The 72089-nt window shown below is 36.7% G+C and overlaps 1 protein-coding gene across 1 annotated transcript; it reads right to left on the bottom strand.

Moving 5' to 3' along the window:
- Window positions 1–30021: 30021 nt before the first annotated feature.
- On the bottom strand, window positions 30022–59717 carry LOC140144622 (XK-related protein 6-like). The gene is made up of 3 exons (XM_072166437.1): window positions 59455–59717; window positions 54416–54582; window positions 30022–30691 (listed from the first exon to the last, which is right to left on the bottom strand). Exons 1-3 carry the CDS (start codon window positions 59715–59717, stop codon window positions 30078–30080), a joined length of 1044 nt encoding a protein of 347 aa, XP_072022538.1. The 3' UTR covers window positions 30022–30077.
- Window positions 59718–72089: the final 12372 nt, after the last annotated feature.

Below are 72089 nucleotides of genomic sequence, written 5' to 3'. Positions count from 1 at the left end.
TATATGCATTAGTGATACCTGATGTATGTACGGTATTTTTATTTTTTTGGTCAAAGGTCATTTAGACGTCATTTCCGGTTTTAAGCTAAATAACTTTAAGAATTTGTATCTCCATAACTAAGCATAGTAGATTTTTTTAATTTAAATTGTAACAATGCATTTTCTTGGTGTATATGAGGGTTTTTTTATATTGGGGTCAAAGGTCATTAAGGAGGTCAAAACGTCAAATTTGCATTTTTTTTTAAATTACGGAAAAGTAGCTGTATCTCAGCCTATATGGAACACAGATAAAGCCCCTACATGCTACAGTGATGCACCATTGGTGTGAGATGTCCATAATAGCCGGTCAAAGGTCAAATTTTAAGTTAAGACTGGCATTTCCGGCCCCGGCTAGGTCCAGATCTGTAACCAGATCTAGTTCTTCTTCTGCTTCTTTCTTCTGGCAACAAATTTCAAAATGCTTCTTCTCTTACATGTTACATCCTACAATGACGTCACTTGCACATATGCATCGGCTATATCCAGTGTCTATAGGATATTCACAAATTTGGGGTCAAAGGTCATTAAGGGGTCATTTCCGGTATAAAACCAAATATCTTCAAAATGCTTCTTCTCCTACATGTTACATCATATAATGACGTCACTTGCACATATGCATCGGCTATATCCAGTGCCTATAAATTATTCACAGAATTTGGGTCAAAGGTCATTAAGGGGTCATTTCCGGTCTGAAAGCTAAAAATATTCAAAAAATCACTGTCTTTACAAATTACACAGCAGAGTGTTGTCATTAGCACACATGCATTGCTACCAACCAGGGTCTTTGGTGGTGTCTACAGTTTTGGGGTCAAAGGTCATTAAGTGGTCACTTACAATCAAAAACCAAAAATCATCAAATATGTTCATTTTTTTATATCTCAAAACATAACCAGACCAGAGTGACATTAATTTCATATATGTATTAGTGATACCCGATGTATGCACGGTATTTTTTTTTTTGGTCAAAGGTCATTTAGACGTCATTTCCGGTTTTAAGCTAAATAACTTCAAGAATTGTTATCTCCATAACTAAGCATAGTAGATTTTTTAATTTAAACTGTAACAATGCATTTTCTCGGTGTATATGAGGTTTTTTTTTATATTGAGGTCAAAGTTCATTGAGGAGGTCAAAACATCAAAAAAGAAAAAAAAAATGTTTAAAATTACGGAAAAGTAGCTGTATCTCAGCCTATGGAAGACGGATAAAGCCCCTACATGCTACAGTGATGCACCATTAATGGTGTGAGATATCCATAATAGCCGGTCAAATGTCAAGCTTTAAGTTAAGACTGGCATTTCCGGCCCCGGCTAGGTCCAGATCTGTAACCAGATCTAGTTCATTTTTGGATACGCCCCTATTATAATTAGGTAATACTCACACACAAAGAGCTTTTAATAGAAATAGAGTCGCAATAGATTATATAATCTTTTGTTCGTTTGATGCCGAGTAGAAGTTGCGACAGGCTATTCATAAAAGTGGTACCATTGTTTCGAATAAAGGGTTCCGACATGAAATTGGTCACTGATCCGGCATCATATTAACGCTCTACACAACAGGCGAGTATCAATAAGTGACCACACTACAGTCATGTGTAAGGGCAGTCATGTGTAAAGTGGTACCATTGTACTCACGTATCTCAAATGTGTGCTTGTGTGGGTCTGGAGTCTATAGGAGGCTTTAGCTGTCGATGCAATCATCTTTACCACCCACCTGACGTTAGGCGTTTCATTTAAATAAATTGAATGCTCTTGCTGATCGATTACACATTAGAATGTATGAAGGCTGCCATGTTCAGTCCATATATCTATATTACACTAATGGTAATCGCTATACGTATACATGTAAGTATAAGTATAGGCATATAAAGGTTGTTTTTAAGAAATGTCCATTTAATTTTATTTTAAGAAGGAGATTGGTATAGACATAGTGGCGTACCCAAAGAGGGGAGGGGGTTGGGGAGGGGCAGATTCACCTCTGTAAGAAGTCTTGGGAGAGGAAGAGGGGAGGAGGGGATATGGAGAATGAGAGAGGGCTGGAGGAAGGGAGAAATAAAAAGATATAATAAAGACAAGTAGATAAATAGAAATATAAGGAACATGATGGGAATGAGAGAGGGAGGGTGAGAGGGGACAATGAGAGCGAGGGAGTGATAAAGTGTAGGCCTAGGAAAGAATAAGTACAGAGAAGGGAAAAGAAAGGAATGATGAATACATTTAATAATAATTATTAGGCCTATATAATAACTAAACACATAACAGCACTGGGCAGCCATTCGATGATGTCAATGCCTTTATTCGTTACGTAATTAAAACGCCCAGTCAGGTGTATTTCACACCTACTAAACACAACTCACCCAATTTCACAAACTGGACGTTGAATGTACACTCTCATGAATATTGATTGGCAACATTTTCCAATATAGTGAGCCAGATTATCCGGTATTTAGGGTATAAGTACATCTTATACGGTATTGGTCGCCACTATAAACAGACCAATAGCGCTATTTGCCGCACATATTATACGGAACTGATATCCTTCGATATCGATGGATATTGCAGTATATTCATTCCGTATACGGCCACTATAAACAGACAGGGATTAACGATACCGTTATTCAAGGAAGTGGAGCAGGGTAATATAACTCTCCGAGCTCAAATTTGTCACTGCAATAACACATCACCTAAAAATATAGTACGGTACTGTCGCAATAATGTTTTAAAAATGGCCGGTATGGTTTCGACGGTAAACTATTTGAAACTGGCTCCATATTTGTGTCTCCCACATTGCATTGCGGTGACCTCGAACACGCTGAGTTCAATCACCTCGGATTCAGAATAGCGCTATTGATTGCCACTATAAACAGCCGAGATAACGGATAAGTCACATTCTATCCTAATCCCATATGCGTATAAGGATACCGTATAAATACCGTACACCACTATAAACACGCTCCATGTCAGCGCTCTAATCGGAAACAATAGAACAATAGACCCTGCAGAGCGTTGCTCACACACATTCCCTATATCAGATATGTATATACATGTTCCAAATGTAGTAAATCTGTCTGCTTTATCTGTATTATGCCGTTCTTAAGCAAATAGTTAAACACGATTTCATCAAACATTATAACAATAGCTCTTTTACAGTCAATAAATTGGGCAATAATAGAGGATGTGCGTGAAATTATTGATTGGCTCCATACAAAGGATTCACCGTAATCATGGCGCAATGCAGTGCATTCAATCAAACGTTGTCGTCAACCTATTTGATCGTATAGTGCATTTGTTATGTGTGTGAGACGAGCTGTCGCGGTATATTGCAATAGCTTGTAATCATGGTTTTGTTGAATGAATTTGAGTACTCCGCCATATTTACAGTATGATACGTCATAATCTAGGTGATTATTTGCATTGGATGCCTTGAATACGCTGGCGAAGTTGTGTAATAATCGGATTAATGCTATAACAGTAGGTGAATAAGTTTGAATATATCGCGTTGCAAAGCCCCATTCAGTGATCAAAAAAAAAAAAAAAAAAAATCATCAAATTGTTACTTTTATAAAATTTTTAAATGAAAAAAATTGGCAAAAAACCCAAGAAAACGGCAGTATCGACGAAGTTGAAGCCCCATTCAAATACATGTAGCTAATTTATATATACTGTCTGTATATAAATTACAGATTCACGTAAATGCATTATTTTTGTCTTCACTAGGCCTGCACGGCTTTCGGCTGAACCACTAGCAGAAGATACCAAATTGATGTTTTATGACCTTTGAAATTCTTTTGTTGCGAGTGACATGGTAAGTTCAATTCACGCCGAGTGTCCTTCACAGGTTTGACTTTGCTTCAGTGGTCATGAAAGAATTCAAAAGATAACCTCTGCCCCAACAATCCCAAGCAATTGTCTGAAACTGCTCTTCGGATGATGTATTATAAGAACTCAGTCGTCAAATGATGATAGTCATATCATGGAAGAAAGAGATATCTCTTTCTTCCATGGTCATATAATGAGCAAAAGATTATTACTGACTATATAATTGAAGACTGAGTTCCGCAGTCTAGTACAAAATCTGAATTTTGATGATTTTTACGATCGCCCGGATGAAAAAATCACTGAATGGGCCGTTAGTACCCTCCTCTCCTTACCCTGGCAATATGAATCAAAGAAAAATAAAGAAAAAAAATTAAATAAAACAAGAAAAAAAAAAGACAAAGAAAAGAAACAATAAAAGAAAAACAAATATGAAAAGTTCGAACAATATTTGGTTTATAAAATTAATGTGACCGTGATGAGGCTCGAACTCACCACCTTCCGATTTAAAGTTCGAAGCGCTCGTGTACCAAATTCTGATGCCTTACCAAGTGAGCTAGATGCTCCTGAGATACGAAATAAAAATAAAATAATACACTGTATACCTGCTTGTATCGGTAATTGATTTGCTCTAATTCCATAATGGTACAGTGCAACAGAGCAAAAATGCCCAAAATTTAAAACCTATATAATTTATGAACAATATACACTACACATAAAAATACTAATACAACGGAATTTCAACATAAGAATCCAAACAATTAAGTACCAACATGCACAGCTTTGTCCTTATATCATTTTTGGGTTTTTAACAAAATGTTATCTAACCTCTACTGTGATTGGCAGCTGCACAAGGCATCTCTTTGATAGCTGATAATGGCCATCCATTCAGCAAATGGCTACTAACTGACCTTGACAGGCTTGAAAGAGCACTGTCATCTGCTACAAAACCATCACACTATAGGACCTGGTCACTCCATAATGCAGAGAGCACAGTACTTTGACAATGGAGTGAAATTATTGATTAGGTGCGGATTTTAAAAGTACAGCTCCTATGCGTGTATAGCAAAAAATTGGAATAGAATGTTTGGAATCATGTAACTAAAATACTAAATGCATTCTGCAAAATGTGCTCTGACCAATATATAAAGCATTTCATTAGCTTTAATTTGACATATTGTTTGACATGTTTGGAATTATGGTAAATCATTAAATAAAATATTTATTAATTAATCAATTATGTCAATTAATTAAAAATTTAATGCAAATATGCATATTTTCTCTGACAGAATTGCAGGATTTCACAAGAGCCATCTTTCTTGTAAGTTTGATTCTTATAACATACCGGTATCGTATTGCGTCCGTTATAGTTGCAGAAAAAATACTCGTGCAGGACACACATACGCACCCCCCCCCCCACACACACACACACCCAGAGGATCGTACCGTTTTACAATCGTATAACATTCATTGGCGCTAGTAGTAAATTCCAATTTTCTTTGCTTTACCTCACTTGTTAGGCTCAAAAATTAAAAGGGGACATATCTGTCAGTAAAAGCTTACATTTTATGGAAATTATGTTTAACTATTTGCTTAAACAGCACAAAACAGATAAAGCAGACAAATTTACTATACATAGGCCTATACATGTATTGGTATGCCAGGGACTGTGTTGAAGGGACTGGAAACGGCTTCCACCCATTGTCCCATGCGGGTTGTTGGTTTACAAATTATCCTCAGTTGAGCAAGCATGAATAATACGTTCGTAGTCCGAATAATCAGTCCCAGAACAAGTGGCGTAGCGTGGGTCATCTGATTGGGGGCACCGACCATGATTGGGGGGAGCGCACCGGGTCTGATTGGGGGCACAAGCCGTTTTTTGGCAATTTTCCTATGGGATATTTAAAATTTTGCAATCGATTTGGGGTGCGGGCACGTGACCCCCCCATGCCCCTATGGCGCTACGTCACTGCCCAGAACAAAATATAAATTTCTGACATGATCGTGCTCTGGGTCTGAACTGTTTCCGTTTGAAATCTTGATGGCAAATTGGACAAAAGAAGCACATGGTTCTACTTGACAGCTTTTTAATCCCTGTTACCATGGTTACGTGAATCACGCTATTGTGGACCATCCTTCTGATACTTGAATGTTTGGACAATTGGAACGGTCTTTTGTCTACCTCTCTATTTCTAAATAGATGAGGAGGTCAAAATTGTCATCCTCGCCGAATAGGAAAGTCAGTGTAATAGTACGGCACTACGTTGATCGATACCCTGGTACGAACCCAAGCACAGTTACAACACAGCGTGGCTTGTGTTCCCGGGCTTGTCTTGAACATTGCAAAATGAGCTTACATGTTTGCCTATAATGATAGACTCTAGAAATGCCAACATAAATAATCAAAGAACGTTATTTTAATAATTATTTCAGTATCAAAATCAGTAGGAACAGCAAGCGTACGGTGTACACATTCCAGAAAAATGTAAATTTGTTATATAGCATTCTTAGTAGAGGACCAGCCTGTAGACTCCGTGACTAAATCATAGAACAAAAGTTTGAGAGTCATTTTGGGATCTTTGATTGATTGTGAATAAATTTAGCTTGGGCTCACCTCCTGAAACTTCCGGGCATTCCGGGGAGGGGTCAATCAAGGTCACATGGGGTCAAATTTTCAGAGTGCTCCAACTATGCCAAGTAATATATCAAAATACTCGTATGGTCATGAGGATTCCAAAAATGTATAGTTTGTTATGCGTCAGACCTTTCTAGAGGGCGCTTTGATGATAAATTTCCAAAGTCAACGACCTTTTTGAATTCTGACCATGAGTTAAGGGATCTAAAATGAGCGTTTATTGTGTTTCGACAGTATTTTTTGTGGGACATGAGAATACCTCAGACCTATCGAATTGCATTCTGAATACGAAGCATGTCTTTCTGATATCAAATAATTTTCATTTTTTGAAAATCACAATATAATACAAATTTTAGGACAAATTATAAAAATTTGATATTTTTCAAATTTTTGATATATAACAGTCCTCGAAGTAAACTATATAAATCTAATGATATATTCTTAAAGTGTATGTAGCAGGAGGAAAAGCCGACGGTCAATTGAAAATTTTGACCTTTCATATTGAAGATATGGATTTTTTCCCAAAAAGACCTAATTTTATTTGGTGTTTTTGTAAAAAAAATCCATATCTTCAATACGAAAGGTCAAAATTTTCAATTGATCGTCGGCTTTTCATCCCACCTACATACACTTTAAGTATAAATCATCAGATTTATAAAGTTTACTTCAAGTACTGTTAAATATCAAAAATATCAATTTTTAATGATTTGCCATAAAATGTGTATTAAATTGCGAATTTCAAAAATCAAAATTATTTGATATCAGAATGACATTCTTCGTATTCAAAATGCAATTCGATATGTCTGATGTGCTCTAATGTCCCACAATAAATACTGTCCAAACGTTCATACCCCAGCCCTTAACAACGTCTGATTTTGGTAATTTTGGTGTCTAATTATATGTTTTCTTGCATGAGAAATACAACTAAGCAAATTAAAAAAACTATACAAGGAACCGATGACCCTCTTTTGCATCAGGGCTGCTAAAAACATCCATATTGTAATTATTAGGTTATTGGTTTCATGTACAGTTTTTTAAGTTGCGTAGTTGTATTTCTCATGCAAGAAAACATAATTAGATACCAAAATCATGCATCGTTACACAGAAATTATGTTCTACAAAGGATAGACATTTTACACAATAGGGTGCTTGCACGGAAGATCATAAGTTCAAATCATCCTCCAGACACGCTCCAGAAGACATATGCAAATGCATGGAGTACAATACCAATCACCTGTAAACTGGTATAGATCAAAGTAAATCTTTGTACTCCATGCATTAGCATATCTTATGGAGCTTGTCTGGAGGATGATTTGAACTAATGACCATTCGTGCAAGCACTCTATTTGACATAACTTTAGAAATATTTGAATAGGGCAACATGAGTAAATAATAAGAAAACAAACATCACGCCCTCGATGCAACTCGCATGTAATCGAAGGCCATAAAAGATAACCTGATAACAATAGCTTGACAATAGCTATCTATAATCCGTTTCGAGTCCCTTCATACACAGTCCCTGGTCCAATATACTGTGTGTATTGTTCCCGGGTATTGTCAATGCAGTCAAGCAAACATTTTGAAAAGGCTATAGTGTATCACAGGCATGTATTGAATGGCCAGTCATACAGGAATTAATCAACTTGCAGTGACTGGTTCCTTTGTTACCACATGTCAGTCATCTATTGGTTTTTTGACCATCGTATCACAGTGATGGCCAATCACAGGCGAAGTAATCAAATAGCAGTGACTGTTGCCTTTGTTACCACATGTCAGTCATCTTGTGATTATTGGACCATGTAAACCTGTAAAACGAGCCAAAGTGCAGGCCCTATGGTAACATGTTCATTGCTGGAGAGTGACTTTTGAAAAAAAATGGGTTTAATCAAGGAAAGTGTGTGGTTTATATTACATGGCAGATCAACATTATTCATAACTGTGTGCTTTATTTTGTATTATCTAATTACTAGTGGTAATATCATTCCAACATTATTGTCTTTGTATATGATTAAAAAAACCACCCAAGTCCAGAATTTAAAATGAACCCCACGAAGTCCTTGAAAGGCTAATCGTCATACCTAATACAGTTTAACCCACCCATTTGCACGTACAACTATACCATATTGACCAGGTAAATCTAACTGAAGGAATTAAAATGATACACAGGTTTTTTTCTCAAAATCACTTCCCATAGACTTGGGTGGGTTTTGGATTCATGTATTCAATTATATCTAAAGTGCATGATTGGTTGTTTTGAAAGAAACAGACGATAAACACAAACAAAAAGATAGGGAAATTATATTATTTTAGATTTTGCCACGATAGTTGGATGATCACATCTGGCCCGTCTCCATTACTGTTCTCCACTTGTGCTATTGGTGCAATTGGTGGTAATAGCCTACATGTACAGGCTATTTGTGCTATTGGCAAATGATTGGTTCATTAGACCATGGGAATGGACGTTTTAGATTTACGTCTGTCACTTTCTCAAATCATATGCGGCCGTTTTTCATTATTCATTATTTATTATTACTTTTAGTGAATGCATTGAACGGGGGTATATGACAGCTATAGAAACACGCCAGCTTTTTTTTAGTAGCGATGCATCTACACTGTAAATTGGACAGAACACATGGAACGCGTTCATTAATGTAACGGTTTTTAAACACATGACACGTGTGTAATAAGTGTTCTAAGATATTTCAGAACATTAGTGTTCAAACTACAAGAACACCAGTGTTCCAATGAAACAAAGAAAACAAAGGAAATACGAACACGTGTCATGTGTTTTGAAAATGTTGTCTTAATTTTCAAAGTCAAATATTAATGTAACAATGTTACCTTTTTGTGATAGTACTAGGTATTAAAGAGACACTATGTAAGGCAAATTTTAGTATGGATATTCAGACATCTTTTCATCCGACTAATCTTGGAAACAGAGACAGGACACTAGTGTCAAGTGTTCTATAGACACTCCGTAGTCCACTTGCCCATTGTCATGATTGTGCATCATTACTCTGGATATTGCATTTAAGCTTAAAACTCCGATTTAATTAATTTGTGCACAATTGATAGATTTTCACAACTGATCATCTTTTCAGTCACCGTACTCCCTCTGTATGTTAGCTTCGATTTTTAACTCGTAATAAACTGGCAGATTCTAAAATTAGAATTGTTCAGTACTGAAGTGCCATTATAGTTATGATTATGATATGTTGCATTCAATAATATAAGCCTACGTATACTTTACTTTTACTGTCACAAATATAATTATATGAACTTTTTCATAACCATTTTATACTAGTATTTTGATGTAATAAATATCAGTATAATTTCGAGTTCAACTGAATGCGTTCATCATGATTAATAACGTATTTTTATTTATCAAAAATCGACTATGGCATAGTCTAAGTGTTCTATGACTTTTACAGTGTACAACAACAGTACTGATCATTTGGACGCATATCATACTTTCAGATAACATGTTTTGTAGTTCAAACGTGTTTATTACCTAGCTGGGGGGTTTACAACCCCCCGAGCTAGGTCCTGTTTTTCTATCCGTTCTTTCTTTAGTCCAGCCGAGCAACGGCTGGACTCTTGCATTCCAGCGGTTTCTGCTTCTTCTTTACCTAGCCGGGACACCGGCTAGGTCTTGTGATGCTATCGGATCTTTCTTACCTAGCCGGGACACCGGCTAGGTCTTGTGATGCTATCGGATCTTTCTTCTTCTTTCTTCTTCTGGCAACAAATTTCAAAATGCTTCTTCTCTTACATGTTACATCCTACAATGACGTCACTTGCACATATGCATCGGCTATATCCAGTGTCTATAAGATGTTCACAAATTTAGGGTCAAAGGTCATTAAGGGGTCATTTCCGGTATAAAACCAAATATCTTCAAAATGCTTCTTCTGCCACAAATTACATAGTACGATGATGTCACTTACACATATGCATCAGCTATTACAGGTACACAAAAGTTATTCTCCGATTTTGGGTCAAAGGTCATTAAGGGGTCATTTCCGGTCTGAAAGCTAAAAATATTCAAAAATCACTGTTTTTACAAAATACATAGCAGAGTGTTGTCATTAGCACACATGCATTGCTACTAACCAGGGTCTTTGGGGTGTCTACAGTTTTGGGGTCAAAGGTCATTAAGGGGTCACTTCCGGTCAAAACCCAAAAATCATCAAATATGTTCATTTTTTTTATCTCAAAACGTAACCAGACCAGAGTGACATAAACTTCATATATGCATTAGTGTTACTCGATGTATGCACGGTATTTTTATTATTTTGGTCAAAGGTCATTTAGACGTCATTTCCGGTTTGAAGCTAAATAACTTCAAGAATTTTTATCTCCATAACTAAGCATAGTAGATTTTTTTATTTAAACTGTAACAATGCATTTTCTCGGTGTATATGAGGTTTTTTTATATTGGGGTCAAAGGTCATTAAGAAGGTCAAAACATCAAATTTGCACAAAAATGTTTAAAATTACGGAAAAGTAGCTGTATCTCAGCCTATGGAAGACGGATAAAGCCCCTACATGCTACAGTGATGCACCATTAATGGTGTGAGATGTCCATAATAGCCGGTCAAAGGTCAAACTTTAAGACGGGCATTTCCGGCCCCAGCTAGGTCCAGATCTGTAGCCAGATCTAGTTCTTTCTTCTTTCTTCTTTCTTCTGGCAACAAATTTCAAAATGCTTCTTCTCCTACATGTTACATCCTACAATGACGTCACTTGCACATATGCATCGGCTATATCCAGTGTCTATACGATATTTACAAATTTGGGGTCAAAGGTCATTAAGGGGTCATTTCCGGTATAAAACCAAATATCTTCAAAATGCTTCTTCTGCCACAAATTACATAGCACGATGATGTCACTTACACATGTGCATCGGCTATATCCAGTGCCTATAAATTATTCACAGAATTTGGGTCAAAGGTCATTAAGGTGGTCACTTCCGGTCTGAAAGCTAAAAATATTCAAAAAATCACAGTTTTTACAAATTACATAGCAGAGTGTTGTCATTAGCACACATGCATTGCTACCAACCAGGGTCTTTGGGGGTGTCTACAGTTTTGGGGTCAAAGGTCATTAAGGGTCGCTTCCGGTCAAAAACCAAAATCATCAAATATGTTCATTTTTTTTATCTCAAAACGTAACCAGACCAGAGTTGCATAAACTTCATATATGCATTAGTGTTACCCGATGTGTGCACGATATTTTTATTTTTTTGGTCAAAGGTCATTTAGACGTCATTTCCGGTTTTAAGCTAAATAACTTCAAGAATTTTTATCTCCATAACTAAGCATAGTAAATTGTTTTTATTTAAACTGTAACAATGCATATTCGTGGTGTATGTGAGGTTTTTTTTGTATTGTGGTCAAAGGTCATTAAGGAGGTCAAAACGTCAAATTTGCAAAAAAATGTTTAAGATTACGGAAAAGGTGCTATATCTCAGCCTATGGAAGACGAATAAAGCCCCTACATGCTACAGTGATGCACCATTAATGGTATAAGATGTCCATAAACTTTAAGACTGGCATTTCCGGCTCCGGCTAGGTCCAGATCTGTAACCAGATCTAGTTCTTTCTTTCTTTCTTTCTTTCTGTCAACATTTGACATAATTGGCTCTAGCTCCCTAATTATTTGACCGATTCTAACCAAACTTGGGCAAAGGCTCCACTACCCCAGCCTTTACATTTGACATGACCCATTTGGGGTCAAATGTCACGCATGAGTAATTTTGGCTAAAAATGCGAATTTTACCAAAAATGCTTCTTCTTTTACAGATTACATGGTAGCGCAATGAAACTTGGTCATCGGCATCGACTATAGTTGGAGTCTATGGGGTAAACACAGATTTGGGGTCAAAGGTCATTAAGGGGATTTTTTCTGCACATAACCAAATACTTTCAAAATGCTTTCTTTCCTACAGATTACATAGTACAGAGATGAGATTGACACATATGCACTGACATTAGCTGGTGTCTATAGGGTAAACACGGATTTTGAGTTCAAGGTCATGAAGGGGTAAAATAGGGTTGATTACTGAAAATCACCTTAAAGTTCACTTTTTCCTGCATATTAAGTGCTGTGATCATCAGAATAATGGCAAAATGACTATAGCATTGGGTGCATATAGGGTTATAATCAGATTTGGCTTGGACATGGGGAGGGTCTCTTTTGGGGTCAAAAGGGTAAAATTTTGAAATTTGCCCAATTCAATTGAAAATTAGTATATGTAATCACGGTAGGATTCAAAATATGATGGAGGTCATTTCAAGGTCACCAGAGGTCAACCAAAGGTCAAAGGGGGTAAAATTGAACATTTTATCCAATTTAAATGATTTTAAAATGAAAATTGCAATTTCGCAAACCAAACACTTTCTAACGGTGATTGTAAAACAATTTGCCTAACTTAACAGCCAATATAACAGAGTTAGGCACTAATGCAGGTTACTCTACACACCGTTAAAAATCATAAGATGTATATAAGATGTATAGTTAGGCAAAAATTTGAGAGCATACCGCACTAAACTACAGACTAGATCACAAGTTATTGATACAGTTACATAATCATCTTATAGACAGCTATTCACAGAAGATAATCTATGAATGTAGATTGTCCCGCTTTGGTACACAGATAATAGTCCTTTCTATTCAGAGGTTCTATATATTTACTCTTGGTCAGTCATGCATGTTAATAATACTAAAGAAATTGACTTGAGGTGTTTCATTCCCATTTTTAATTCCCATATAGAGTGCTTGCACGGAAGGTCATTAGTTCAAACAGAGAAGATGTAAAAGAAGGAGATAGATCCAGCTATCCTCAAACAAAATATGTGTGTTGCCGCTCATTCAAAAGCAATCACGCTATTTAGGTTTAACAATAAAATACAACAAAAGGGTTCGAACCCATGACGGGTGTGATACACAAGTTGCTGCTTACTGGTTTTAGGGAAAGGTCAGTGTCTGTATACCATCAATACCATGCATACCATGCATGCAGATCCTAACATCCAGTTTATTTCAAATAAAATATGACCGAAGTTCCATGGCAAATAATAATTTTGCACGCTTGGTTACGCTTTCAACCTCTACGATTTATGATACAGACTATTTTCAATTATCAAAATATCTTTATTAGGTTTGCAGGAAATGACAGGAAAATATATTAAAACAATAAAATATAGATGATCAAAAATCATCCCGTTTCTAACAAAATCCTAAAACACTCTCCTAAATAATTAATATATATTCCAAAATGGGCGGATTTTTTTGGAATCTTTACAAAACTATATTTCTTTCTTATAGTATCCACGTGCGGTATCCCTGCAGAGCAACATCAGGTTCTTAACACACACGTGTCATACTTTCAAGGAATTATCTATAGAAACATTGGATATGGTTTCAATTCTGGAGTGAAAATTAATCAACCGTAGTCGGCAAGGCACATCACAACAAAGGCTACTTTCAAGTAGATGTGTAACTACTTGAGAATAAAGGACTATGAATAGGTGCGACAGGATAACCTACGGGATTATCTCAAGGATATAATTCCGTTCTTCCTCCTTCTTTTTCAACTTTCCTGGTTCAAATCATCCTACAGACACGCTCCAACAGATATGCAAATGCATGGAGTACAAAATATTTACTTTGATCAATACCAGTTAAACAGGTGATTGGTATTGTACTGCGTGCATTTGTATGTCTTCTGGAGCGTGTCGGGAGGATGATTTGAACTAATGACCTTCCGTGCAAAACCCTATGGCACTGATCGATTACCATCACTTTAATAATTTTCTAAAGTCGGACGCCATATCACATTTTTTTTTATTGCAACACATTGCTATATGCTATGAGCTCTCGTATAAGGTATGTACATTTTTGCTGTGTTCTTTTTATACCGTCTTTCAAGGAAAAAAACAAGACGATTACGCCTTATATTAATGTTGGAGATATGTACGTTATAAAAATCACAATAATAAACTTCATATGACTAAAATTAGCGTATATGGGATTAGACTGCGGAACTCAGTCCTCAATGATAGTCAGTCATTTATCTTTTGGTCGTTATATGACTATCATTTGAGGGACTGAGTTGTTATAATATATCTTCCGAGGTGCAATTTCAGACAATAGCTGGGGATTAGTGGGGCAGAGGTTATCTATTGAATCCTTTCATGACCACTGAAGCATAGTCAAGTCTGCAAGGACACTCGGCACAAATTGAAAGACCATCACAAAAGAATGCATGCATGTCAGGTCATCGACACCAATTTGGTGTTTGTTATGACACAAATTTTGTGTCTGTTATGCACCTCGAAATATGTACCTTAAAGTCTGTATCTAATATGGGATCAAAGGCACCATTTTCAAACACTGTCAGATAACTGTGAAGTCACTTAAAGGTCACGGCTGGACTTCGCAGCCTTACAGGGATGCAATATATCTAGTTCTTCTTTCTTTCTGTCAATATAACTTCAAAATGCTTCTTCTGCCACAAGCAACATCCTACAATTACGTCACTTGCACATATGTATCGGCTATATCCAGTGCCCATAGGATGTAAACAGAATTGTGGTCAAAGGTCATTAAGGGGGCATTTCTGGTATATAACCAAATACCTTCAAGATGCTTCTCCTGCCACATATTACATAGCACAATGCCATCACTTGCACATATGTATCAGCTATATCCAGTGTCCATGAGGTCTAAACAGAATTGGGGTCAAAGGTCATTAAGTGGGAATTTCCTGTATTTAACCAAATACCTTCAAAATGCTTCTTCTGCCACATATTATATAGCACAATGACGTCATTTGCACATATGCATCGGCTATACCACACGCCTTTGCAGGGGTCATGTTAAAGGTCAACTGGGGTCAAATCTTATAATTTCATTTTCTGGATATCTGTAAGGGGTATGTGGCTCAAACTCAGTGACAACAAATCTCTTGACCGAGGGAATATTTTGCAGGGGTCAGGTCAAAGGTCATGCAGAGGTCAAATTTTCTAAATGTATTTTCTGGACATCTGTAAGGGGTACGGGGCTCAAACTCTGTGACAACAAATTTACTGACCAGGGGAACACTTTGGAACACTGTGCAGGAGTCAGGTCAAAGGTTATCTGGGGTCAAATCTTAGAATTTCATTTTCTGGACATCTGTAAGGAGTACGGGACTCAAACACGGTGACAACAAACCTCATGACCAGGGGAATATTTTTGGAACAATTTACAGGGGTCAGATACCTCCAAAACACGAACATGCCCCAGCTAGGTTTGTGGTCTATGACCACCATTTGCCACTAGTTGAATTAGTTGTTGTAGGGATATAAAACAGAAATCCTCCCCTTAGGTATTTTTGGAGAGAAACCTAACTCATATGGAAATTGAAATGAAAGAGCATGAATTGCGTTATCTGTTTACGCAATGAAAAACATTGTTTTTAGAGGGAAGTGTTAGCTTTCATTCGATATAAAAAAAAAAATCTGATTGGATGAAGGAACACTTGATGTTTTGACAAAACCCAATCACAGATGCCTATTTTCCGCTAGATCACACACAGCACTTATGATGCTATGCACTCAACCGTGTAGTATAAATACAGACTGCTTAGAGGCTAAACTAGCTGTGCTTGGAAATATCTGTGAACACGGGTGTATCGAGGAGGAAACTGTGCGTAGATGCATTTATAAGAGAATCGTTTTGAAGCCAAACCTTTTCAAAAGACGATGATAAAGGACGCTTTTTTTTTAAATGGCCGACAAATATAGGCCTAGTGTACTTAAATGGAAAATCTAAATTCTTATTGCACAAAGTATACCAGTAATATTAACTTAAAAATGCAATAAATCAAATTCAGTTCAAGTCTGATCTTTGTAGTACTCTTAGTAGCTTACCATCTGATGCTTCTTGTGAACAGTATCTCAATGAGTTTGATGATATGCTCCATTATGAACAACCACGCCCCTGAAGAGACTAATACCGTACTATTAGACCACGGTATCTATGGTACAATGCTGATATCAGAGAGCAAAGAATGTTGCGTCGTAGGTTAGAAAGAAAATGGAGAAAACATGGTTTATTTTGGAACAATTTACAGGGGTCAGATACCTCCAAAACACGAACATGCCCCAGCTAGGTTTGTGGTCTATGACCACCATTTGCCACTAGTTGAATTAGTTGTTGTAGGGATATAAAACAGAAATCCTCCCCTTAGGTATTTTTGGAGAGAAACCTAACTCATATGGAAATTGAAATGAAAGAGCATGAATTGCGTTATCTGTTTACGCAATGAAAAACATTGTTTTTAGAGGGAAGTGTTAGCTTTCATTCGATATAAAAAAAAATCTGATTGGATGAAGGGAACACTTGATGTTTTGACAAAACCCAATCACAGATGCCTATTTTCCGCTAGATCACACACAGCACTTATGATGCTATGCACTCAACCGTGTAGTATAAATACAGACTGCTTAGAGGCTAAACTAGCTGTGCTTGGAAATATCTGTGAACACGGGTGTATCGAGGAGGAAACTGTGCGTAGATGCATTTATAAGAGAATCGTTTTGAAGCCAAACCTTTTCAAAAGACGATGATAAAGGACGCTTTTTTTTTAAATGGCCGACAAATATAGGCCTAGTGTACTTAAATGGAAAATCTAAATTCTTATTGCACAAAGTATACCAGTAATATTAACTTAAAATGCAATAAATCAAATTCAGTTCAAGTCTGATCTTTGTAGTACTCTTAGTAGCTTACCATCTGATGCTTCTTGTGAACAGTATCTCAATGAGTTTGATGATATGCTCCATTATGAACAACCACGCCCCTGAAGAGACTAATACCGTACTATTAGACCACGGTATCTATGGTACAATGCTGATATCAGAGAGCAAAGAATGTTGCGTCGTAGGTTAGAAAGAAAATGGAGAAAACATGGTTTACTGGAAGACAAACAGGCCTATCTGGAGCAAAGGATACATGTCAACAAGCTCATTGAGAGAGCTAAAGTTGAATTCTATCATGAAAAATTAGCTAATTCTGATGCTAAGGGTATTTCTCAAACAGTAAATACCCTGTTGAATAAATAGATCTGGTAAACCTTTACCATCTTGTGACTCCACTCAAAACTTATGTTAAAAATTTGCTGACTTTTTTGATACTATGGTTGCCATAATACGTAGAGATCTTGATAAAGACAATTTTTTCAAACTTTCTTCTGCTGATGAAACCTGTATTTCCTCGTTCATAGACTTTGAAAGTGTCTCAGTGGATGAGATCCGTAAACTGGTTTCCAAGTGTCCAACTAAATTATGAAAGGTCGATACCATACCTACCTGGCTGCTTAAAGATCATCTGGACACTTTTGTACCGTACCTCACTACTTTGATCAACATGTCTTTATCTCAAGGTGTTTTCCCAAAACCTTTGGGTCAGGCAATCATCTCTCCTATCCTAAAGAAACCATCCCTGGATTGTAATGAGTTGGCCAATTATAGGCCTGTGTCAAATATTAAGTTTATGTCTAAGTTGATTGAAAAGGTTGTTTGTAAACAAATTAATCAATATATGTCTGTGAACAATCTCAGTGAAATCAATCAGTCTGCATAATATACACCAAATAGGAGCACTGAGACAGCGCTCATCAAGATCAAAAATGAGATGTTGAATGCCGTAGACAACCGGGAGGTGGTGTTACTTGTGCTTCTTGATTTGTCTGCGGCATTCGACACCATTGATCATGATGTGCTGCTGTATCGTCTCGAGAAAACCCTTGGTATCTCTGGAAGTGTCCTGCAATGGGTGCATTCATATCTTAACAACAGGGTCACGCAGGTCCACATTGATGGGTTTTTCTCTGAAGTGCGTCCACTGAGTTATGGGATACCACAGGGCTTAGTTGTAGGCCCGCTTATCTTATCACCAATACGCTGATGACAATCAGATTCTGACATCTTTCAACCCTAAACAACCAGGTGCCCTCGATGAAGCTCTTCGCAAACTGGAATCATGCATTAGTGAACTGAATAACTGGATGCGCTTAAATAAACTCCAGCTGAACAGTAATAAAACTGAATTTTTTGTCGCCGCACAATGCAAACACTCAGTACTCTTAGCCCAATTGAACTTAAAGTTGGTGATAGTATCATAAAGCCATCTGATACTGTCCGAAACTTAGGCATCATATTGGACTCTCGTCTCTCAATGACTCCGCATATTAACAGCATGATATCATCCATCAGTTTTCAACTTCGCAATATACGCCGCATTAAACGTTTTCTTGACCATGACACACTCCATGCCGTTGTCAGAGCTCTTGTTCTATCGAAATATCTTATATCGAGCCAAATCTAAAGATCTTGATCGGCTACAGTCACTCCAACACAAGGCTGTCAAGTTGATTTTCTCTGCCGCAAGACGCGATAGTCCATCTCCACTTATGCATAAATTGCATTGGTTGCCCTTAAGAGAACGCATCAACTTCAAAGTTTGCCTCTACATCTTCAAATGCCTGGAAGGATCCGCACCTCAATACCTCATTGATTTAGTCTCGCTAAAACAACCACATTCTGGACTAGTCACAAGATCATCAATGGACAAAACTCAAATCACTTCTCATGTGGGCAGAATTCAAATTGGCGACAGAGCATTCCAAGCTGCTGCACCGGCACTGTGGAACTGCCTCCCACGTAACATCAGGGAGGCACGCTCAATTACAAGCTTCAAGAAACTTTTAAATCTCACTTTTATGCTTATTAATTTTATGCTTTGTTTCCTATTCTGTATGTTCTTGTCATTCACTGTTAAGCGCCTTGATCTTTATGTAAAAGGCGCTATATAAATCTTCTATGTCTGTATGTAATAATATTTTTCAATGATTTTAATAATCTCGGTCTCGGTCTAGCTGTCTCGAACTATCTGTCTCGGTCTTGGTCTCGGATAGGTCGGTCTCGGCTACAACACTGACTTCTTTAGGTGCCCCAGTATCTGACACAGTATCTCTTGCATTAAGTTTGTTTATCGTTCCAGCCAAGTAAAATAGCATTCCCATGAACATGATGCCTAAAATGTACCCACCCCAAACTACCGCGGCTGCTGGTATACCGTACCAGGTATCATAACCACCAGCAGCAAACCAAGGAGTGAACATTGATGTGTTGGAGACGAATTGTGTAATTACAGCAACAGAAATCCATACGAAGGAGAAGCCATCTTCGCCGACGAACACAAAAAGCAAACTTATGAACATACTAGGAAAGCCGAGTAGTAAATTAACAGCATGATATCGAAAAACGAATATAAATAGTTGTATGATATTCACAGCCCAATATACAACGATGACGGGACATATTATCCAGGTGTAAAAGGATGCGAAGAGTGCCATCGATATCACAGTTGGAGGAATTGTCAGTAGAAGCCACACCAACATGCAGACGTGAGCTAGTAGCCATTTGTATTTATCATCTACGGCTTTCAGTGAAAGGATGGCTGTGTCTACATACCATGATCTAGTTACCCATATCAACGAACACAAGGAGAAGGATACGCTGACAACTGAGAACAAATTAAAAAAGGCTGTGTTAGATAAGAAAATATAAGATGAGAAAATAGTGCTTATTGTAATAGATTTTATACTCACTCAACATGCTCAGAAATGCTCTCAGGGAAACAAGTTCCAAAAGACCTCTGTAGATTAAATTCAGACATCCGATCTCCCCGTGGTTCATTTAGAATTGATCATGAAAGTATCCCGTCCTTCGGAGGGGACGTTAAGCCGTCGGTCCAGTGTATAAAGAGCTATACTTGTATTTCGCAGCCAGTTTCGAAAAGAGTAGGGTGTTAACCACTGACTGATATACATCTGAAGAACAATCTGTGGAGCAGATTCCAGGAAAGCTTCCAGTAGACGTGTGAAATGTATACCTGCCTTGATGTCGCTGTCAGTACTATCCTCCGTTACCTTTTGACCCAGTCTGTATATTAACCTGGTTAGCAAAAATTAATGGTCATCAGGGTTAATAAACATCCTGGATAAACATGCACCAAAAACACATTCAATTCTCACCATATCCATCGAAATATTAAAGAATAACTTATATTCATGATATTTCGATTTTCGATAACAGGGATTTATAATAGAGTTTGCTGTGGATTCCTCATGCAGTTGCTCAAATTTTTTTTCCAGTTTTAGTCATTTAACTAATGTTCTGTAGTCTATACTTTTATAGGAATGAGTCAAGGAAGCCAGTAATCGTATTTACATTTCGGTAGGTCTTGCGGTTCTTAACAGAGTATTTCGTGATTCTAGCATCCTCTTTTTATGACATATTTCAGTAGATATCCATGAAAAAAAGCTTATTCTCAAACATTTCAGTTGATTCCGGTTTGCGTTTGCGAGTTATGATTATGTGTATTGTACTGCTCCGCTCCATCATGCACATAGACAATGTATTGTAATTTCGTTCTGGTGTACCAGAACGTAATTCAAATTTCACGATATTTTTGATAAACGTATTAATCTGCAAGAAATATTTTGTACATAAACATGTAAATATTATGTAGCCAGAGGTATCCAGTGGTATAAAAATCTCAACTTTTTTGAGACAAGTGGGGAGTGGGGGATGATGCTATGGATCACGAAATGCCCTTTTGATTAAGACCAATAATATATGAAAACGAAAGTTTTCCCCTCGCGATAAACATATCATGATAAATGCACATGGAGAGGAAATGACGAAAACGATAATGGAGCCAAATTTGTTAGATCTTTCGATCGACTGTCGATGCATGGACGATTATGAAATATCAATAGAGGTCCTGCAAGTGACGAATTCAGCCGCAGTCATGGCCGAATGTTCAAGTTTGTTCAGTAGAAGAGCTTATAAGCATACCAATATCTCTAACATACACACCAGTTTATTCTACAGATAATATAAAACGTGCACCATAGGTTGATCATTTGTTGAATATACTATATACATTACGGCCGCGATAAAATCGATAAAAGCATTGACTTGTTAATTGTGATAGCATTTAGCTTATGCAATGTATTGATAGTTTTGATAAATCAGTGGATATTTGACTAATAACAAGTATCGAAGAAGCACGGTCGATCCCAGAGTTCGAACAAATTAGGCTGTGGCGCCTTATATCAAACCTCGGAGATTTCCTTTATAGAACCCATACCATACTTCTTGTGTGTCAGCTTTATTTATCTAAATAATGAGTGCAAATACCCGTAGGCCTAGACTATGCCATAGTCGATTTTTGATAAATAAAAATATGTTATTATTCATGATGAACGCATTCAGTTTAACTCGAAACTGATATTTATTACATCAAAATACTAGTATAAAATGGTTATGAAAAAGTGTATATAATTATATTTGTGACAGTAAAAGTAAAGTAAACGTAGGCTTATATTATTGAATGCAACCATGGAAATAGTAGATCTCCTATTTCCATGATGCAACATATCATAATGGTATAACTATAATGGTACTTCAATACTGAACAATTCTGATTTTAGAATCTGCCCGTTTATTAATCGCGAAAGCCCGAGTTAAAAATCGACTATGGACTTTGAATTTTAAACGGGACTTTGATAGGCCAAAGTCCCTTAACACACCCTGTCAATCATACTTGTTTATCACTCCAATTAAACCGCAAGCAAGTACAAGACGCGCTCATGCACCTATACTGAGAGTTTAATATTGTGTACCGTGTAGTTATTTTAATAACTACATGGTACACAACGATACCGTCCTTTGTGTTGGCGGTGCCCGGAGGGTTTTTCCATAACGATATCTGGGCGACCAATCACAAGCCAGATCCATTTAAAGATGAATTACATCATGGCCAATTTTAGTAGGCCAGAAATCCGACAATCTCATCCATAGACAGCCGGGTTAAGCATGTAAACCGCAATCCAAAGTCAGTAGTCCACTTGGGAAGCTAACAAACGGAGGGAGTAGGGTGACTGAAAATATCAATTGTGAAAATCTATCAATTGTGCACACATTAATTGAATCAGAGTTCTAAACTTAAATGCAATAGCCAGAGTATGCACAGTTGGCAAGTGGACTACGGAGAAGTCAACCGTAGGCCATGCTCCCCTTTCGTCACAATAATCACATATAGATACATCATGACGGATAGGATGTTTGTCACTACCAGTGCCACTGCAGCAAAAGCCAAGGTAAGACCTCCCCACCAGGTATCTCCCTCAATAAAGTAAACCACACCCACTGTAAAATCTGAGCAAACATCAAAGAGGTATAAGGCAAGGGCAAAGAGATCTTTAAGTAGGCCTATGGTAATCCTCATGGTTGTAATAGCAGCGTATATTATAATGGCTACTTGATCTGTGACTTCAAACACCTCTCTTCATGAATATTTTTACAAATCACATTGACAAACCTGTGTGTAAATAAACATGAAAGTAAGATTGATGAAATGAGTAAATCCAAATACCTACTTGGAAGATTATGTCAAAGATATTCTTAGATCAGTCTAAACAACATCTGTTATAATAAGCATTATAATATTATAGCAATGATAAATTGCATAATTTTTGTCATCAGTTAGATAGTAATAACTCATTTTATAATTTCTGTTTTCAGTAGAGAGCAATGTAAAAACTGCATAATTACTGTCTTTAGTAAATAGTAATTTGCCTAATACATTTTATAAGTACTGTCTTTAGTAGATGGTTATAGTTACTTTAAATAATTATTGTCTTAAGTCTATAATAATTATACATGAAATAGTAACTGTCTTCAGTAGATACCAATAGTAAATTACATAATTGCTGTTTTAGTAAATAAAATAATGAATTACGTAATACTGTAGTTTTCTTCAGTTAAGAGCAATAATGAATTTTATAATTATTACTGTCGTCATGGCAATAACAAATTACATAAATACTGTCTCCGGTAGATAGTAATAATATATTTTATAATTAGTAATTACTAAAGTACTATCTTTAGAAGATAGTTATAATAAATGTAGTAAATGAAATCTTTACTATCTTTAGTATGAAGTAATAATACATTTAAATATATATAAAATCGAATAATTACTGTCTTCAGTAGACAACGGTAATTAATTTCATAATTATTGTCTTCGGTATACAGTAATAATAAATGAAATAATAACAGTCTTCAGTAGATAGCGATTAAACAAAAATTCCATTTTTATTCACGTTCTTAGGTGTATAGTAAACAAGTTACATAATTACTTTCTCCAGTAATAATTACTGTCTTCAGTAGATAGCAAGCAATAACAAATTACATAATTGCTGTTTTCAATATAATTATATAGAATTGAATACTTACTCTCTTCAGTCGACAATTTGTTCTCTCACGTTCTTAGGTATTGTTGCCATTGTTGGGCGTTTCTTAAGCAACTGTTTTCAACCCATTCATTTTTTATCTAATGTTCTGAGAGTGTAAATTATACACTTACCGATTACAGCTAAAATCAAAAGCATATTCGCGCGCGTGCAAGCAGAGGGCGGAGGGGACACGCCCTCCCTAAATATTTTTGCAAGGGGGTTATCTACCCTACAAATCATAACAGAAAAAAAAATAAAACAATAAATGCCCTTTGCGTCTTCATTTTAATACGAAAAAGCACTGGCTCAGCAAATAGCAAAACACAACTTCATTTGGGGCTAAAATAACCTGAAACTTGTCCTTGACCACGCCCCCCCCCCCCAAAAAAATTTTTTAATGCTTCCGCCGCCAATGAAAGTGATCGAATCAGTTATACATTTTGAACAGATAAACACGCAGTTTGTAAGAGTTTATATAATTTTTCTGCAACACTGAAATATATTGTAATCGAATCGCGATAACATTTGGAGGTAAGGTTTCTTTACTTTGTATTCAAGAATCAATAACATTACTTACAATATTATTCTAGATATTGTTCTGTACAGTCATATATTGGCTTGCTTGACAAATAAAGGTATTTTCAATGGTTAATAAATGTTGTAATTAGGTGTTTTATGTAAAAATCCAAAACTTACCTTATTTTTCTTCCGGTATTGTGTTAACTTCAATTTTGAAGACTCATCTGCACTTTTGGGTATTGCACTCATAGTGTCCTCTGAAACCTAAAGGGTCAGGGTAGAGATATGAGAACCGAGGATTGTCCCCCTCCTCTTTTCGAAAAGTTCTGACACGTGCACAGATTTGACTCTTCTTTAGTCCAGCTGCCAAAAGCTTGCAGAAGCTTGTTTTGTGTCCTTAGTTTTTTTTGCGATATATTTTGCTTCTCAAGACTACCAACTTCAAAAAGCGCCCTCTATCATTGTTTTTCGTTTACAAAAGTAGCCTTGAGTCAATATTACACCACATTTGCAAAGAAAATAAAATATAAAAAATCTCACGATTACTTTAAATTGCTATTTAGATGCCATTAATATCAATGTGTAAGCGCTCTTTAGCAAAGTCATAGTTCATTGAATTTACAACCGTATGACAAAACAGGCAAAAATAATAACTTTCTGCACAAGATTTGCAATTTAAAGAGAATTGGCCATTGCTCATTTTAATGACGCTAGTATATGGACAATATAAGTGTGTGTTTTTTTCATTTAATGACATAAAATTTAAAAAATATTGTAAGAAACCCTTGATGTTGTGACTTTTAAAACCTACATTTTGGTCACAAAATGTGCTTGAATAGGTAGTTTTCAACAGATTTACCACATTCGCCTTGCTATAACATTGAATTGCGTTATCTGTTGACCTAGTGACGAACAGTGTTTTTGGGGGAAGTGTTAGCTTTCGTTTGATATAAATAAAATTCTGATTAAATGAAGGGAACACTTGAGGTTTCGACAAAAACCAATCAACGAGGCCCATTTTTTCAGCTAGAAGCTCCACGGCTCTTACCATGCTATACACTCAACCGTGTAGTGTGGAGACTGTGTGGAGACAATGCACTTTTTGCTTGAGAGCTCTTGGACGAAAATGTGTGCTCAGGTGTATCGAAGTGGAAACTGTGCGCATGATGGTTTATAAGAGAATCGTTTTTGTATAGAGGCCCTGCATATTTTTATCGATTGGCTCCAAACAAATGATTTGAACCGGCGAAGGACACCGTAATCATGGCGCAGTGCAGTCCATTCAATCAAATGTTGTCATCAACCTATTTGATCGTAGTGCATTTGCTATGTGTGTGAGACGAACTGTCGCAGTAGATTGCAATCATGCTTTTGTGGAATGCATTTGAGTAGTTCGCCATATTTACGGGGTGATACGTCATATGCACAACCTCTATAGAAACCTTTCCATATGATATTGAATTTGAAAAAGTGCCATCAATCATTGTTTTACATTTACAAAAATAGGCTTGAGTCAATATTACACCATATCTGCAAAGAAAATGAAATAAAAAAATCTCACAATAACCTTCAAATTGCTAATAAAATGCCATGGGATTCTGGCGGCCATTTTGAAAAAAGCGCCCTCGCCGCGTAACCCAGGGTCGACATTTTTGCAGAGAACCTGATTTCAATTCCCATATGGGTAAGGTTTCCAAAAAAGTTGTTTCCCAAAATCCCTAGAGGGGCAGGGTTTCACTTCCTAGCCCAGGAACTATAAACTACAATACTACATGTTTCTTAATATTTAATAAATATTGCTTCAAATATATTAAAAGTTTATTATTTGTTTCGTGTTATTTTGTATAATTTAAAAAATAAATTAAAAATAATTACACACATAAGCAATAGAAATAAAACAATACAAACATATTTACATACAAAGCCAACTCAGTGCCTAACTTCAAGTACAAGGTGGTTAAAAACATTTTGTACCTACTTCACATAATCATTTCAAACATTCATTTATCATATCCCAGCAAACACATAACGTTTTCGGCATCATTCGCAAAAGGTTATAAAAGGTTGTCAGAAAACGTTAAAATGTCGGGTTATATAAAGGGTATATTAAGAGTATAAAACGTTTGCATAACCTTAAAAACATTTTTGATAATCTACTGCTCAGCAAACAAAAATGTTTTACAGAAAACGTTTAAATGTCGGGTTATATAAAGGGTATAAAAACGTTTTAATAACATTCCAAAAACATTCTTGAAAACTTGATACAAAACATTCTAAACAGAATGTTATTTTGGGGTTGAAAAATATTTTCAATAACGTTGTAAAAACGTTTTCATGACCTTTATATAACCCGACATTTAAATGTTATTAAAAGGTTTTAAAAAAACATATTAAGAACATTTCTGTGTTTGCTGGGTTCAAATATTTTAAGATAATGTTATCTAAGTATTGACACAATATTTGGCAAAAATGTTTGCAAAAAAGAGTTTACAATAACATTTTTTGAAAACATTTAAAAATATTGTTGTGGTGTGTTTTCATACAAAACGTTTTAAAACGTTATCATGATCTTTATATAACCCGACATTTTAATGTTATTAAAACGTTTTTACCTAAACCAAAAGCCAAAATATAACCTATTCAAAACGTTTTTGAAACATTTTTGTGTTTGCTGGGATGATACTCGTATAAACATGATAAACAATTCATAAATGCTACGTATGTTGAACGCATTGTTTAATTGTGGCCCGGCAATTTGCCATTCCAGAAATTAACTGCACCCCTGAAAAAGACAAGTCATTTTATTTTTAAAATTTGGACATTTCCAGACCAGAATTTCATTGGGAAAAAAGAAAAATTGGGGATTTCCAGAGAATAGATAAAATTTCACAAAGATTTCTGGGATATCCCATGTCTTCATCCGGGTCTTCTTTAGTCATTTGAAATGAACATGATACATTTTTAGGAATTCCCACTGCTAAATGACGATTTTTCTTGGGAATTTCTGTAGAGAACACAGGCTAAAATAAAATTGTTGGGAATCTATATCTTTTTTACAATTCATTTCTGGAATAGCCAAATTCAGTAGGTGAGAGAGGGTTGTTAACCTTTTTTATGGCAAAACACCATAAAATCAGTATTTTGAGAAAATTGGCTCTCTACTCATTTGCCCCTCGTTTCTTCGAATAGCTTTCAAGCTCAGGAATCTTTATCATCATATTTTGACATCCAATTCTTTATAAATTTTTAAAATACAACCAAATTGTTCGAGTTACATTGTTTTGCCATAGAGTAATCCCTGCAGCAACAAAAAGTTTTACAGAAAACGTTTAAATGTTGGAATCTATAAATTGTATTAAACGTTTTAATGACATTAAAAATATTTTTCAAAAACCTTTTAACATGATGTTATTTAAGTGTTGGTGAAAAATGTTGAAAAAATGGTTGCCAAAATATATTTTACAACAACATTTAAAAAAAAAACCGTTTACATGTTTTCGTAATGTTTTTATAAACAGAATGTTTTAAAACGTGTACATATAACCCGACTATTTTACACCCATCATGTATATTTAAGCTTAAGCCTCTACCACAAATACGTTGAGTCGAAGCGGTGCCTGAGCTAGCGGTGTTTGTGCTCAAATATTGAGAACAATACAGATCGCACTCACGGGGAAAGGTATGGGTTCAATACGTGAGATCTCTTATTGTAATAGGTTTATTTTTCCCCCAATACGTAATTTTCCTGGGATTAGTTAAGGGAAAAAGTTCACTTTGGTGACCACTCTCTGGCTAGTAAGGTTTGACGATTGATTCGACTTCTATGGACCATTTAGAAACAAAATAGCCACCATGTCCCTCGCGAAAATCCCGGCATTTTTCGCTAGAGGCCAAAATCCAAAATGGCCGCCGCCACCATTTTGAAAATTTAAGTTTTGAACCAGAGCACCTATAATCATGCACAAAGACACTTTTTCGGATATGTCGAGTACAAGGATTCCGATTCTGACATTAGTTTGACATTACGGCATCATTTTCACCAGAAATCCAAGATGGTGGCCGGCACCATCTTGAAAAATTTAGTTTTGAACAAGAGGACCTTAAATCGTGTACAAAGACACTTTTTGGATAAGTCGACCACAAGGATTTCAAATTTGACATTACTTTGACATTACGAACTCATATTTACCCAGAAATCTAAGATGGTGGCCACCGGCGCAATCTTAAAAAAATAACTTTTGAACCAAATTACCTAAAATCGTGTACAAAGACACTTTTTCCGGTAAGTCGACCCCAAGAAATCCTAATCTGACATTAATTTGACGTTACAAAATAATTATTGGCCAGAAATCCAAGATGGCCCCCATCTGTTAGAGCGTTAATGTGATTTTTGAATGGGAGCAGAAGCATAAGTGTGTCATTTCCTCCTTATCTGGGGTTCATGTCCCTTATATGGGGATTAAACTGTCTTATCGTGGGTTTACATCCCTTACCTAGGGATAAGGCGCCTTACCTGTGGTTTAGACGGTTTTATCCTGGGTTTACGTTCCTTACCTGTGGCTAAGATGCCTTAACCTTAGCATATCGCAGTCTAAACCCAGATAAGGCATCTAAACCCCAGATAATGCGCCGTAACCCCAGATAAGGGACGTAGACAGCCAATAAAGCAGTCTAAACCCCAAATAAGGCGCTTTAACCCTAAATGAGGAACATAAACCTAAGATAAGGCATCTAAACCCCACATAAGGTGCCCAAACTCTAGATACGGGTCGTTAACCCCAGATAAGGGTCGTAAACCTCAGATAAGACATCTAAACCCAAGATAAGGCGCCTTAACCCCAGATAAGAGACGTAAACTCAGATATGACAGTTTAAACCCCCGATAAGGCGCTGTAACCCCAGATAAGGAACGTACACCTCAGATAAACCAGTCCCAACCCCAAATAAGGCGCCTTAATCATAAATAAGGAACATCTATAACAAATTACCGAGTTGCAAAACTTTTCGTGATAAAAACTCGAACGGTGGAGATGCAACTGCAAATTTCACTTTTGCAAACCTAATCATTCACTGAGTTACGCTGCATATTCACCTCATTTTTTCCAATCTCAGTGATTAAAGTCTAAAAATGAGCAAAAATACCTTTAAAAATATCCAGGGACCTCAAAATAGTGAGCATCAGTTACTATGTCCGCCTAACAACTACATCGCGTCAAACAAAAAAATCTTGCGTCTTCGCGTATCAACACGCCGCGTCAAAAAAAAAACGCGTATCATTTAGTTCGCGTCATCTCGCGACATCGCGTATCAACACGCTGCCTCTAAAGCAAGCAAAATAAACACGGGAAAATCAAAATGAGTGAGGAGAGTGCATGGGTGCCATGGGTTGGCGATATTATTTAACAATCCCCGATGCATGGGTGACCATCATATTTTGTGAACATGGCAAATTAATAGCCGTTACAATTAATACAGTGTTTTGCCATAAAAACATGAGAAAAAGAAGTAAAACACATGCTATCGTGTAAAACATCTATTTTATTATACAAAATATTGCGTGATTTTTAGCTAATTCTGCTTTGTAAAGACGCAAAAAAAATGACAAAGAAACAGCTCTATAAAACTGTAAGGGCGGGGTCAAAATTTTTAAAAAAATGGCCTCTCATACGTACATTGGCCTAATTCACGGTTTCAACATGTTTACCATACTAGCCTTCAACATTCAGTCTGTTGTTCAATATTGTCCTCTTCAGGTACCCTAGTATGTGAGGCATGATCTTGTCTGGTTCCAGTCAAATAAAATAGCATTCGCATGAACATGATGCCTACAATGTATCCACCCCAAACTGCCACTGCTGCTGGTATACCGTACCAGGTATCATAACCACCAGCAACAAACCAAGGAGTGAACATTGATGTGTTGAAGACGTATTGTGTAATCACAAAAACAAATATCCATATGGAGGAAAAGCCATCTTCGTTGATTAATATCCAAATCGAGGTTATGAACATGCTTGGAAACGTGAACAAAGGTATCATCCAAATGTACCAGCCTCTGTCATGTTGATAATTTAATATAAATATTTCTATGACATTCACCACCCAATACACAGCGACAACGGGAAAGATTATCCACGTGTAATAAGATGCAAAGAGTGCCATTGATATCACAGTTGCAGGAATTGTCAGTAGAAGCCACACTAACAGGCAGACATGAGCTAGCCATTTGTATTCACCATCTACATTTTTAATTGAGAAGTCGCCTCCTTCCATGTACACTGATCTGGTTACCCATATCAAAGAAATCAAGGAGAAGACTACACTGATAACTGAGGAAAAAGAAAAGAGGCTGTGATGAGAAAATGACGGATGAGAAAACGTTACCTTATTTTCATATATATAGATTAAATACTCCCTAGGCCTAGGAAATCCTATATTCACACAAATGTTCCGAGGAATATTTAAGGACGCACAATCAGGGCTACGAAATCCACGGTATCGTGGTATACCGGCGTTCCCAGAAAAAAAATTCATAGTCGCAGAAAAAAAAAATCAAGACGGGAAAAATATTTTGAAACATCATAATCTTTTAATACCATTTTACTGCAGAACTGAAAATATTCTGTGAACACCACCTCTTGTAAAATATATTTCTGCGAACTGATCAATAAAATTGATCGCCAGAAATATTTGTAAACAAACTATGAAAATAAACAGATGCCTTTTAATTTGTTGATTTTTGTATGACTCGATCCAATGTAGTCTCTAACGCTGCTGCGTCAGAAGCTCCAGACCAAACGATCGTATACCGCTGGGATCCCAGAAAGTAAATGCGGTCAAGTCGAACTGCCATCCAGGTGGTGGTCGCATTGCATTCTCTAAATTCAGTAAATTTCCATCGTCAACCGTGTAATTGAATGGGATTATTTTGAAATTTTAAAACGCTTGAAATATCACAAACAAATAGGCCTATGTTAATAAATAATATAAATACAAGCTAAAACCGTTGGGGTTCGATAATGAACCCCACAAAACTAACCGAGTAAAATTGAAAATGCCATACGGCCGGGCGGTTTCACAAGTTGCCGGCTCTATCATGCCACTCGCCGCCTGCTGCCATCTTGTTTTTCAATGATTCATACCACTAAATCCGCTATAGTCCCAACTTTGCATACAAATTGTGCAAATCGGAACAATATTAACAATTTTAGTGTTGAAAATTGTGTTTGCTAGAATTTGTGAATGTGATCTCTACCAATTTGAAATGAAAACACGACAATTTAGTGATATTTACGATCATGCGCGCATGAACACACAATATCAAAACACGGTTAGCATTCGGATGCCACACAGGAAAATCTGGCTGTTTTATATACCGCTAATTTTCTCAAAAAGTAGACCTAAAATGTTGAAGCTTGTTTCTTCATTTTCAGATATGTTATGTAGAATAGCTTAGCATTCTGTTCTGTTCAAGATGATATCAAAAATATATCTCAAAGTTGAAGGTAATTAGACTTATGGCTAGTACAACCCCTATTGTTGTATGTACGGAAAGCTATTTTGTGGTCTGTAGGGGAGACCGGGATGGAAGTTACACGGGGAAGTTGTTACACTTCTCAGTGGTCGATTTTGACCTAACTTGGTTACAACTTTTATTGACCATGACCATACATGTCACCTGACTTTTAATAGGTTAAAGGTTACAGAGGAGTGAAGTAGGCCAAAAATGTGATTTCAGCTATAAATGCCCTTATATGGTTATATACCGGAAATGACCCCAATGACCTTTGACCCCAAATCTGCGAACACCCTATAGACACTGGATATATGTGCAAGTGAGGTTATTGTTACATGTAACATTTAAGAGAAAAAGCATTTTGAAATTTGTTGCCAGAAGAAGAAGAAAGATCCGATAGCAAATCAAGACCTACCCGCTGACACGGCTAGGTAACGAAGAACTAGATGCAAGCCTAGTCGGGGTGTATTGATGTTTTGGAGCTATGCTCCCCTAATGTCAGGGATCATTTTCCGCAAGTTACAGCCCGGTCGGAGCAACTTAAATGTGTCCTGGCCTATGACCTCGGATGACCATTATGGTTTCATATACTACCCAAGTGTTAAGGATCAGTTTCCCCAAGTTACAGCCCTATTGGAGCATCTGCAAATTTGCCTTGACCTTTGACCTTGGATGCCCTTTGCGTTTTCATTCTCCCCAAGTGTCAGGTATCATTTTCCCGAGTTACAGCCAAATTGAAGCAACTTTGAATTTGACCTTGGATAACCTTTGCAGTTTCATACTCCCCAAGTATTATGGATCATTTTCCGTAAGTTACAGCCCGGTCGGGGCAACTTAAAATTTGACCTGACCTTTGGGGCTTACCCTGGGGGCTGAGATGGTTTGTGCCGCCCTGGAGAAAAGATACAGGATGCGGCTCTCCCCCCCCCCCCCGACACACACACACACACAAACAAACACGATTATTTGGGAAGTCTGAGGGGAATGTTACCTCCTAAGAATTTGGAAAAAAAATGCAAAATGAAAGTCCGATTGAAGACATTTGGTGGACGATTTTGACACTATTGTATAGTGTAAAATTATACGTAGAAAAAGTGAACATGAAGGTCCAAATGAAGCAATTCGTGGACCAAAACTGATTTTGTGTTCAAAAGAGAAGAGAAGAAGGCCACTTGTTTATCTATACGTAAGAGGTTGTCTGTCTGCACAAAAGTTTGAAAGTTTTGGTAAATGATGGTCCAAATTGAAGCCATTTTATGCATCATTTTTTACTTGTTTATCCATACGCAAGGGGTGTCTGAGAGATGTTCCCCCTCATAAAATGTTGCAAATGAAGGTCCAAATTGAAACCGTTTGGTGCATCAATTTTTACTTGTTTATCCATAAGCTGGAGCGGTGTCTGAGGGGGATATTTTACCCTCCTCCAAAGTTGGAAAATTTTGCCAATTGAAGGTCCAAATTGAAGCCATTTGATGTATAATTTCAAAGTTGTTTACCCAATAGCAGGGGAGTGTCTCAGGGGGATTTCCCCCTCCGAAGTTGGACAATTTTGCCAAATGAAGTTCCAAATTGAAGCCATCTGGGGCATCATTTTTCACTTGTTGAACCATACGCAGGGGAAGGTGTCTGAGGGGATGTTCCCCCTGCCAACTTGTAAAATTTTGCTAAATGAAGGTCCAAATTGAAGTCATTTGATGTATAATTTCAAAGTTGTTTACCCAATAGCAGGGGAGTGTCTCAGGGGGATTCCCCCCTCCGAAGTTGGACAATTTTGCCAAATGAAGTTCCAAATTGAAGCCATCTGGGGCATCATTTTTCACTTGTTGAACCATACGCAGGGGGAAGGTGTCTGAGGGGATGTTCCCCCTGCCAACTTGTAAAATTTTGCTAAATGAAGGTCCAAATTGAACCCGTTTGGTGCATCATTTTTACTTGTTTAACCATACGCAGGGGAGGGGTGTCTGAGGGGATGTCCCCTCCGAAATTGTATGATTTTGCCAAATAAAGGTCTAAATTGAAGCCATCTGGTGCATCGTTTTTCACTTGTTTAACTATATGCATGCAGGGGGTATCTAACAAGTCTGAGGGTAGATGTTCCCCTCCGAACATTTTGCCGAAGTTGGACAATTTTGCTTTTCACTTGTTTAAATCATTCACAGGGGGTTGGTTGTCTGAAGAGTGATGTCCTTTTGCTGGCCCCTGCGCAACATGAGTGCCACCCCTGGCTCATCGGATAGAAAACACCCCTCCCCACATCTGTAACCCAAGTTTTTTCCAAGCTGTCCCCATAATTCCTTTACTGGGAAATTTGAAAAAAATGCGCGCGTAGCGCGGAGAAATTTGCTATTTCAATGCCAAAAATTCAAAAGGGATGTATCGGCATGATCGGAGTCACCGAGCCAGGGGCCAAAATTCGTAAATCGTCCCACTGATTCACTAGGGCTACTAAAAGAACATTGCTATAACAAGTGCGCGCGAAGCGCGCGAAAATTGCAGTTTCAATGCTAAAATGAACACAATTGAGGATAATTGTGCCAAAGGAAGATGTATAGGCGTTTTACAATATTTGGTTAATTTAGGCACTAAATATTGGCACTTTTTAGGTTTATATGACCAAATATAATTGACTTCCATGCAACGCTAATGGCACGGGGCTATATGTTTTTTGTTACCCTCTGAAAATTTTGGCTTTGAAAAACTGTCTTTCATAAGGATTAGTTTTTAAATTCGCAAGAGGCGCGGAAACATTTTTGCCGCTTGGATCATGGAAGGGGCTCAAAATCCACCGAGGGGTGCTGATTCCAACACGGGCTGCACATTCCTTTTTACTCCCTTAGTTTTAATGATCAAAGCAAAATAATTAGTTTTGTTGAAATTTAGATTTTTACTGCTTGGAAGGGGCTCAAAATCCATCGAGGGGCACTGTATCTGATCATGCGTTTATTCGTTTTTTTCTGACCCTCTGAATTTTGCCGGCCGTAAAACAATCTTTCATAATGATTAGTTTTGTTGAAATTTAGATTTTCACTGCTTGGACGCGGGCTCAAAATCCATTAAAGAGGCGCTGAATCCAACACAGGGCGGCAAGTTCCCCGTTGTCTCCCTTAGTTAAGGAATGGTCATGCATGGCGTTGATTTTCCTCTCCTTCTCCCCTCTTCTCTCAGTGCTAATTGAAAGCCAGTGGCGTAGCTAGGGGTTTTGGCGCCCAGGGCTAAGGATACATAATGGAGCCCTCCCCAATCCTTGGAACAAGTGCCCGCGGAGCACGCAAAAATTTGCGCAAATAGGACATATCACTCATTAATTTTGGATTAAAGTTGAATATCGCCAATTGATCTTTCAAATGAATTTGTGTTCAAATGCGTGCAATTTGACTTTAATCGCGAGGAGTGGCGCAGAATCGATATTGAATTGGTCAATTCGGCGCCCCTAAGGGTGGCGCCCAGGAACGTGCCCCCCCCCCCTGCCCTCGTCGTTACACCACTGTTGAAAGCCACCATATATGCGGTTTTCTCGCCTTCATCTGCTTTATTCCTGGTTATAAGCCATCTTCCTTGTATGTGCCGCCCATAACCTTAACCCACCTTACTTTTATGTAGTGCCGCCCATAAGCCACCCTCCTTCTATGTGTCACAGTGCAGGCCCATAGTTAAACAGCGTGATATACCGTTTTCCACTCCTGGTTAAGAATCACGACGTGCCGCCATTTATATGTGACTGACAAGCGTTTTTCTCTCCTCCCTCCCTGTTCTTTTGTCCTTGTTACAAGTCGCTCTCCATGTATGTGTCACTTCACAAGCCGCCCTCCTTCACCTATATTTATAACGCCTGTTGTACGTTTCCGCCGCCCCCCCCCCCCTCATTCTCTTGGTTACAAGCCAACATGAGCGGCCCTACAAATAGGTAGCTGATAAGCGTTTTTCTCTCCAGTTTACTTTTTTCCGTGTTACAAGCCGCCTTCCTTGTATATGTGCCCCCCCCCAAACAAATCCCCCATACTTCTGTGTGCTGCCCCACAAACCACCCTCCATGTAGTGCAGGCCCATATAGTCAAAAAGTGTGATCTACCTTTTCACCCCTCTTTTCCCTGGTTACAAGTCACGATGTGCCGCCCTCCCTCTACTTTTGTCCTGGTTACAAACCGCCTTCCTTGCATGTGCCATTGTGCTGCCGTCGCAAGCCGCCCTCCTTGTGAGGTCACCCTGTGGGCATTTCCCCCCCCTCATTTACAAGTTGACCATGTGCCGCCCTGTATGGGTGACTGACACGCGTTTTTTTTACAAGCCACCGCTCTCCTTGTATGTGTGTCGCCCCATAAGCCGCCCTCCTTGTATGTGCCACCCTGTAGGCATAATAGTGCTCTCTCTCCCCTATTATTGCCTGATTACACGCCACCCTACTACAATGTGCCGCCCTTATAGGTGATAAGTGTCAATTTTTTTTCTTTCTGTTTTTTTTTCTTTCCTTCTTTTTCTTTTTTTCTCTTTCCTTCTTTTTTCCTTTTCTCTTTTCTTTTCTTTTCTTTTTTCTTTTTTACCCCGGGTGGCTGGCGCCCCCAAAGCCCCCCAAAATAAATACGCGCATGAAGTGTGCCAAGCTGGAATAAGAGAGTGCAGGCTAACTGATATCCATATGTTGCCACATCACTCAGGTATACTGCCAATCGCGAGCTTTCTCCATTATTCTACTAAAAAGTTAAGTCAAAACACTTTTTTTGTCCTTTCCAAGTAATTTTTAGACAAAATTGTAATATTGTAATAGCTCTAACGACTGGAGGTGCATAATGCTAGCTTCCCAGCAAACACAAAACGTTTTCGACATCATTCGCAAAAGGTTATAAAAGCTTGTCAGAAAACGTTTAAATGTCGGGTTATATAAAGGGTATATTAAGAGTATAAAACGTTTTTATAACCTTAAAAACATTTTTGGATAATCTACTGCTCAGCAAACAAAAATGTTTTACAGAAAACGTTTAAATGTCGGGTTATATAAAGGGTATAAAAACGTTTTAATAACATTCCAAAAACATTCTTGAAAACTTGATACAAAACATTCTAAACAGAATGTTATTTTAGTTGAAAAATATTTTGCGAAAAATGTTTGCCCAAAATATTTTCAATAACGTTTAAAAAACGTTTTCATGACCTTTATATAACCCGATATTTAAATGTTATTAAAAGGTTTTGAAAAAAACATTTTAAGAACATTTCTGTGTTTGCTGGGTTCAAATATTTTAACATAATGTTATTTAAGCATTGACACAATATTTGGCAAAAATGTTTGCAAAAATAGTTTACAATAACATTTTTTGAAAACATTTAAAAATATTGTTGTAGTGTGCTTTCATACAAAACGTTTTAAAACGTTATCATGACCTTTATATAACCCGACATTTTAATGTTATTAAAACGTTTTTACCTAAACCTAAAGCCAAAATATAACTTATTTAAAATGTTTTTAAAACGTTTTTGTGTTTGCTGGGTTGTTATGGTAAATATTTTTAGACTTAAAAAAATGCTAGCTTGTTATGGTAAATATTTTTAGACTTAAAAAAAGCGTTCGACACTGTCAATCATGAAATTCTTTTATCCAAATTGTGCAATTTAGGAATTAAAAGTACTGAGCATAAATGGTTCACAAATTACTTAACTTCCCGGTATCAGTCCGTTGTTATTAATAGTGTTTTATCTGATTCTTTGAAAATTGAGACCGGCGTGCCACAGGGCTCAATACTGCTAAATTTTATTCATTTTATATATTAATGATATGACAAGTGTAATTGATGATAAATGTAAAGTTGTTTTATATGCCGATGATACAGCTCTGTTTTATGCCTCTAATGATTCTGGAAATCTGCAGTCTGTTTTAAATGTTCAGCTAGACAATGTTGGTAAATGGTAGTGTCAAAACAAACTCACATTAAAGCCATATTATAACATTTGCTGAGGAAGACGCCCTCACTGAATTTTTAAAATTCCTTTTTTTACACGATTAAATTGTACTTTATTAAACCAATATACCCTGCAAAAATTAAGACTCTAGGTGCTGTAGTTTTGTCAAAATCCGAGATTTTGAATAAAACGCCGGATTCGGCGCTTTATTATTACGACGAAATTATTAGTCGAACGCATACACGATGTTCATAACACACAGCACGTACACGGCGTGCGGGACGGTGATATGCACATCAAAGGGTCGTACCACAACATGACCGAAGGAGTGGTACGTAATGGCGACATGTGCGCTGGTAGTAAATTCAAATTTTCTTTGCTTTGCCGTAGTTGTTCGGCTCAAAAATAAAAGGGGATATATATGACAGTAAAAGCTAACATTTTATGGCAAAGAAATGCTAATCTATTTTGTTTGAAAATGTTATAATATGGCTTTAAATGTAAAAAAGACCAATCTTATGCTTATTGGCACACCCCAGAGACTGGTAAATTTCAAATATGTTCGTGCAATTGTTAATAATGAAGAATTATGCAGAGTTTCCCATTGCAAATATCTGGGTGTAATTATTGATGAACATATGAATTGGAACTGTAACGCCCCCAAGGAAGAACAACCTAGGGTTGAAGTGGGCCCACCGTGGCTAAATAAAGTTGAATCTGAATCTAACACTGAAAAGTTATGTAATAAGATTAGTAAAAGAATTGGAATTGTCCGCAGACTCCGGTCTTGCCTCAACATCAATAATTTGAATATTTTGTACAAATCCATGATTTTACCAGTTTTTGATTATTGTGATGTTGTTTTTAGTAGCTGCAGTGGCCTAAATCTTGATCGACTAGAAAAACTTCAGAATAGGGCTGCCAGGGCAATAACCGGTTATCCCCCCTGGCATAGTGCTACAGAGCTTCGTCATAAACTTGGGTGGATTAAAGTTAAAAATCGATGGTTAATTCACAAGTGCATTATTGTGTTTAAATGTTTAAATGATCTTGTTCCTTCTTATCTAAGCTGTAAATTTAAGTTTGTAAATAACAGGCATAATGTGAATACTACTAAGGTCAAGTGCCGATAAACTTCTTGCCATCAATGAAAGTCACTTACGCTCGTTTCAATACCAAGGTGCAATAGAATGGAACAAATTACCACATCATATTCGTGCAATAAATAACTTATATTCATTTAAATCAACAATCTTTGAACATCTCAGTTAATAATGGCAATTCAGATTATATGTCTCTTATTATTATTGTATTTTATGTTTTATGTGAATTGTATTTCCTTCGTGTGTGCTATGATAATATTTTATTATTCTTTTGTCATTTTAGTTTTTATCAATACTCATATAACAATAATTGTATATAATAATATTATTGTTGTGTTTTAAATTGTTATGTAGTTTTTATATATTTAATTGAACTTTGTATATATAATTATGTAATTTAAACAATCTAGTTTTATATTGTGTATAATGTTCTCCAGGGCCCCTATGTATATCATGTGCTATGCACTGACTGGGCTACCCTGCATGCCCTGGTAAAATATGACTTAATAAATAAATAAATAAATAAATAAATAAATAAAATAATATTGTATGTGTAGGTCACTTATATATATATCCCCGAGTCATGACCTGTAATTCTGCCTCAGGGTTGTGTTATAATGGCTTATGTGTGCAAAACTCCCTATGGGGATAGTTGTAACACTGTAACAACCTACCCCATGTAACAACCTACCCGAATTACATTTTACATGTGTTGAACTAAATTTTATTTCAATTTTCAGGTTTAAATATTTCATGTGTTTACTGTGTATTTTGCTTTACCTAGAGCTGTAATGCTCTACTGTTAATGATGCCAAGAATCTGGAAAAGGAAGACAGAGCGGGGAAAACACCTCTTAAGGGGTGGAGCAACTAAGGTGACGATCTCCGGAAAGTTTTTCGATAAATTCATTAATTTCTCAAAAAGTAAAAATCTCAGTTTAATAAATAACGGTTAAAATGAAAGCCATTATTGAGGGCCTAATTATCGTATCATTATAATAGGTCTGGCACCAATGCAAGCATTTGTTTCGGTGTCCCAAGTTCATAGTCAAATATGCTGACGCTATTTTTTACAAATCGCCTGGAATTGCATATTTAGGTTTCAGCGATTGCTGAAAAAAGATGGGTATGTTTCTGAAAAGCGTTTCCGCTTGGAATGTAGATGCCTGTTGTGGAGCTTAATGTCCGTGATTTTAATTTATAAGCTCTTTCATTGACAATTTGCAACGTCTTTTGCACAGCATGCGGGTCGCCTGCTTGAATCCCGATATTTTAAAAATTATGGTTTTTTTTAACCAAACAACCAGCCAAAAGAGTTCTCTAAACTGTCCTCTAACCGCAGATAACATTAGATCGACTGTGCTATCGGTAGAATTTAAACGAGAACCAAAAGTGTTCGCCAAAGTCATGTAAATATGGACTATCGCGGAATATGGCGTTTTAGTAAAAAGTTGCATTTTTGCCAGTGTTTTTTCTGTTCTTGCTATGAAGAACATTATGAACTTACCTCCAACGTAGAACATAGTTGGCAAATATATTCCGGTTCAACTATGACTTATTCCAGATCCTTGATCTTTGCTATTGGCAAACTTATGAGCATATATTGCAAAACTGAGCACTCCACCAGTCATACGTTAACACCTAGTTACAACGTGTCAATATGTTATCCTTTCCGATTCTGACAGAATGCAGTGAGCGTATTGGAATTCTGATTCTTTCCCATATTGATTGATTTTAAACAATTGATTCGAACCAACGTCCTTGATCCTACTGTAATGTCTGTGGTAATGTGTTCAGAAGTTTTTGGATCTTGACAGGCGGCGAGTGGCATGATGATAGAGCCGGCAACTTGTGAAACCGCCCGGCCGTATGGCATGAATGGTATTTTCCATATACTCGGTTAGTTTTGTGGGGTTCATTATCGAACCCCAACGGTTTTAGCATGTATTTATATTATTTATTAACATAGGCCTATTTGTTTGTGATATTTCAAGCGTTTTAAAATTTCAAAATAATCCCATTCAATTACACGGTTGACGATGGAAATTTACTGAATTTAGAGAATGCACAGCGACCACCACCTGGATCTTGATCAATTTTGCAACAGCTGTGCTCAGTCTGGCGTATAATAAGCGTCTCTTTGTTATTTACATTAGATAAATGAATGGGAAATAAAGAGAGTTTATTATCGTGAGTTATAGGTTTGTTGGTTTAGGAATATCGTTATTTTTTAATTTATCCCCTTATTTTGGCTGCAACTGGACATAAACCATTTTTTACAGTTATTACTGATATTATTTCTTCATTTTTGGTAAACCGAAATAATAAACTATAAAACCATTAACTGATGGAATATATTTCCTATAAGGCGTGTGAAAGTCGATTCCGAGTTTATCGTCCCCCGCCCGCGGCACTTTTTGGAAACCAAAAATACCCGCGTCAAATTTTCAAAATGCCTAATAAATAATTCATTATTTCCAAAGTATCAGTGTTTTCACCAGTTTTAGCAATTGGAAACATATATTTTCGTTTATAAAACATATATTCATAACTTGGAAGCAAAACCAGGCTCTTTTCTAACTTTTCTAGTCCTTACCCATATAAAAAACATGTTTATAAATCACATGTATGAGTTTGGCTTTAAATCAACACGCATTTTATAATGAAATCTGATGAAATAATGAAAAATTAAAAAGTCACCTCACCAACCTGGGAAAAAAAGTGACGATAAACTCGGAATTGACTTTCATGGGCCTAATCTATACTGTCGTGTTGGAGCAAAGTAGAGCATTTGAGATTGTTCATCAGGTGGTAAAAGTTGTTCCTGAGAGCATCTTATGTCCCGCTGCCTTCAAATTTCAAGCCGTAACAGTATCAGAAATGTTGAATGATACCAGGCAGCTGTTATCACCCACCCCTCCCCCATAAACCCCGGGCCATAAACACAACACACGCCCCTCACATGCACACACCTCGCTCTGCTTTCACTTTGCAATGGAGCTTATAACTCCCCATTAAGAACTCAGGAAATCATTTTGTATTCTTACATGTCAAAACTAAGCATAAGCATGCCATTATCTTCCTATTCGGGGGAGCACTTCAATTATATGAGAATGAGGCCTGCTAATCTCAAAAGACTATTCGGCAACATCATCAGCATGATCAGTGATAAATATAATAAAAGTTGTAAATGAAACAATAAAAGCGTCTGAATCAGGATGACGATAGATCCAATGGGAAAAAAGTGTGTGTGGGGGTGGGGGAGAGGGGTGGTGGATGGCAAACCATGTGTTCTGGGTGATAGCGAATGGGGGGGTCTTAATTTAAGGGTTATTCAGTGATCCCAGCGAAAGTATAAAATGGTAAAACAAATTTAAATTGTATATAAAATGCCCAAAAGTGAAGGATAAATCATTAAAATTGTCATTAGATATTTTAAAACGTTTTGGCAAGAACCGAGGAAAGCAGCAGTAGGCCCTATTGATAAAGTTGAAGCCCCGTTCAAATGCATGTAGCTAATTTCTCTACTGAGTAGAGAAATTACAGATTCATGTAAAATAACTTATTTTGTCTTTGATACAGGGCTTAATGTTTGCACATGGAAACTAACAAAGGTGCTGGGCAAGGTGCTAAAATCTAAATTTTGCTGATTCATGGATTTCTACATTCTCCGGATGAAATCACTGAACAGGTTTTTTACAGCCCTACATAGGCCTACTACGCATCAGTCACCTTCACCATAGACCCTAGAAAATAACGCCACTGAGCTCCCCGGACAAGACAAATTTCAATACCAGTTAGAGGTACTTGCCCACTAAAGCATGATTAATATTAGCTGCTAGTATTGCATAATATTGTATCGTGTGCACAGAAAAAAAAATATTACTATAGTCTGGTCAGTACTAAAAGCGCAGAGTGATTTTATTTATTGTATTTTTAATTAAAAGAACCACTTTTTAGGTAAGTTACGCAGCTGAAGTTGTGATAGTATTGAGATACAACAATATCATGGTATAAACAAGAATATGTTACTTTGGTAAAAATTTCTATTATCTCTACCCTTAATGTAATGGAAGCTGCTGTCCAACGTGTGTTGGAATATGGTGAGTTGCAGCGGCTGACCATAGAGCATCATAGTCTAATATAAATGAACTTAATATAGAATAAAAATGATCTAAATGCTTCTAAATGCCTACATTGTAACAACTTACCCCCATGAGGTAACAACTTACCCGGTTGTAATTCGTATATACAACGGCCGTCTCTTGCCTGGGCGATGACCCCCGCTGAGACTTCGCCCTGGCCCCACCCGTTCATATTCGCGCTCCGGCTCCGCGCTCGCAGAAAATATTCCAAATATTTCCAGAAAGGAAATTATTTTCCGCTGCCCTGCCAAAGATAATATCAGGCAAACTGAATGTTAAGAGGCTGAATGACCCCAACATGAAGGCCAAGTTTGAGCATGAAACTGAACAACAGTTCAGAAACGAAGCAATGAACCGAAATACATCAATTGAATCCAAACCTGATCCGTTGTGGGTAACGTGCAAAACACAGACAGCTGAGCAAATAATTGGATGAGCCAAAGGAGTTCCTGAAAAGAGCTCAAAAGCCATGGATTGGTCAAGAAGTGCTTGATCTAGCTGTGGAAAGAGCAGGTTGTGCAAACAGAGTAACACTGCAAACCAGAAACATCGATACAAAGAACTGTGTGCTGAGATCCAGAGGAGGATCAGAAGAGACAAGAAAACATGGCTTGAAAAATATTGTAACAGATCAGAGACTGATGCAACCGGAAAATCCAAGGCAATGTATGAACAGAATAGATCAGTAAAAAGCCTAGTCCACTCCAACACAGCAAGCATGCATCAAGGATATAGAAGAAAAAGTACTCAGTGAGTCGATAGATATCATAAACAGATGGAAAAATTATGGCGGAAAACTGTTAAAAAAAACAGATGGAGAAGTACCACTTTCCATACAAAAACACCATATTTTGGGGGTTAGATGGTTTTGCCAGTTGAAGATTCCGTGGGATGTAAAATCGTCACCCTTGGGCAATCCGAGATATTCAAGATGGCCGCCACGTAACTCTGAAATAACATTCAAATGGTGTTTTAGTGACAAAAGGTATCATACCAAATAACTATGTTTTGGGCAGTTAAAGTTTGTTTTTTGCTGATAAATGATCTTTGAGTAGTGTAGAATAAGATTCTAAGGGGTGTGAAAGGCAATCCGAGATATTCAAGATGGCCGCCGCGTATCTCTGAAATAGCATTCAAATGGTGTTTTATTGACAAAAGGTATCATACCAAATACTAGTCTGGGCAGTTAAAGATTTTTTTTGCTGATAAATGATCTTTGAGTGGTGTAGGATAAGATTCTAAGGGGTGTGAAATTGTCACCCTTGGGCAATCCGAGATTTTCAAGAATGCCGCCACGTATCTCTAAAATAGCATTCAAATGGTGTTTTATTGACAAAAGGTATCATACCAAATACTTGTCTGGGCAGTTAAAGATTATTTTTTTGCTGATAAATGATCTTTGAGTGGTGTAGAATAAGATTCTAGGAGGTGTAAAATTGCCACCCTTGGGCAATCCGAGATATTCAAAATGGCCGATTCGTAACTCTGAAATGGCATTCAAATGGTGTTTTAGTGACAAATGGTACCATACCAAATGATTACAGTGTTTTGGGCAGTTAAAGTTAGTTTTTTTGCTGATAAATGATCTTTGAGTAGTGTAGAATAAGATTCTAGGGGGTGTAAAATTGCCATCCTTGGGCAATCCGAGATATTCAAAATGGCCGATTCGTAACTCTGAAATGGCATTCAACATGTTCAAATGGTGTTTTAGTGACAAATGGTATCATACCAAATAATTACAGTGTTTTGGGCAGTTAAAGTTAGTTTTTTTTTTGATAAATGATCTTTGAGTGGTGTAGGATAAAATTCTAAGGTGTGTGAAATTGTCACCCTTGGGCAATCCGAGATATTCAAAATGGCCGACACGTAACTCTTTACGTTGAAATGAACGTTTCTTGTTATTCAATTTAATCATTCTTAACCGTTTGCATCAAGTTTTACCTGTCTTTCAGACCAATTTAGCAATAGAATACACCAATTATATAGAATTATATTATATACAAATACCTCAGAATTGTAGGTATAATTGTATGCCACTCTTTGAAAATACACCATCAAGGAGTGTGAAGATATAATGATTACTGGTCCAAGGGAGTAATTTGAGTATGAACTAAGGTTGAGTTTTGAAAATGACAAACTGGCCTATATTATACAGCGAGAAAACATTCCAACGTGCGCAGAAAAAAGACAGCATATTTTCTTTTCTTTTAAAAAAAAATTGAAACAGTATGTATATGTTTCAATTTATCTTCACATACCGATACGGGAATTAATGTAATAATGCTCATCGTTGCTCTCTGAACAATGGGCCAGCACGTATACAAACAATCATCAATGCAAGCAAGATTATGAGTATGATTTGTATGTCAGCTTATGTCAGCCTGAAAAATGATACATTTCTTAAGATTAACTATCATAAAAATTGTAAATACACACGCAAAACTAATATTGGCAAATGGCAATTATGCAGAAGATGGTTCTACCCAGTCCTCCAAACGACTACGTTGATTCCCCCACTTTGACTTCCAGGAGTACTAATGTGGGGAAGTGTGTGAACTCCAAAAGATTCAAAGCATCCGGACAGATGGAAGCTTGCACGTTATGCCAAAATTTGAGTATCTGATAGCAAAATGCGCGATCGTGGTGATAGCTAGGCAAATGAAATCAGAGAACGTTTAGAAGTATCTGTGAGTGATCTTCATGCGATGGGAATTCAGCATCACAGAGATCCTGTGCCACAAGGAAGAACAGATGATTGTGTTTTCAATTCAGTGAGTGTTCCAGGTTAAAGCAGAAATAAAACAAGCAAACAAACTGTATTTTTTACTTTTTAGTGACAAAAGCAATATACGCTGTGATGTTGCAGCATCTGAAGAAGATGCAACTGATCCTAAAACATGCTGTAGATGTCCTATCTGGTGATAAGAGTCGCATTTGGAAACCTGCTGAATTGTATCAGGAATGCTGCACACATTTGGTAATCACATTAACTCGTGCTGATCGTAGGTGACTCAATGAAAAACTCCAAACAATTATCGTATTCCGTTGCAACTTTAACGAACGTGAAAGGTGAAGTTTTAATGAAACTGTTATAGGCAGTAGCATCCAAAGAGTAGCCAAACAGGTAGTACGAGAGTGCACAGACATTCGCATTGTAAAGTCACACTACAATATCCCTATTGACGAGGATTTGGCTGCATAATCAGTATCTGACATGCTACAATTTCCTCGCCGAAGTTGAAGAAGTCCTTGTCAGCTTTACTGACAGGCAACAAAGTCCTGTGCAAAAGCAAGCAATGGATCTTCAAGTGGCATTGGGTGTCTTACTCAAAGATTTAAAGATGATTATAAACCATCTGTTCGACTACCGGGTTACATGTTGCTATAATGACCGGTCCTACACTTCAAGAATTTCGGCTGCAGTTGCAGGGCGGGCGCTGTTGATATTAGTCGTCAAGGAATTGAAGGCGCTCAGCTCAGGAAGGATTGGTACAAGTTGGACAGATAATTTCGATACAGATTTCAGTTCAGATATCACCAAATGGAAAGCTGTTAACCCCGAGCTAATTTTTAAATAAATAAATAAAAATAAAAATAAATAAATAAATAAATAAATAAAAAATATAAATAAAAAAAAAATAAATAAAAATAAGTAAATAAATAAATAAATAAATAAATAAATAAATAAATAAATAAATAAATAAATAAATAAATAAATAAATAAATAAATAAATAAATAAAAAATTAGTTAATACAAATAGAAATTATAAATAGGGATGACCATCATAATTTCATGTTGCCCCTATTGCTACAAAAGATTGTTTTCTGGAAAGAACTCATCAACAGAAGTATTTTGGTGTTTAAATGGTCAAAATCGGTCAAAAACTTTTCGAATTATGAATTTTCAAAGTTTCCCATTCTGACCGGTCTGGAACGAAATAAATTGACAAAGTCTAAATATAGCAATGTGAGCAAAATTGTTATAAGCATATATTTACCTTTTATATTTCTTTATTTTAATATATATGCAAACATGAAACAAGCATATTGTGAAAGTATCAAAGGGTTTCTTATGAAATGGCACTTTACTAGTCAATAGCATTAAGTATTTCTTCAAACCGAGGCACTGAAATCATGCTTTTAGAAAATATTTGCCAAAAATCATCCATAATGGCCAAAGTGGCACAAAATCAAAAGTCCAGGTGAACTTTTTTTCCACAACAATATACACTACACATAACGAAAAATACTAATGTACTACAAGGGATTTTCAACATAGGAATCCAAATAATCAAGTACCAACATGCACAGCCTTGTCCTGATATCACTTCTGGGGTTTTAACAAAATGTTTAACCTCTATTGTGATTGGCAGCAGCATAAGGTATCTCTTTGATAGCTGATAATGCCCAGCCATTCAGCAAGTGGCTAATAACTGACCTTGATAGGCTTGAATGAATACTGTCATGTGCTACAAAACCATCACACTCCAGGGCCTGGTCACTCCATATGCTACAGGGAGCACAGTACTTTAACAATGGAGTGAAAGACTCATTATTGATTTGGCGCGTATTTTAAAAGTACGGCTCCTGTGCGTGTATAGCAGCAAGTCAGCGCAGATGGTATAAATATAAGAAAATGTTTAGGGTTGAGATCAGGTGAATAATACAACAAATGAGCACGAAACTTCACATTTATGTTCAGAAAGGTGTCTATTTAACATGATTCGAAAGGTGTTTGGAAATTCCAAAGGGAAGATGGTATTTAATTTTTAACTCGAGATCTACTTGTCCATTTTTTTAACCTTTTTACAGAGGGCATGATAGAGGTAATAACGACAACTCTGCCAAATTACAGCTCAGTAGGTCAAGGTGTTCACCTGATCTTATTCATCTGAATATTTTGTGCCATTCTGAGCAGTGCTGCACTGGGCCACTGGCAATTAAGCGCACTGTGGCGATGGACCAATTTTGACTCACACTTACAGAAAAACCAAATAAGTTATGATGCTGTAATTTGCAGGATAGTTACAAAACATAATTGGCATTAACATCTCTAATTTTTACAGAAAAATTATGAAAAATAAAAGAATGAGCTCAATTTAGAAATGTCTGTGCAAGCAGTGCACAGTTCACGGCTGTTTGATGTATGTAGAATTGGCTTCATTATTAACTAAATGCAAACTATAGATGGCGCTATTTATCCTAAATCATATTTCTTTATTTCCAAGGGTTAGGTGATTCATACTGCCATTAAAACAGCTGGAATAGGTGAAACAAGCAACAAGGGAATTTTATAAACATATTTTATCAAACAATAAAAGTAAATATTTGTAATAAAAGCTTGAAAGGGTAATTTCCAGTAACTAAATAGCGCCACCAATTTTGCCATTAATAGATACATTTTATATCCGAAAAAGCTTTAAAAAAATACTATAAAAGTGAATACTTTTGTAAAAGAGGGGAAATTAAAGTTAAGAACGACTCAAAAGCACCTGTATACATTAGCACGATATCACTTTTCGCTGTTTAAGCCTAAAATTTGGTTATACATGATGTTTTGTTTGAAAATCTAATAAATGATCCCATCAAGCAACCGTGAGTTAAGCTCCCTGCATGTCTATGGGAGTGTTCTAATCAAGTTGATGGTTCATTGGTCATCCCTATTATAAATTAGTTTTTCTAGGCCCTAGGCTGGAAAAATAAAGCAGCATGAGAAATGTGATAGACGCACGGTTTCGAAAAAGCGACGCTAGATAGCAACTAAGACATCACAACGCCTTAGACCGCTAGGCCACAGAATTACACAGCCTAATCAATGTCAAAGAAATATATTAACCTTTAATGTTACGCAATATTGGCACATGACATGGGCACATGTCTGCGGGCAAAGATTCTGCAGAATAGAAAGGCGCACAAAGGGTAGGGTCTATCCCTGAAGGGGGCGCAGCACTAATTCAGCGCCCCATAGGATAACGTGTGATTTCGGCCTACTTCAAGCGCCATTTCTGGCGTCCCTGCAATACTTGGCAAAATAAATTTGGTATCAAATTAAAGCTCTGTTTCTCTAGATTCCAAAACTTTTGTCGGCATATATCGATGACCATTGACTTTTTTTCGCTAATTTTGCGGTGCAAAAAAAAGAGCGAATAATATACTGAACTCACCACTCACATATCAAAATAGGGTTTTCTCTTAATCCGCCACAGAGAATTACTTTTGAGATCAATTGTCCAGTTTTTATCTGCATGTTATCATTAAAGTCACTTGTCGAATTCATATGAGCCGATTTTGAGTGATTTAAAGTGAACATGTCGGTAGATATGGTCGCTACAATCTCATATTCACTATGGACTATATTAGCCGAATTTCGTTGTTACATAAAATGCGGAGTGATTTAGTGTTGCGCCCTCTTATAAGGTGTTAAAAGTTTTCAAATTCCACATTTATTACTCATTAAGTAAACTAGAGAACATTTGAAGCTCAACACCGAAGATTTCATGTCTCTGCGACATTCCGTTCAAGAGAAATGATGTTTTAAAGATCAGTGCCGAAATGCCGAATATCGAATATTTCGACTTTTCCTCCAATATGCGAAAGTTTATACAAAACTCACAACATTAGTGACAGACGACAATTTGAGCACGTCTTTGAACCAAGATTAATTTCTTTTCTAGATTATCAGTGTTGCCATTTTCTTTTGGAAATCATTTATTACTGAGTCTCAAGTATAAATACCCCCCCCCCCCCGTTCCAGTGGTAACAATTGCGATCTTTTTGCGTAGGCCTACGGAATATTCAGCAAAACGGCTTCATGCAGATTAACAATACCTTATAATCCATTTATGAGCCTTTTTGAGGATTTTTGGACGCATTTCTAGACTTTGAAGGCGCCTACTTGGCCAATAAAGTGTTTTTTCCAATAATTTTTCATGAGGATGACTTTTTGTAATCTTTGTTTATCATCATGATGGAAATAGAACACATTTTGTGAAGCGCGTCTCTTATTTTACGCGAAGAATGTAAAAGGAACGCGTTCATAATGACGGCCGTTACAAGGTGTTAAAAGTTTTCAAAATCCACATTTATTACTCATTAAGTAAACTAGAGAACATTTGAAGCTCAACACCGAAGATTTCATGTCTCTGCGACATTCCGTTCAAGAGAAATGATGTTTTAAAGATCAGTGCCGAAATGCCGAAAATCGAATATTTCGACTTTTCCTCCAATATGCGAAAGTTTATACAAAACTCACAAACATTATTGACAGACGACAATTTGAGCACGTCTTTGAGCCAAGATTAATTTCTTTTCTAGATTATCAGTGTTGCCATTTTCTTTTGGAAATCATTTATTACTGAGTCTCAAGTATAAATACCCCCCCCGTTCCAGTGGTAACAATTGCGATCTTTTAGCGTAGGCCTACTGAATATTCAGCAAAACGGCTTCATGCAGATTAACAATACCTTAAAATCCATTTATGAGCCTTTTTGAGGATTTTTGGACGCATTTCTAGATTTTGAAGGCGCCTACTTGGCCAATAAAGTGTTTTTTTCCAATAATTTTTCATGAGGATGACTTTTTGTAATCTTTGTTTATCATCATGATGGAAATAGAACACATTTTGTGAAGCGCGTCTCTTATTTTACGCGAAGAATGTAAAAGGATCGAACGCGTTCATAATGACGGCCGTTACAAGAGGGCGCAGCACTAATTCAGCGCCCCATAGGATAACGTGTGATTTCGGCCTACTTCAAGCGCCATTTCTGGCGTCCCTGCAATACTTGGCAAAATAAATTTGGTATCAAATTAAAGCTCTGTTTCTCTAGATTCCAAAACTTTTGTCGGCATATATCGATGACCATTGACTTTTTTCGCTAATTTGCGGTGCAAAAAAAGAGCTAAAAATATACTAAACTCACCACTCACATTTCAAAATCGGGTTTCTCTTAATCCGCCACAGAGAATTACTTTTGAGATCAATTGTCCAGTTTTTATCTGCATGTTATCATTAAAGTCACTTGTCGAATTCATATGAGCCGATTTTGAGTGATTTAAAGTGAACATGTCGGTAGATATGGTCGCTACAATCTCATATTCACTATGGACTGTATTAGCCGAATTTCGTTGTTACATAAAATGCGGAGTGATTTAGTGTTGCGCCCTCTGAAGTCATACTAACCAAATGGTCATTTCTTTGTATACCAGCTACAGTCAACATATACAAAGAAGTATATTATTAGGCGTTGACGTAATCATCAATGCGGGAAGTATAAAACCATAGTCGCCACTCGTGCACTTGTTTGAGTCCAGGGCTATTACGAAAACAGCCTTGAACCCTGAATTCAGAGGTACATTTTGGGTTGTTACATGCAAATACAAACTAATTATATCATGAAAAACCCCACCGAGAGGACTACGATACTTATTCAGAGCCAATCTACATTCTGTTATTTACAAAAGCCGACGATCAAAGTAAAATTATAAAAGGAGCAAGACCAGATATCAACGTTAAATCACGGTAAGCCTAAAATCGCATCGAAAACGCCAAAATGCAGTCACAAAATTTATAATATTACTAAATCATCAAAACGAATTGTAACATAGGTATGCAGAAAAGAGTTGTATTAGCAATAACAAAGTATGTGCAAAAAGATTTGTCTTTGGCATGTCGCTTTTTTGAAATATCACCAAAAATATCAAATTTTGGAAAAACGCCCCAAAATTTTAAACAAACACGAACCTTCAAAAATAAATATATATTAGCACTCGGCGGCCCAGTCACTACCGGCCGCTGTGATTTGGGGTAACTCGTTGTTTCCCTTCTCCAGATACCTGTACTTCAAGTTCGCTCATACCCCACGCCTTAATTAATTGACATCAGTAAACAAATAATATGATATTTCAACATGAATATGAATGAATGATTGAACATCATAAATTAAAATACCACTTCAAATGCTCCATTGTTTAAAATTAATCATCTTAAGGGGTGTAATACCCTGATTTTCATTAGTACCCCGTACCCCTCTTCTTTTTTTCTTGCAAATTTATGAAGTACATAAATATGTTCATCACCTCATGTCCTGAACTTATTAAATATCTCTACCTACAAAGTGCTTTTAAACCATTTTAGTATAAAATGTTTGCCCTCTATACTTTTTTTTTGTTTACCTGTTACTATGGGATTATAGTAACTCAGTATGGTGTGCCTCATAACAAAACATAATTTATTCTATTCAAGTAGTACTTGAATAGAATAAATTGTATCTTTTGTTATACCATCTTCAGACTGTGCTCAATCAGGCCTGCTAAAATATCTTGTTTGGAAAAGAGATTTCTATAAAGCTATAGGTCATCATAGGTCAGATTATAGGTCACATGGTTGAGGTCAAATTTAGGCATCCATTTTGAACAACATGTGATATATCAACATAGTTATAATGAGGCATCAATTTTGATATTTGGTTTAGTTTGTCTTTACTGGATATATAATGCTATGATGGACAGAATAACATTTCTTGGGAATGGATGTAGATGGTGAGTACAATTTAGATTGTCTAGTTGAAATGGATTGGACAAATTTAGGTAAAATTGGTACCAAAATCACAAAACTGAACCTTATGAAAAACTACCTAATCTGATGGTATAGATGAAGAGAAATGGGTTTATTTTTCAACATAACTGTAGTTTAGTTGTGGAGACTTTTTACCAATGGCTTAATTAGGTTTCAGTGAAATAATGTCGCTAGTTAAAAATACAAAATATAGCTCAACATTGAAAATACAAGCATTTTAACCAGTTCGTTTGTTGATAGGTGTGGAGCACTGAAAATCACCAAGTTCATGAAGTCATCAAGAACCATTTATTCCCATTTTACATATCAACATTATTTCTCTAATGCGTTAGCAACACGTATCCAAAATTTTAACGAAATCCGTTGATAGTAAGCTTTCCAAAATGAAGTGAATGTAAAACATCGGTGATGTACCACCTTTTGGCTTCTACCTGTAAAAGCATGTAAGCTACATTAATACCAATGCCACCAATAGAACGAGAAGATTTGCCCCTTCATTTTGCATACTACTTTGTCCAATTTTTTTTCTCATTTCTTCACAAAATGCAAAAAAAAATGCAATGTGTGTAGTACTTCCTTAAGAGCACCGACCAGATAGTTAATGAATCAACACAATTCAGTCACTTATGCTACACGAAGATACGAAAGTGGCCCAAGCTTTTTTAGGACTACCTTACACAATTGGCCATTTTCGCTTGTAGTAGCTTAAGAAATTTCCTTGACGAATAAGTAAAATTCAATACAATCATTAAGTGACACATAATTGTACAACGTGTATTAAATTATTCACATTTACTTATAAGATAACACCTTTAAATAGGTTCAATTTGGATTCTTTTTCATTCTAACAAGTCAGGTATCAAATTTATCACCGTGTTCATGAAATTCCAGCAATTAACATGTCAACCGGAACTATTTTATTTGTTTGCTTGCTTTTCATCACAGATAACGGACGTTCTCTTTTATAAATAACTTAAAGGGGCCTTTCGTGATCCACAGCCTCATCCCCCTACATTACTCAAAAAAAGTTGAGATTTTTACACCACTGGATACCTCTGGCTACATAATATTTATGTACCAAATATTTCTTGCAGATTAATTCGTTCAGCAAAAATATCGCCAAATTTGAATTTCGTTCTGGTGCACTAGAACGAAATTACAACACATTGTCTATGGAGCAGTGTAATACACATAATCATGCATAACTCGCAAACGCAAAATCGGAATCAACTGAAATTTTGGAAATAAGTTTTTTCGTGGATATCTACTGAAAATGAAAGAGGATGCTAGGATCACGAAATCCTCCTTTAAGAATTATTTTCAGCCCATTGCGTATACTTGTCTTTCAGACTGCAGTGAGCTACTTGGATGATCCCGGGTTTTTAAAAATAAGTTCCCAAATAGTTGGAATGTGAGGTTTAATAAGAAATGCCCATATTTAAGCATCCTGCATATTTCAGCCGCTACCGGTAAATTCGCATTTCTCGGATATTTATTATGTTGAGTAACATAATAGCCAGGTGGTGGTCGCATTGCATTCTCTAAATTCAGTAAATTTTCATCGTCAACCGTGTAATTGAATGGGATTATTTTGAAATTTTAAAACGCTTGAAATATCACAAACAAATAGGCCTATGTTAATAAATAATATAAATACATGCTAAAACCGTTGGGGTTCGATAATGAACCCCACAAAACTAACCGAGTATATGTAAAATGCCATACGGCCGGGCGGTTTCACAAGTTGCCGGCGCTATCATGCCATTCGCCGCCTGATAATAGCATATCACTGAGCATGTCACAAGTCATCATGCATAAACTCACCTGTTAACCATTTGACACTTGGCATTTGTGTCATGATATACATCTGAAGAACAACCTGTGGAGCAGATTCCAGAAAGGCTTCAAGTAGACGTGTCGAAAGGATATCAATCTTGATCCCATCGTCAGTACTATTCTCCTTTACCTTTTCACGCAGTTTGTATATTAATCTGGTTAGCAACAATTAATGATCATCCAGTTACTTTAATAAAGATACATAACAAACACATTCATCGATAAATTAAAGGATAGTACATGTACTTTTAACTTCCAAGCACCTACATTCATGATATTTCGAAAACAAGGTTTTATATTTTTTTAAAGTTTGCCAAAGTCGCAAGAAAAATGTTATTTACGTACCCTATATAATAAGTATTCAAAAATAGAATAGATCATCATCAATACCTTTAAGAAATCAGTGGATTTTTTACCAGTTTAATCAATTTAAACACAAAGCTGTGAAAATCTAGTGAAAAAAGGCTAAATTGGACCAAGCCTATCAGTCGAGCATTCTTAACTAGGAATATGCAATATTAGACTATTAGTGTGTTAAAGGTAAAACGTTTTTTATTATGGTCAGGTCTTATAACGGTTCATTACATGTAAGAACGTCGAATTATTTACATTTATATAGAAATTTAAGTTTATTTATATCATTTATTTACAAACTATAGATTCAGACTCAAGTTATGGATTCTGTAGTCGCAGTCGTCAGCGACTTCGGCAAAAGCTAAGAAATAAATGTGTCACAAATTCACATTGTAACTTGTAAAGTTGTGAGGAAGTGCCGATATTGAATTCTTCTGACTGCAAGAATATCTATCATTGAAAAAAGGTATAATACGTTTTTTGCACAAATTATGAACGAACAAGGCAGAATACATCGCATTTATATCAGAGAGAGTTGCAATTTTAATTGACCCGACTATTACTGAGAAACATAAACAAGAATAGTCTTTAAAAAGACCGTAGTTCTCGGATCAGGTGTATAGTAATTTGTTCCAACTTGCATATCTAACCTACTGTAACTGTGCACTAACTTGACAATAAATAAGTGATTTGAGGGGGCATAATGATATCTTCATTCTAACTCTGGGAAATTTTTTTTTATTAAAAAATCTCATTTTGCATTTAGGTTTTTAAACCACCTACAGGAAGCATTTTTTAGCTTTTGCTGAACTTTAATATTGACAATTCTAAGCTTATATCGCACCTATAATGCATTAAATGATGCTTTACTTGCCATCAAGATATTCTAGAAACATGCAGTATGCAAAAGGAACCTGTGGTTTGTACTAGCTTTCACACAAAATAAGCTTTCTAATCAAATATCACTATATCATATGTTATTGGACACCTCGAATCAGCCGTAAACTCGGCCCCGGTCAATTTTGTTTTATTTCGTGTTTAGAAAATATAAATCATAAGCTTTAAAATGGTATATCATTTGACTTCAAACGATATCCAGAAGCGGGGTTATGGTTTGTTGAACTTTGTTCCTTTAACAAAATTGTACCCTTTCTTCGGTTCTACGTGTGTATCTTTTTCCACCTTTCTGGTATACAAATATTACATGCCTATGAGTGTGATAGTACAAAATATATCATGAGGTCAAATTTTGACTTTTCTATTTCACGAGGCGTAGCCGAGTGAAATAGATCAGTCAAAATTTTACCGAATGATATATTTTTACTATTACACGAATATTGGCATGTAATATTTGTTTTATATCATGATATGACATGGTTTCTTTTCATGCCATGTGATAGTAAAAACCTATCACATGGCTAAAGTCACTGTAATCATGATATAATAATAAATATCAAACAGTCATAATTGGCGGTCATTTCAAATCATCCCCAAGTCAACGAGGTTCAGGAATGTCCTCTCATTGTTAATTGTTGGTTATACATACCTAGACAAAATACAATGCTTTGTTATCCACCACTTTAACAGGATTTAGCCAAAGCAAACAAAGACAAGATCTATTTCTATAGAAATAGGTAGAAGCTTATTATCCTTTTCAGCAATAGGATTATTGATTGGTTTAAACAGTGTTTGATAAGATACTTGTCGCACCGCATTGAGATACCTATGAATACGTCCTGCACGCGCATTTTACAGTGTAATTTACACTGTAACTCAGAATACAATTTGCCGAGTTTACGGCTCATTCGTAGTGTCCAATCACATATTCATTTTTACCATGCAGATAAGGCCTTGATAAGATGTTTACTCATAGTTTTTCATACATGGACACTTATTTTCAATATACCTATACTTTCACAAACCAGACAAATGAGACAAATACCTGAACTTGTCATTATCAGAGCTCTAATTATTGACAGAAAATAATTATAAGCAAGCATTACTGGGTAGAGATATATTTAATTTCTATGAAGCATGGAGGTTACTGGTTTCTTAACATAATTATCATGTTTAGGAATAGAGACTAAGTTTAAATTGGCAGCCCGGGTTCTCAGTAAATCGGTTGACTGAAATTATCGAGTGTTTTTTGTATATATGCATTGATATGCTTATCCTTATGACTTGGTAAACAATTGTACTGACCTTACATACCAATCAGTAAAATCTATTAATCATCATGTGGTGGCTGGAACCAATGGCAGACGCATTTAGAATAAAGGCTAAAATATTCTTAACTGCCACTGTCTCAATGCAAGATTAGATGGACTAAATAGTCCTTGTCATGTGGGGCAGGATTTGATAAAGGCATACAAACCAGGTATGAGATATTAGGAATTATTTTCTAGGAATTATTTCCTAGCCTCTTGACCACAGGGTTGGTAGGCTACAATAGCTATTCAAGACACAGTGTATGTAAGGGATAAACTGAGCATATGCGTCTACAGTCAGCTACCTGCACAACCGATTCTTTTGTTCTGCAAGGCTCACTCAGTCATTTAATGAGGCAATACAAACGATCGAAATTGGTGTTGAAATGAGCCAAATTTTGAGTTACACCTTTTCAGTGTAAAAATTTTTCTCAGCCAAATGAAAAGCAATAATTTTCATTTTTTCAGTAAATGGCTGGAAAAACTATAATGCTTACTGATTTTTTTTTTAAATCCTGGTGTTAAACTTAGGCCTGAAATTCAGTCATTTAGTGTAAGATATTCGATTTTTATAGGCTTCAGCTCGGCCCGCGAGCTTTTTCTTGGATCAACCTTTTAGCTTTTCAAAGTAATATAGTTCGCTAATGAAGGATTTTCCCCAACTTTCTAAAGCACATCACCGTGAGCTATATATCATAGTTTTGTCAGAATTTCCGTTTTGATTTCACCATCTTTCACTGTCGGCTGAAAAATTTCTAAATCAACACGTGAAATCTAAAGGCTAGTACTAGCATTGTGGATCGATATCCCTGGGTTTAATAGGAATACCGGCATGGCTATAGTGTTGCCAGAACTTCAATATAGCAAAGAAATTCCCAGACCTATAGCGCTCCTACTGATCATGTTTAACCAGAACACCCAATTGGGGATTTAATCGCTGGTCGGGCAATTTGCTTTCAATGAAAAATTGACCTGGATAACAACAAAGGAAATATCGACTATTTCAGCTGGTTGCTCTCGAGATAAAAGTACTCACCATTGCCTACTTTTACTTAGTTTGACATTTTCGGACCATGAATGTAAAAAGGGTAAAACAAAAACGGAAATTCTGACAAAACTATAACATATAGACCCACACGATGTGCTTTACAGAGGTGGGAAATATCTTTCTTTAGCAAACTATGTTAGTTTGAGACGCTAAAACATGAATTCCGTAAAAAGCTCGCAGGCGAATTCAAGGCCTATAAAAATCAAAAATATCACACTAAAAGACACAATTTGATGCTTAATTTTAACACCAGGATTTTTAAAAAATGTATATTCAAGCACCAAGTTTTTAACTGACATTACTGAAGAAAAAAAATATTGCTTTATATTTGACCGAGAAAATTAATTTCATAGCAAAAAGGTGTATCTCTGAATTGTGCTGATTTTTACATGTATCGATCGACTTTTAGCGCGACTAAGCATTTCTAAAGAATTGGTTGTCCAGGCGGCAGACTGTCTAGGAGATATGGGTTCAAGTGGGGAAATAATACATATACTCTCGTGCAAAGTTTTATCCTCCGTGGTGGGCCATTATGATACATGTTTTTGCTTCGAATATCCAAACTGCTGGGCCCATCGGGGGCCAATTTAACTCACAACTTGCAATACGTTTTTGAGCCCCATATGGGTCCACATACAGATAATATATATACACGGATATAATAACGAAAATAATGGAAAACCTTCACGGTGTGTAAACATTTCTATTCACTTTACAAATGCATATAGTAGAGAGGCCACGCCCGGGAGGCCACGTACTTTGTGGCTACTTGAGGTCCCTTGCAACAGTTTTGGACAAAGGTGCTCGCCGGACTGCACCGTTAGAGTCTCCTCTGCTTAACCGGCTGGCGATTGGAATTCTGAAAAGTGACGTGGACTGAGATATTTAGGTTGAAAATGGGTTGTTGTTTTTTTTTGGGGGGGGGGTATTTTTTTTCTAATTTTAACCCAAAAATGTCAAATATTAAAGTAGCCATAACTTTAATAATTTTCCATAAAATTCGCGAATTTCAAGAAATATAAATGATATCAGAAGGACATTCCTTGTATTCAGAATGCAATTTGGTGTGTCTGATGTGCTCTCAGGCCCAACAAAAATACTATGCAAAGGTGGGTGACCGAGTCTTTAAGGTAAAGAAATACAGGTTTATATTCTTAGTAATTAAAATAAATGTGTTAAATGTTTCATAATAATGTAAAAAACATACACAACTAGATTTTTTGTACACTCTGTAGAGTAACACCAATCTGACAATTTGTGGTCATGTTTTGCCATTCCCTTCCCCAGACAGTTGCTTAGATTACTTTATTAGGCCTAATCGTTGTTGCTTGATATCAGATTTGCTTGATATATCTATTTTTAGAATATTTTGTGAACGAACAGGTCATAGCAAAATGCAACCACGGGGATGTACTTACAGAAAAAGCATTCCAAGTTGTAGTATGGCAAATGCCCAAAATACTATTTGCCAGGATGATTTAATTTCATCACCCCAGGCCAAGGCGGCGCCAATGACGTTTGTAACTACCAGTGTCACTGCAGCAAAAGCCAATGTGAGACCTCCCCACCAGGTGTCTCCCTCAATAATGTAAACCACACCTACTACAATGTCTGAGACAACATCGAAGAGGTATAAGCCAAGGGTGAAGAGATCTTTAAGTAGGCCAAAGGAAATCTTCATGGTAATGGCTACTGGCTTTAGGACAAAATTAAAACACCTCCGCGTATGATAAGTTCACTAAACACACTGTCGAACCTGTGTAAATAAACATAAAAATAAGAAATATTGTCCCTTTAAGGTTAGCAACTATTTTAAACTGTTGCGATTTGGTAGTTATAATACATATAATAATAATATCTTTATTTATACACGGTAAAACATGTTCAATATAAAAGTCATTGTTCTTCCACATGTCCGTGGCATATATAGGCCTACACATTAAAGTAACATAATTATAAATTAGTACGTACAATTATTAAAACATTATTAAAACAATAGTCAGTATATTACAAAATTATGAAAGCATAAGAACATATAATATTTAAAAAAAAATTCAAAACCCAGTAAAACTCATTTCATTATGACATCGAAATCTAAGAAAACATTCAAGAAGATAAATATAATCACCAGAATAAAATAAAAGTTCTACACCTTATATTGCAGCATAGGCCCTATATATCTGACTACCACTTACACATTCACCAAGTTCACACTCGCACTACAAACGCCTATACACACCCCAAGTACCCCCCAACTCCAGCACACCCATAAATACCATGCACACAACCACCCCACCACACACTCCACACACCCCTTGCACCCACATCTTATTCCCATAGCGCACCTTCATCCTAAATCCACAAGCATGCATCCACAGCACTTTTCCCTAACAATTTTCTATAACACAGTGACACGGTTTTTAAAATTTAAAATAGGTTATAAGCTATATTATAATGTACAACACTATTAATTAAAAGAAAAGCACCAGCAATATAGGAAAATTAAAGCACATTGACAGAAGTCTACATCAAATCCAGAATTAAGGCGATTTTACAAATTGCACAAAACTAATACACATTTAAGGAACATCATATTGTACAGGAGCAAGAAGTCAAGATTAAATTTCTATGACACATAAATAAATCATTCATATAATACTATCAACATGTTTAAAGCAGTATTTAAAATGTTTAACATTACGGGCAGCTTTTAGATGGTCATCTAGAGCATTCCAAGACACAGCACCCCGGTAACTTAGACTTCTCTTCTTAAAATTTGTGTTAGGTTTAGGAATGCTTAGCGCCCGATAGCCACGAAGGTTATATCTCTCATTATTTCTCATATTAAAACGATCACTTAGATAGGGTGCCGTGTCGTTATTCATAATTTTGAACATTGTAACAACATCATGATAATCACACCTTTGCTTAATACTAGGCATGTCCACTAAAAATTGAAGTACTTTTAAATTGATTCAGACCTAACTTATAAGTGGCTGGGAATTGATGAAATTTCGAGTGTCACGGTTTTAGGGCTGCTAGAACATGTTAAAAAGTTAAAGTCCAAAAAGGAATACTAACAGAAAGTGCAACTTTAAGGTACTTTTTCTAAATGTATTTATTAACTAGCGTTATCTGGAACATTATATTTGCTTATAACAACATGAAAATAAGATCATCCTGAAAATTTAATCGATTTTGTTGACATACAACAAAAAATATAAGACCTCAAAACCCATGAATTGTTTGGTGAAACCTCAAGCATGATTATAGATGGCCGCCATGGAAAATATCTCCATAGAGGAGATGAGGAGATGGGCCGCGGTAGGCTTAAACATTCTTAAATTTCTTAACATCCTGCACATTTCCCGGGGGGGGCACATCAAAAAAAATTGTGGGTATGCTCCCCCGGAATTTTGAGGTGGTGGGTCTTTGGGAGCTGACGGCGTACCGGTAAAAGGGAGTCTTTCGGAGCTGCGAACCGGGCTGTGAACAAATAAAATGGGGTCTTTTGGAGCTACAAAAAGTCAAAATCAAGGGTCTTTCTTGGCTTTTTGGTTGAAAATTGCCTGAAAAAACAAGAAATATGAGGAATGAGCAATTTTTGGGTCTTTTAAAGCTGAAATTATCAAAATCAAGGGTCTTTCGGAGCTTTATTTTGGTCAAATATAGGGGTCTTTCAGAGCTGCGAAACCCAAAAGGGGGTCTTTCCAGGGAGCATACCCGTATGGTCATTTGTGTTGAGTGCCCCCCCAGGCACATTTTGTCTTCAAAAATGGTTAAATTTTATGAGTATGTAAGTTTGCTTGTCTGATTCACTCCAAATTCGGAGATAATTGCGTTTGAACACCTGATGCACGGAATGGTGTCACTTCAACCTGTTGTAGCCTCATCTCATCAGAGGTTGTTTAAATGTAAGCCCAGAATACATTGCAGCCACTGACAGCATGTTTGAGAAACACATGGTTATTTTCAGAAAACATCACACTGGGCTCCTGCTGTGCATGGTCAAGGTTGTTATACAACAAGATAAGCTATGCGCCTGCATGCATGCATGTGCAAGAAAACTTTGTTGGTTCCACCTTCTTTTCCCAAGCATTTAAAATATCTAAAATTGTTTTAAAAACACGCGACTTTTTAACTTTCTTGGTAGCAATGTATCCACAAACATTACCCATACCCAATTATCAATTCAAAACATAAAAGTCTCGATGAATATTCCATCAAAACTACTGGTTCTTATTTTGTACATAAATTTGAATGTGAAATGGTGTTGAAATGGCTCCTTTATTACGTTGCACATAATATCATACTGCATGCTGGGATTACATTGAATCAACATCCCTATTAATACAATCCCAACCTAGAACTGACAGTGCATTTGAAGTACATGTAGAATCAGACCATTTAGCGCCAGTGATAATTTTGGCAGCTCTGTTCTGGAGTTTTTGAACCATATCCATGTCATTCATAGGTCTGTCACACTACGACGGACTGGATCAACGTACATCACCGAATACAAAAATATTTTATTCGGTGGAAAAATCACCAGTCCGGCAGAAGATTCGGTGGGATTTTGGGTCCGATTCCCGTTCGTCGCTCTATGCGTTGTGGCCACTAATAATCCTGCAGGCGTCTTATATCCGATCGTTCAACGTCCGACAAATGACCGGATTTGGGGGTCCGATTCCCGTTCGTTTCTCTATGCGTTGTGGCCGCTATAATCCTGCAGGCGTCTTATTTTCGATCGTTCAACGTCCGACAAAAGACCGGATTTGGGGGTCAACGTCCGACAAAGGTCCGGATTTGGGGGTCCGATTCCCGTTCGTCTCTCTATGCGTTGTGGCCGCTAATAATCCTGCAGGCGTTTTATATTCAATCGTTCAACGTCCGACAAATGACCGGCGAATCCGTCGCATGTGGCACCAACAGGGACGTCCACCCTATCAGAAAAGTTTTTGACCCCTTAGAGGCAATGACGTAGCAAGTACTTTTTCAGAGGGTGAACAAAGTGGGGAAAGACAACTTTTAGGGGGTAAATTTTGACGAAAATGGTCAAATATTGGCTAATAAGTACAAAAGGGCTACAAATCTGATATATCAGGGCAACCAGCGTCCGGGGGCAATAGAGGTGAGAAACCTTTGGACAATGAAGGCCCAATTGAAGCCATTTGTCATTTTTTGGATCAATTTTAGCACTATTATTGGGTACTATTAGTTTGAAACAGCCGCAAATTGGTGAAATGAAAGCCTAATTGAAGCCACTAAAAAGTTTTCACCATTATTGTATAATATAAACAATTGTTTTAAAAATAACACGTGGATGTCCATAGCAGAAGCAAAAAGGAAGACTTGTCCATTTTTGAAAATGAAGGTCCAATTGAAGCCATTTGCATGGGGACTGTAGGGCCTATTTACATTATTAGGCCTAGGCCTATTGTGTATAAATTTAGTTTTAAAAATGGAAAATTTGGAAAATTGTTTTTAGTGCATCATTTTTACACTATTATTGCCTTAAACAAAAAAACAAAGAAGGCCCGATTTGAATTTGAAAAATTTAAAATGTTACACTGATCCACTGACACTTAGATATAAGACTTCAGACTCGTAATGTCAGGTAAAGCATGCATGGATTGATATGTTAAAGTCAGGAATAGACCTATAAGTCCGTCTTAAATACTGACTTTAATACTGAATATCACGGGCCCTGCATATGGACTGGCCGGCAGTAATTTTCACAGGCTTTTGGACCAAGGAACCACATTTAAGCACTGTCTATAATAATCACAGGCCTATACTTAGGCTTACTAGTACTACTATCCTGGGCCTACTCAATAACGTATACAATTTAACCTTTTCCATGTTTTCTTCTTTTTCTTTCTTGTCAATCACTAAAACTGGTAGGAATTTGATATTGATACTTTATATTAAAGTGCCCCTCCCTCACTCTATACTTACATGCATAGGCCTACTACTAAATTACGTGCAATTCAACTTTTTCTCTTCTCAATTCTCTCTTCAATTTTTCTCACTTTTTTTCTTTTTTCCTCTCCTTTCCCCCTTTTTTTCTACTTGTCAGTCACTAAAGTACTGGGGGAAATATGATATTGCGTCACACACCCTTCAGAAAGCCCCCCCCCCCATGATCGATGCACATGTTCGCCATAGGCCTACATCCGGCACAAGCGCCTGCGAAACCTTGTAAACACCCGCGGTATATAAACGAAAGAATAACGAACAAACCCAGGGTATATACGAACACACATCGGACAACTTCCGAACATGTGTATTCAGCACACTCCGTTTCAAATTTTGTGCATGCACAAAACTTGAAACGTATTGTCGCCGGACTAAACAAACATCACCTAACACGAAACACATTTGGCGGATAATAACAGGACATATGAAGAACATTTGCATGAAACGAACATTGACGAACACTAACGGATTTGCTCAAAAACTTCAAAACTGCATTTATCAAATCAAAACTTGGATGATCCAAAACAAATTACAACTCAACAATGATAAAACTGAATTTTTCATTGCATCGTCTCCTCATAACTCACGCTTTATCAACAATGTTTCACTCAAAATTGGAGATTCAACCATCTTGCCATCCGAGTCAGTTCGTAATCTTGGTTCATTTTTTGATACAAATATGTCTATGACAACGCACATCACTAATTTATGCAAGACAACAACATTTCATCTACGTAATTTAACTAGAATACGAAAATATATTGATGAAGATACTTGTAATCATGCTGCTCGCTCACTTGTTTTGTCCCGTTTGGATTACTGTAATGGTCTCTTGTCTTCAATTCCACATAAACATGTCCTTCGTCTTCAACGTCTTCAAAACTGGGCAGCTCGACTTGTTTTTAATGTACCTCGCAAGCACGATTCGCAACCACTGTTATCTGCTCTTCATTGGCTTCCTGTCCAACAGCGTATTATTTACAAACTGCTTCTCTACGTCTACAAGACTCTAAACCACTTAGCACCAAATTATCTAAGCACTTGTCTCCATATTTATCACCCAACCCGTAATCTCAGATCCGTCAATAATTTTCTTCGTTTGGATTATCCCAAGGCTCACCTTAAAGCAGGTGACAGGACATTTACTCTATGTGCTTCACGGGAATGGAATAAACTTCCCATCACTATAAGACAATCCTCTTCTATCGCAAGTTTTAAAAAGTCGATTAAGACCTATCTTTTTCCATGATATGTTTCCGTTGATTTCCTCAGTTGACCTGTGTTATTTTATGCCTTGTATTATGTAAATTTAAGGTTTGTACTCTATAACATTATTTATTTAAGGCTTTTGTTTGTGTACTTTAAAATGTTTTTATTTTTACTTTGTAAGCGCTACAAGCTTGTCATAAGAAACAGCGCACCAAAAGTTTTCTGTTATGTTATGTTATGTTATACAAAAGACCGATCCGGTGTAGTGTGACACTAACACGGTCTGGGTCAACGTACATCACCGAATGCAAAAATATTCTATCCGGTGGTGAAGGCCTCACAGGAACGTATTTGCAACGAACACGGGCCGAGTGCAACGAACAAAGAACGAACATGAACGAAAGGAGAGCGAACAAACTCCGGCAATATGCAGCACCATACGAACACACATCGGATAAATACCGAACATGTGTATTCGGTACACTCCGTTTCAAGTTTTGTGCATGCACAAACTTGCCGACGGACTTAACGAACATCACCTAACACGAAACGCATTTGGCGGATGATAGCAGGACATAAAAAGAACATAAAACGATCATTGACGAACAACAACGGATTTACTAAAATGCCATCCGTTTCTTGTACGGAAGACCTATTCGGTGTAGTGTGACAGACCTATAACATTACAAGTAGACCATATTACACCACAGTAGTCTATGTGAGGTGCAATAACACTTTAATACCATCTTGCGAATGGTAGTGACCTGTATAAAAGTTGCATTGATCATTTCATAGCGAGCGTGTAGAAGAATTCAAATATCACAGTTATACTTTTGTAGGTCCTGTGGTTCTTGAGTTATGTTGTAAAGAGGGCTGAAACAACAACACTTTTGTAAAACGTACATAGCTCATTAACAACAATAAATCAAGCAAGTTTTCAAAGTATAATATGATTTGTAGAATGAACTTTTGCAAAACATCAAAGTGTTATTTTACAATACACTTCTAGTGCCCGTTTCTATTCATCGTTATGTATTCTTCTCCCGTGCATTATTTTCGCGAACTACCCTTCATAGCCCAAATTATATAAACCTGCACGCTAAACAATGCATTATCTAAAACCCGCACGCTAAACAATAGATTCTAGATGATACGTGCACGCTCAAATACTAGAAATACTACTTTCGCATAACTATATAGTAGAGTTAGGTGGCGCTTTCGACACAGAGGTCACATAACTATATAATTGTCTGTTCGATATATATACCATCAAAAAAGTACGAATATACATTCTGTGGTGTTAAAATGGTATAGTTACAAACGGTGTTCTATTTTGCAAATATCATTGTCATAAATTATGATTAATGACCTCAAATAAATCAAACATCAAATGAGAATAATCTAGCTTCTATTAATTAAAAATGTCCAAAAACAGGTGGATCATAATTATACAAGATGACACCATTGCAAAATATTCAGCATTTTACAAATGAAATACATGTAGGCCTATATCTAAAATAACATGGCCGGGCCAGGAAACACACACTAGCGCATAATATCATGATCATGCTTTATAATACTGAACAAATTGTAAAATCCCAATGTCGTGTGTTTTTAATATAAGTAGATTTTAAAGTTCAAATGATAGAGCTATAAAGTGCAGCTGATATTGATATGTTTTTTCTCTCATCTCAATTCACCGTAGTACTAGTCGGACATCTAAATCGATCGTTTCCAGGTGAACTGGTTCAGTGCTCTCTGTGTTCGAAACCACGATATTAAATGATCACAACATAAAGTCAATTGGTTACAAACCATGCGTGAATAAGTTACTAAAGTATGACGTATGGCGCAATCGATACCATTGATAGCAAACTTATACAGGGATTGATTTTCTGTACCAGTTAAATGCTACCTAGCTGGTCAATGGCCTGACAGTGTTTTTAAAATGAAAGATATTTTCCCTAATATTAAAACTAATATAATGAATGCAGCAATTAATATTGCCTATTGTTTTAATACACTCAAAGTGTATGACGGATACTGTACTCGTGCAAATGCATTCGTCAAGATAATTGCACTTGACATGGAGTTATTGCATTTAGCTCTCGAGCCTATCGGCTCTCGAGCTAAATGCAATAACTCTACGGCGCGTGCGATTATCTTGACGAATGCATTGCACTCAGTTCATTATCCTTATCATAATATATTGAATGAGATAATGAAAATCGATTTCTTTTTTGGCTGCTTCTACCAACAATATACATCGTGTATCATTAAGTTATATTATTTGTTTAGGTATCCTGAAAACCAAAATGCGAAATGCGGTGTTTTTGATTAGTTTAGTTTTTGGTCGGGGTTTATCTTAACGTTATTAACACTTTTTTAAACACCATGTTGAAATTTTAAACTCTTTAGTGTTTACGATAAGCGTGTATAGCGTTAGTTTTTATAACCGTTTATAACACTTTGGTGCAGTGGCGTAGCTGCCGGTGGGTAGGGGGAAATTCCCCCCCCCCCCCGGCAAATATTGCCTATTTGGGCCCCGCCCCCTAGCGCTATTTGGGCCCCCGCCCCCTAGCGCAAGGAAGAAAGAGGACAAAGGAGAGTAGAGAGAGGGAAAAAGAGGAGGGGGAAAGAGAGCTAGGGGGAGAGAGGGAGAGGCGGGGAAAAGAGATGGGGAATCCATGCGATATGCAATACCATATGATTATTATCAATAAGCCTGGCAAAAATTGTCTATTTGGGCCCCCGCCCCCTAGTGCAGGGAAAAATGAGAAAGGAGGGAGAGAGAGGAAAAAGAGGGGGGGAGAGAAGGGAAAGAAAGAGGGAATCCATAGGCCTACGATATGTAGTGCCATACGATTATTATCAATATACTCGCCCCCCGGAAAAAAAAATCCCAGCTACGCCACTGCTTTGGTGTGTTAAAGTATAAACTTTAGGGTGCGATTATGTGTGTATTTGTGTAGGAGTAAAGGTTTCTGAAAATACCGTTAATTTTATTTCTAGAAAATGTGAATATAAAGCTATTTTCAGTTGTTAATAAACACTTTCATGTGCCTGAAAAGTCTAACAGAAACCTAAACATTTTAATTTGCAGTAGGCCTACTCAGTGGCGAACCTGCCTTATCCAATCTGCAAAATCAAGAAAATTCTGCTTATCTCTGCATATTTTTCACAGGTTTAGCCTCTCCGTCGTAACATGCTAAAAGGCAGACGTTTGTCTATACCCAGCAAACACAAAACGTTTTCGACATCATTCGCAAAAGGTTGCCAGAAAACGTTTTGATTTTAAAATATTGTTGTACTTCTGTTTCCATAAAAAACCGTTTCCATGACCTTTATATAACCCGACATTTAATGTTATTAAAACGTTTTCATCTAAACCAAAAGCCAAAATATAACATGTTTAAACGTTTTAAAAACATTTTGTGTTTGCTGGGCGTTCAAGTTATTCAACTTTATTCATTTAGTATGGAATATTTTTTCGCAAAATTCTAAGACTGGTCTGGAAGGGGTCTGCCTTAACCGCACGGGGTAAATATTACTTGGGGTGTGTCAGGAGATAGTGTAAAATAATTGTTTGGCAGAAAATGTGCTTTCCATGAGTTTACATTATGGCGCTCATAATGTAGTGAATTAGCCTAAAATGGCGGATTTAAGGAGACTGAATTTGATTTTTGTGGGGGTAAAATTTCTGAAGTTGAGCAACATTATTCTGATATTATCAAATTTATTGAGGTTTGAGGTGATATTTACTGAACCTGGACCAATAAGTGTTCGTCAGAACTGAAAGGCACTTGTAATCTACCTGTGTTGAAAGTGGGAGGAGCTTTGAAAAATATGGTTCTGAAAAGTAGTACGCACTCAGAATGTTTGAATGGCCCCTGGGGCCAAATGTTATAAACTTACTGTGCACAAAGAAACAGCGTGAGTTCATTGGACAACCAAGAATCAACGCATTTGTTTTGTACCGTAAGTCTATAACATTTGACCTCAGGGGGGCCATTAAAACTTTCTGAGTACGTACCACTTTTAAGAGCCACATTTTAAGCTCCTCCCCTGTTCACACAATTGGTACATTGCAAGTGTATTTCAGCTGTGTTTAATGCCAATTGCTGAAGAAGTTTATGAAATATCACCTCAAACCCCTATAAATTTCATAATAGCAGAACAATATTGCATGAAGTCCGAAATTGTGTCCCCCACAAAACTCAAATTCAGCCTCCCTAAATCCGCCATTTTAGGCAAATTTGCTACATTATGAGCACCATAATGTAAACTCATAGAAAGCACATTTTCTATCAAACAATTATTTTAAACCATCTCCCGTCACACCCAATTAATATTTAGCCCGTGCGGTTTATGCAGACCCCTTCTAGACCAGTCTTGGAATTTTGCGAAAAAATATTCCATACTAAATGTCAAGTCTGTATCATTATGTAATAGATAAGAGCTGTTATCGATACTATATATTAGCAAATATCCAGATTAAATTTGTTGTTGTTTTGTTTTGCTTTGTTTTCAAATTAAACATATAATCATTTTAACAACGAAATTAAAGATTTTAGTTGCTTACCAGCAGGTATTTTCAATCTTAAATCCACTTCAACATCTGCATCCAAATCTGACAGCTATAGTAGAAAGACGCAGTATTTACAAGCTTCTTGAAAATATTCACACAACACACATAATAATGACAGTATGATAAAGTATGCATATGACAGCAGTAAACTTTGAACATTTAGACTCGTACTTCTAGATATCTTTTTTTTTATATCGAATGGAATAAACAATAATCTTATATGTGTTTATTTAAGATAATTTAGGGTTATTTCAATAGAGGCCCATGATAGTATCAAGCTTCAGTCAAATCACAAGGGCAGTAGATTATATTTACTTACCAACAGGTACATTATCAACCTTAAAACAACGTCAGCACTTGTATCCGAAGTGGAGGTGCAGGATAGAGGTTATCCACTTCACTCATGTGTGACTTCTAACAAAAGGCGCTGGTTCCCGTAGTATTCCTCATTCAAACCAATTCAATGCACGACCTCGGAGTTACCTGCATGACTTTGGCGGGCTATTTTGAAATGTGGTTGCACATGCAGGTTCTTCTTTAGAATGTCCTAAACAAGGTATAGCAGTCGTTGATAGGATATGCAGCTTATAGAACACGGATAACCTCTATTGGTTATTTTTTAAGAAACTGACGATATACCCAAACAAAAAGATAGGGAAAATTATATTATTTTAGATTTTGCCACGACAATATATGGATGATCATATCTGGCCCGTCTCCATTTATAGTGTTCTCCATTTGTGCTATCTGTGCAATTGTTGGTAATAGCTATACATGTACAGGTTATTTTGAGCTATTGGCAAAATGGACGTTTTAGATTTGCGTCCGTCACTTTCTCAAATCATATGCGGCCGTTTTTCATTATTCATTATTTATTATTACTTTTAGTGAATGCATTGAACGGGGGTATCGTTCATAATGGTAAAGTACCGTATGACAGCTATAGAAACACGCAGCGTTAGCTGATTGAAATTGTAATAATCATTAGTAGCAATGCATCTACAACAACAGCACTGAACTTTGATCATTTTGACTCATATCACACTTTCAGAGAACATGTTTTGTAGTTCACACGTGTTTATTGAATTAGTTGGTGTAGGGATATAAAACAGAAACCCTTCCCCTTAGGTATTTTTGGAGAGAAACCTAATCCATAATGGGAATTGAAATCAGGTTGTCTGCAAAAATGTCGACACTGGTTTAAGCGGTGAGGGCGCTTTTACTAAATGGGTGCAATGATTTGAAGGAGCGTTACGATTTCAATGGATGGCTGCCAAAATCCCATATAACGCCATTTAAATAACAATTTGTTATTGTTAGCTTTTTATTTTGCATATCAATTTGTAAGCGCTCTTTAGCAAAGTCATAGTTCATTGAATTAACAATCGTATGACAAAACAGGCGAAAATAGTAACTTTTTGCACAAGATTGGCAATTTAAAGAGAATTGGCCATTGCTCATTGGAATGAAGTTAGTATATGGACAATATAAGTGTGTTCTTTCATTTAATGACATAAAATTTGAAAAATATTGTAAGGAACAATGAAGTTTTGACTTTTAAAACTTAGTCAAAAATTGTGCTTGGATAGGTCGTTTTCAACAGATTTACCACATTCGCCTTGCTATAAACATTGAATTGCGGTATCTGTTTACGTAATGAAAAACATTGTTAGCTTTCGTTCGATATTTAAAAAAATCTGATTGGATGAAGGGAACACTTGAGGTTTTGACAAAACCCAATCACAGATGCCTATTTTCCACTAGATCACACCCAATCACAGATGCCTATTTTCCACTAGATCACACACAGCTCTTATGATGCTATGCACTCAACCGTGTAGTATAAACACAGACTGCGTAGAGGCTAACCTGTGCTTGGAAATATCTGTGAACACGGGTGTATCCAGGAGGAAACTGTGCGTAGATGCATTTTTAAGAGAATCGTTTTGAAGCCAAACCTTTTAAGAGACGATGATAAAGGACGCTTTTTTTTTTAAACGGCCGACAAACATAGGCCTAGTGTACTTAAATGGTAAATCTGAATTCTTATTGCACAAAGTATACCAGTAATATTAACTTAAAAATGCAATAAATCAAATTCAGTTCAAGTCTGATCTTTGTAGTACTCTTAGTAGCTTACCATCTGATGCTTCTTGTGAACAGTATCTCAATGAGTTTGATGATATGTTATGCTCCATTATGAACAACCACGCCCCTGAAGAGACTAAGTACCGTACTATTAGACCATGGTATCTATGATACAATGCTGATATCAGA

Source organism: Amphiura filiformis, unplaced genomic scaffold (assembly GCF_039555335.1).
Source record: "Amphiura filiformis unplaced genomic scaffold, Afil_fr2py scaffold_67, whole genome shotgun sequence".
Lineage (NCBI taxonomy): Eukaryota > Metazoa > Echinodermata > Ophiuroidea > Amphilepidida > Amphiuridae > Amphiura > Amphiura filiformis.
The sequence above is the reverse complement of the archived record's forward strand: the minus strand, read 5'-3'. Positions and strand labels throughout refer to the sequence as shown.

What these genes read in the sequence shown, in the direction of transcription:
- LOC140144622 (XM_072166437.1), bottom strand. Translation starts at nt 59,717, where the DNA reads ATGAAGATTTCCTTTGGCCTACTTAAAGATCTCTTCACCCTTGGCTTA. An exon ending in CAACTTGGAATGCTTTTTCT is followed by an intron (nt 54,583 to 59,454) that starts GTAAGTACATCC and finishes GTTGCTAACCAG; the next exon opens with ATTAATATACAAACTGCGTG. An exon ending in AAGTGTCAAATGGTTAACAG is followed by an intron (nt 30,692 to 54,415) that starts GTGAGTTTATGC and finishes CTTTTTCCTCAG; the next exon opens with TTATCAGTGTAGTCTTCTCC.